General features: G+C 37.5%; 2 protein-coding genes and 1 long non-coding RNA gene across 3 annotated transcripts; all 3 read right to left on the reverse strand.

Annotated features, from left to right (window-relative positions):
* Positions 1-26,881: 26,881 nt before the first annotated feature.
* Positions 26,882-30,223, reverse strand: LOC139716490 (nicastrin-like). The gene is made up of 3 exons (XM_071628031.1): positions 30,173-30,223; positions 28,921-29,130; positions 26,882-27,040 (listed from the first exon to the last, which is right to left on the reverse strand). Exons 1-3 carry the CDS (start codon positions 30,221-30,223, stop codon positions 26,945-26,947), a joined length of 357 nt encoding a protein of 118 aa, XP_071484132.1. The 3' UTR covers positions 26,882-26,944.
* Positions 30,224-30,237: 14 nt separating this feature from the next.
* Positions 30,238-32,080, reverse strand: LOC139716531 (uncharacterized). The gene is made up of 3 exons (XR_011709900.1): positions 31,982-32,080; positions 30,826-30,907; positions 30,238-30,336 (listed from the first exon to the last, which is right to left on the reverse strand). It is a non-coding gene; the product is annotated as an uncharacterized lncRNA (long non-coding RNA).
* A 3,316-nt stretch (positions 32,081-35,396) lies between these two features.
* LOC139716530 (nicastrin-like) lies at positions 35,397-53,293 on the reverse strand. The gene is made up of 11 exons (XM_071628070.1): positions 53,218-53,293; positions 48,274-48,396; positions 46,806-46,929; positions 45,489-45,619; positions 44,061-44,200; positions 42,917-43,064; positions 42,208-42,314; positions 40,010-40,171; positions 38,813-39,031; positions 38,218-38,390; positions 35,397-35,596 (listed from the first exon to the last, which is right to left on the reverse strand). The coding sequence occupies exons 1-11, from the start codon at positions 53,285-53,287 to the stop codon at positions 35,413-35,415; spliced, it is 1,581 nt and encodes a 526-aa protein (XP_071484171.1). The 5' UTR covers positions 53,288-53,293; the 3' UTR covers positions 35,397-35,412.
* Positions 53,294-72,089: the final 18,796 nt, after the last annotated feature.

Here is a 72,089-nt window from a genome sequence, read left to right on the forward strand (position 1 = left end):
CTGCCACTATGTTTTATCAAAGTACACAGTCTTCAGATTTATATTGAGCTGTCAGAATCTGAGGTAAAATGGCACTCAACATGAATGCAATTTTATGAGGCCATACAAATTACACTGTACGCGTACTTAGTGCAAAATAATATTTGTGAAAAGAACAATATAAAAGCTGAAAAAAAAAATGTTTAAAATATTCTATATTACTGTATACGCCCATATTTCGCGAGTCAGGTGCTATTCGCGAAATTAAAGACACGCGAAAATATTGACTCTGATCCCGATGTGAATGTGACGTACGCGTGTACACTCTTCTCCGTTCAGTTCAGGACTCCACGATCGCGAATTTAACCACTCGCGAAATAGCTGGGAATTCCCGATTCGCGAAAATTTAGACCCCCGAAATATATGGCATATACAGTATATTACCTACAGTTGTATTACAAACGTGTAGGCCTAACTTTGTATCAACGAACTTGAATAAAATGAGTGTGACATGGCAGAACAGCTTTTCTAAAGGCATAAAATCTTTGCTTTATATTTATGCATCAAATCTTCAGGCTCTTGTGATCCTCAAAATAGACCTGGTGCAACTTGCCTGATCACATGACATGCATCACATGACATGTATCACATGACATGCACACCCACACCACACTTGTCCAGTCACACAAGGTGCCCAGTATTTCTACCACTACAACAATCTTGATGCTCCTAGATCCAAATTTCATAAAGCATTATAGTATAAAGTTTGTATTAAATTCCCCTTGTAAAAGTACAACCAATTTCTTGAGTGATATCATACACATACTGTTGTTCTCCTTTCCAATTGCAAATATTGGTTGTTGTTGTTGTTGTTCATTGGACTGCTTGGTTGATTCTTCTTTTCTTTTCTTTTTTTTTCTTTTTTTTTTTTTTGGGGGGGGGGAGCAGTATTGGCAGCAAATTTGCTATTTTTACAGATATTTTTTGCTCCCTTAGGTACTCATACACTGGACATATGAGCCACAGAAGATAGGCCTACATGGGAACTCAATACCACACAAGGCACAACATAACCTCACACAATACACAAAGCTCTGAAACCAATGCAGACATCTGATCTTTTTTTTTTTTTTTTTTTTACAGCAATGGTGTTAAATTCCCTCTCATCACCATTAATTACCATTATCATGTACAGCATATTACCATTAGCATACATTCAACAAAACTGCTTTGATACACAATAGAGCAAAGTTGCAGGCTATCATATCAACCAGTTTTATGGCTCATACAAAAAGAAAATGAAGTCCCTAGCAATTATCAGGACAACATACTCTGAAAGACAAAAGACATGCACTGTAGGTTCCGGTTCTCTGTTAATTAATACATTACGCATCATCAGTAGCCTAATGTCCTGGTGTCCTTGTTTATGCAAACTAACGTTCCACACTATACAAATGGTGTACATACAATTTATTTTTGCACCACTTTAAGATGACTGTTGTATGACTGCTCCATGCATACCGTACATTCTTCATGTACTTGCCAAGAGGCTCATAAAGTTGACGGCAGCGGGAAAACTTGCTTTAAGATCTGTACCGGTACTGAAAAAAAAAATTCACACACATTAACGTCACTCCACTAATAAACCCAAACCAAAAGTACGTAATTGGCATTATTGCCCTGCAGTATGCCCTATGCACTAATCTTATGATATATACAATGTACTCCAATTATTATGTAAAAAACAAAAATAAAAGATAAAGAAACAAACTTTAAATTCATGTACAGTACAAGTGTACGGTACCCCTTTCTTTCCTGTGCTGCAAAGCTTACTCAGTGAAATTGTACTCCCCCTCCCTCCTCCTCCCCCCCCCCCCCCATTTCAAAATAACACTCCTTAGAATAGTAACCAATATACAGTATCAATATTGAATACATACTGCACTATATCAAAACAGGAAGTGGAGATCTTAATGCTGATTGGCTATCGAAATTTCACTATATACACAGTATAGCTGTCCAACACACCCTTCAAGTAAAACAAGTACAGTCACTATTGTCCCCTGGGCCCAGATGTTGGGGGGTATAATTTCAATTTATGCTATAATGTACATTTTGTACAACCATAACCACCCACAGGGAATCAAAACATACAGTACTACACATCCACACTGTAAACACACTACACACTGGGGGGAAAAAAACAACAACAACAAAACATTTGGGACAATGTTGCAAACATACACACTGTATTTAAACGAAATGACTGTCCATTCCAGGATCATGTGGCTGTATATCTCACCACTACCCCAGTTGAACCAGGGTGCATCGCTCTATTAAACATACAGACTATATTTTCTTTAAACTCAAACATTTTTTGAAGTCAAAGGAACACCTCTTTTGTGTCTCGTACGGTAACCATACTGTCAATCTTCTGACAAATATATTTTCCATTGAAACAGCAAAAAAGAAAGCTGCTGCTTTATACTTGGTATTTTAAAAATGACAGACACATGTGACTTGTCGATGACATTTCATCTCTAGGCTTCACTGCTCAGAAGGTGTCAAAGACTCCACGCATGATTGACAGCATGGATAGCGCACCACACGACTGGAGTATCATCGACTCCCCCACGTACACGCATCTTGCTGATTCATGCATAAAATTGGCCACCGTTTGCCCTTTCCCACAGCTTCAACAGTAACTATTCACAGATGTGTACATGTACAGTGCATCCTGCACAAGGTGATACATTTGGTTCTGCCACAGTACAATCAATTTTACAGTCATGTGTTCACTCAACCATGAATTTTTCAATTACAGGATGTCCGAATTTAATCAAAATTGGTAGGCCCATTGGTATCATCAAGGAGTTTGTACAACTCCTTGGTATCATGTTCTAATGTCATCATAAATGTACATTGTTGTGGTACATTACAATGATTAATCTTTCCTGAACGCATTTACAATTGTAATTAAAAAAAAAAAAAATGTGACTTTCACTACCACAGAATTAGTAGTATGATGTTTTTTTATTCATCTGCTTTTTTTTTTTTTTTTTTTTTTTTTTTTTGCTACAGTAATGTGCATGCACATTTGGCTTGACAGTCTGTTGCAATGTGACTATGACTATGAAATAAATAGAATTTTGTAGCCTGGGTGGCGAGGTGTATGTGTGTAGCCATTTACAAGAACAACTTGACTATGATGCAGACAAACTGTCTATGCTGTGTATTTTGCAGTACTTTTATTTTCACAATTGTATTTGTGAATTAACCGATATTCACAAAATTAGTAACTCAAAGAAAATTTGACTCCTTTGACACAAATGCACTGCATATCATCTCAAAGGTGAAAATGACCAATTGTTCTTCTGAAAGGATCTAATATTTGTCATTCCATCACTTTGCATATTTTATCACAAATTTGACCAAAATCCTCATAACTCTGTCTCAAAAGTCCCAATTCACTAATTCCCTGTCATCACAGTGATATTTCACACATTTGTCATGCATTCATGTATCCATTTTAAAGCAAAAATCAACAGTTTCTGCAGGCATATTATGGCAACTATGTTTTACACTGTGTACCTTTAAACAAAAAAGAAAGAAAGAAATCTGTGGTATGATACACTGGTCCACACACCTGAGACACAATAAGAAGTGTACACTGCAACCACTATACAATTACTATAACCCTGGCACTGAAGACGAGTCCCAAGAATACTTGAACAGGTATCTATGGGAAATGTGTGTTCAATGGCAAAACCAGTCTGTCCTCAACAGGTTAAGTGGGATTAAAACTCTTTTGATGCAGGAGGAACATCAAACAGCTACAATGTATAAAGAGAAAAGAAGGGTAAATCCCTCATCCCCAGGAAATGAGATGCATTCACTTTGAATGTGATTCTACCCAGGGAGGAGGTGAAAAATCAATGGCTTTTGTGTGTAGTGTAAGCACTTCATTCACCTTCTGTGGACATACAGGATATTGGCTTTAGATACAATAAACATCAAGCTGTATCCAATGTTGATCTTACATTGTAACTTCTTTAATACAGGATACAGTGTTTTACCTTTAAAATCCTCCTCAAAGTCATTTAAGATTGATGTACCGGTACCTGTACACTGCATACAGACATTAAATAGACAAAGTTAATATTCAACTCCACATCAACGCTGCAGATGGTCTTTATGCTGACATCTATGTACAGAGGAGTCAAAATAAAAGGCCTGCGTGTAATATACAGTGCATGGAACAGGCAGTCCCTTTGGAATGGAAAAAGGAAAGATGAAAAAGTAGAGAGGAGGATGTGTGCCATCCTGTGGCAGAACAAAAACCAGGAAATCAACAAGAGCTAGAAATATTGTAGGACAAACTGCACAAAGGTTTTTATTTCAAGATCAATACTGCCATCAGCATTCACCATAAAAGTCAAGACCTTGGCCATATATTGACATCATGTTGTTTTTATACAGTTTTGTTTTTGTTCTTTGATAAAAACTGCTTCCTGTTATCCAATAAGTAAGCATTACATACAACTGTATGATGACATGGAATTTATCAGGTGACAGGGCAAAGGTACAGTGTAATTTGCAATTGTCATCATATGATTACCCTGACTGCCCTTGATAGACACAAAAAATGAATTACAGAATAATGATAATAATAATTGCATCTATATGGCGCTTTATACTGGTGTTTTTAAGCGTGCAAGAAGAACATGAAATGCACTTATCATAAGATACAAATTGTACACGCATCGTAAATTTACACACTGTCATTTACAATGTATTTTCAATTAGCGTCCCAGTAGGCTACCACACATGGATACAAACATTCTATAAAGGAACAATTCATTGTACAATATATTTAGGCCTACATTGTATGTCAAAATAATTGCTGCACAGTGTGCTCATACACGTAAGGATTGTACAAGTTTCATGACACATTGTTTGTATACTAAGTACTCTACAATGGACATAAAGATCTAATTTTGAAAAGTAATGTTGGCTCTATGCAGCAACTGCATCCCTAAATTTTCAAGGATGTCATTCATCACTACAAATTTGAGCATCAAAACCAAAATGTAGGCCTATTCTCATATGATGCAAGTGGCCATTCACACACTGCTTGTCTTCAGAAAGCGAGTTTTAGTAGCCCCCAGGCACGGGGCAAGTACAATTTGCAGTACCCAGGTAGTACTTTACGACTCGCGCGGGGTAAATTTAAGCTCTTTGCTTTATAATCTGAATAACATCCGTATTATCACATTGTACACTTCAATTGAGAGAGGGACCAGTGTTACTAAACACAATACTACCCAGCAGTCTTTTATGGAAAAGAAAAGAAGGAAAAGGAAAAGAAAATCAATACCATCTAGAGTCTTTTGATCGATGTTCTAGATACTAGATAGCAATGTGGCTGTAGCTCTTCAAAACGGCCAGACACAGGTACACTATTGTAGGACTAGGAGAATTGGTCTGGCTTTACAATACATACTTTGTACAATATCCTTTTGTTATTACCATTGAGACTTGGCCTCAAACCAACTCACAACCCTGTGACCCGTAACCCCCCCCCCCCCTTCCTCCCCACTCCCTACTCTCCAAACATGTGTAATACTGTACAGTTCCCCAGCTCATTGAATCAAGACAGTCCTACAATACACTACACACACACACAAAAATTAACCAACAAACAACAAAAAATGATAATAAATCATCTTTGGGCATGTGAGACATGCACAGTGTACAGCTGTATTTTGAAATGTGAACTCAAAAAGTAACTTCAGCTGCCAAGCTCACAGGTGACTCACAAGATACACTTGTCATACACCAATCACTCACACTGTGGAAAGACTGGAATAGTGTACTTTATGTATGAATGTGTGGATGGATGTCACTTTTACAGTGTACTTGAATGCATTAGGGCATTTCCGTGAGTTGTGCGACATGACCACCAAAATTTTACCCGCATATTTCAGGACAACTGATAATCTTACTTTGTTAGCCATAGTTTGAAGTGTGTGAAACCAACTTTACCTTTAAGAAAAGTTCCCTTTTGTGCATTTTTATACCTTTTGAAGCCAGAAAGCATTTTTTGACCTAAAAATTCCTAAAAATGCATTTTTGATGCTCTTTGTGATTATTTTTTATATTTGAGGCTCAAATCAAACTTTGTTTGGTTTTACAAACCAAAAATATATTAATCTAGCAGAAAATAAAGTGGAGACCTCGATATAAGATATGTACTTCGGACACCAGCATGCTCTTACATAGCTCGAGAAGCTGCTGTAACGTGAGTTACCGAAACATGAACTTTTTAACCTAGCAATTTTACTATGCCCAACTGAGACATGGTATTTTGGATTATCAAATAACTATGCAGCACACATCCAAGAAATGTGATGGGACTTATAGTCTTTGCTTCAAATTCTCATAACAGAGGTCTTAAAATTGTAACGTGAGTTACCATGTAACGTGAGTTACCATAATGTAACGTGAGTTACCGACATGATTTTTCTTTAATACCAAGAAATGATAATGAAGGTTGTGATTGTAAGTAACCAATGAGTACATGATTACTGAACTCTTGTATTAAGATTCTATTTCCAGTAGATTGTTATTCTCTTGGTCTCTGTCTATCACCAAACCAACTGGTCTACATGCACAATGTATTAATTACACATGTTCATCACATGTTAACTTCTGAAAGAAACTGTTCCGTGAAATTATGTACTATTAAATATTACAGTGCATGTATACTGATCTGTTACGAAAGTTGTTAAAAGACATTTCTTCTAAAGCTGCATGGACCTTGTTCCAGCAAATTATCAAAATTTTGTGATAACTATTAATAGCCTCCTGATTGGGATAATCACTGCATGATTACTCTTGAAAAGTTCTTGTTTTTGTAATTCAAGTGATTACTATTTGACATTTCGTAGTTTATACCTACCTGTATAGACCAAAGCCATTGTTTATGAGGCTGAAACATTTACATGTATGAACAGAATTTTAAGATTGGAGCTCGCTTCCTGCTGTTTTTTCTGAGATTTTTGAGAACTGAACATTGTGAATTTGACACGCTTACGTGTTTTATACTATTCTACTCTGAGGTTTTAGCTATACAGTATGTCCCGAAAAAAATTACAACGCGGCCTTCCGCAATGATATCTTTAAAAATAGTGAATGAATCTTAATAAAAATTCAGGGTATGAGACTATAACTCATTGCCCACATCTTACAGAAAACCCCATTCGATTTGCTTCAGTGGTCAAAGAGAAATACGGAATTTTGTAGAGGATATCGGGAATCTCTTCTGTCCAAGTTCTGTCTATTGTTCACACACAAGATCATCGAAATGCTAAACTCGGAAGAATCCGATTCATGACATGCTTTACAACAATCCACATTTCTCTGTGACCGCTTAACCAAATTGAATGGGGTTTTCTGCAAAATAGAGCTAAGATGTTATACCTTAAGAGTCTGAAGTAGCACGTACACAGGTTGATCATAATAGGTGTTATCAATTCGAAAATCTGATTTTAATTTTTGGGGCGACTTACTGCAGTATGTCCCCCAAAAAATTACAATAAGATTTTCGCATTGATAACGCCCAATATGATTAAATTTTTCAAATGCTACTTCAGAGTCTTGAAATATAACATTTTAGCTCTATTTTGCAGAAATCCCCATTCGATTTGGTTAAGCGGTCACAGAGAAATGTGGATTGTTGTAAAGCATGTCATGAATCAGATTCTTCTGAGTTTAGCATTTCGATGATCTTGTGTGTGAACAATAGACAGAACTTGGACAGAAGAGATTCCCGACATCCTCTACAAAATTCTGTATTTCTCTTTGACCACTGAAGCAAATCGAATGGGGTTTTCTGTAAGATGTGGGCAATGAGTTATAGTTTCATACCCTGAATTTGTATTTAGATTGATTCACTATTTTTAAAGATATCATTGCGGAGGGCCCCATTGTAATTTTTTTTGGGACATACTGTATTGTTGCAAAATCCTACAATGAAACTTTTCCATGTTTACTATAATTTACTTTACATGCTGATCTATTACCAAAAACTTGTTGAATGTGAACCTCATTATCAGACATTTTTTAAGAGCTGGACAGTCATGTACCTTAAAGCAAACTATCAACATTTTGTGATATTAATAGTTGGCCTCCTGATCACAAAATATTTACTATTCATGTTTTTCATTGGGATTTACTGCTTCAGTCTGCTTGATTACTCTAGAAAATACTGGTATATACTTTTTACATGTACTTGTATGTACAATTTAAATAATGGCTACTTGGCATTTCATAGAGCAAAGCCATTGTTTTTTAAGGCTAAAACATTTATGAACATGTTTTATTAAACTGATCAATACTGGTAGCAGATAACTAAAATTTATCTGCAGTTTCTGTAATTCAAGTCTAATTTCTGTACCAGTTTCGTATAAGAATTTGTAAACAAATCAAACATACAAACAGTTGATTATTGAGTAATTCAAACAATTATCAAATAATTGGAATATAAATTGCATTGTTTAAAAGTTAAAAGATTTATTGAAATATTTCATTTCTGAACCTTTAAACTCTCCACAGACTACAGGTACAGGTCTCTAGTCTCGTGACTCAGTGTATTAAATGGAATAGTTTATGGATGACTTGTTTTATCTAGATAGCCTGAAATCCATTTAAATCTAGTAAAATAAAAAAACAATCAAATCAAATTCTCAATTAAATCCTCAATTTCTGATGCATTTGTTAACTGGAAAAGAGTGTAATTTAATGAAATAGACTCTGTTTCATATCATTTTGTTGAATATAATTTTTGTCTCAGTACAAATGAAAGCTTGGAAAACGACTCAATTAAAAATGAAATTTATCTTCAAGTTGGTATTCTAAATGTAAAGTTTCCTGCCTTTTGGTAATCTCATGGATAAAATGGGATTAATTGCTGTCAGATCAATGTTCAAATCAATTTAGATTCTTTTTTCATGGAGTTTGTTTGTGAAAAAAAAGTTGTCTTGGTAAGTTTTCTTTGGATTATTAAGACAAAAAATCGTCTTGTGATCATGTGGACAAACTGTAACGTGAGTTACCGTAACGTGAGTTACCGCTTCACATGACGATACCTGGAGAATGTAAGACAATTTGAATTTTTACCATACTCAGTGATGTATGTTGTTAGTCCATGACTTTGACACAATAGACTTTAAAGTCTCTCTGTTTCTTGTTTGAGGAAACTTTTGAATATAAGACATGCCAAATTTTCGCATGTCCAAATTATGTAACGTGAGTTACCGACATTTGTAGGGTTTTTTCTCATAGTTCTCATAAGAGTCTGTGGATGTAATGTTACTGTGAGGTAGGATGGAGGTGCATGATACTCATTCACATATAGTAACTCATATCACTAATTAGGTTTTAAGGATATTGATCTTAACAACCTAATTTTGAGTTCAAAATGTAACGTGAGTTACCGTGGAAATGCCCATTAAAATGCATTTGATCCATCTATGTATATCACTCACAGCATGTATTATGAATGTGTGGACAGCTGTAGATGTCACTGATTCATACATTGTACATTAAAATACATTTGATTGATCAGGATCACACACAGCATTTGTACAATAAACACTTCATCAACTGTAGCTGCGTCATGTTACATTATTTTGTCAAACAGCAATGAAAAGTTTCATAGTAGGGTACTATTAAAGACAAAGACAATGACGATGTCTGATTCATATTAACATATTGTAACAAATCCACATCTAAAATCTTTAAATCACTGGTATAATTTACTACTATAACAGTGTTGCACTTTTGCAACCAGTGTAGAATTTGACATAAATCATAAAAACGATGCTGAAAGAGGTGTCATTTTCTCGGCATCAAGAAGTACTTGGGTACATTTGTAATGTTGTATGACCTTTTACACTATTGCTGTGCAGGTTTGTTTGTTTATTTGTCTTTCTCACAGACATGTACACACTAAGTGGTATTTTCACTTGAAGGAGAAGCTTTATTTCTAAAAGCAACCACACTAAAACCTCTTTAATGTTTCACCTTCTAATATTGGGCACTGCTATATACCATAAATCTCTAAACTAAACCTTTATAGGCAAAGTTTGCTAAAAAACAACAACATAACAAACAAACAAATACAACAAGAGGGTTAAACTGAGCTGAAGTATCCTTATTTTACAGTCCAGCATTGGGCGATGTGTTTAGGACGGCCTTCCTGCTCACAAGCTGCAGCTGGGGCTCGTTTATTTCACTGTAAGACGTAAAATCTCATTTCCACCACCACAAAACTGCAGGTGGCTGATGGGGGGGGGGGGGGGGGGGGGGGGGGAGGCTTTTAAGGGCTTGGCGGGCATAATTTGCTAAATACTGGTCTGGATTAATTGAGTTCAACTCTGCTTTATTTTGCTCACGTGGCCAATGATGAAGTGATTTTAAAATGTGAAAATAAAACAACGCAACCACAGACCACCATCTTAATTTGAGTCCCTTCTGAAGGAATAATAGGGCAATAATGGGGATATTGTACGTACATGCCTTGCTCAGCTACAGACACTACCACTGCTGCCGCAATGCCACAGGACTGGAACCACAGATCTGGAGATTGAGAGTTTACGGTCCAATCCGTTGAATCACTTGTAAAGAGTCTTATACGCCGTTTAGAGTCAATCAAAACATGGCACGACCTCCGAGAGTCGTGCCACGTTTACGTCTGATGATAGGGACTCTAAATGGTCACAGCACAAAGCATGAGTCTGGTGCGAATTAGGCATAAGTCTGAGGTAAATATTGTGCTAGACAGTCTACGGAAGCACAACACAATATTTATGAGTTTAACCACCCGCAAAATCGTCGGGAAGTCCTGATTCGTAATTAAAAAAAAAAGAGAGACTCTCTAAACATAGCAAATACAGAACTTCACATAACCAAAACAAAAGAGTGGATGGGGGGGGGGGGGGGGGCTGGATTATACAAATACATGTACAACGTTGTCAAGTTGCATGTGCATCTACAAAAAGCACTACATGTATGTGTGACAATTAGTGCACAGTAGTATTAAATGGTATTGTGTATCAGTTTCAAGTGTGACATGAAACTTTCTCTAGGTATTAGAGGCAAAAATAAATCAGTGGTTTAGAAAGAAAATAACAATACAGATTACGCCAGAATGTTTTGTAACCTACACATGTACAATGCAATGTAGTGTACACTGTATAGTGTGTACCGTACACTGTGTACACTTCATGACCGGGAAGAAGTCACAAGGAATATTGGCAACAACATCCTAATGCAGCACTGAGTAGAACCTCTATCATTAGCAGGTTCTTGACAAATCGTAAACCAGAAACCAAGTACTTCGGACTACAATACATTAGCAATTGTATTGCAATTGGCATTATCAACTGGGACTGGGCCCAACGCTTCGCGACAACTGTACAACGGATAGCGCTGGGGCCCCAGACAGGGTTACAATGGCATGTGATGTGATTCACTAGACAGAAAAATCCGTCTGTCCGGAGGAGTTTCTTATCATTTTTTGAAATTTACGGCTCTCCTCTGTAGGACTCCATAGGAGCATATTCCTTGAAGCCAGACGTAGTCTCCGCGGAACAAATCCCCGATGACCAGATACAGACCAGTCAAGTGATTATATACGTATACAACACACACACACACACACACACACACACACACACACAAATGGGATTGTGTAATAACAGGTAACATGTAGATTCTATTTAAGATTTTTTTTTTTCGGTAGATCTATGCTCAAATAGTTTTACTTCTAATAAATAATATTCTACAACTAGATCTAGACCTAGTACAAGATATATATTTTGGGAGAGGGTAGGCATTGTCCTGTAAAATTTTATTGGGAAAGATACACTGTAATTTTTTTGCTACAGTTAGACTCTATATTAATTTTATTTAGAGGGATCTACAAGTATTCAGCTATCAGTATCAGTATCATCAAGTGAAAACTGCCTTGACAAAACATGGGTGTAACGTGTCGTTAGCTAGACGTCTATAGGCTTACTTTAACTGCGACCAGCCCCAACGTGCAGCGTTGGGGCAAAGCGGCGGATCTCCGGAGAAATCTTTTGAGTTTTACATTACAATAATGACGGCCTCTCTTCGGTCACGAAAGAGTAGACATAGGTTCTAGACCTATGAAATGAATGAGGCATCCCTAGTGTCTAGATCTAGTTGCTATGCTCTCGACACACCCTCTTCATCATCACTTAGGAACAACTCTTGCCACTAGCTGACTGTCTTCCGACAATTTCCTCTCGCTGCCGGTGATATAGGGTCAGCAGCAGCGGGGAGGCGAGCGGCTAACGCCCAAATACGGCCGAGCAGTTACTCGGCAAGCCAGCGGAGGCCACGGGGGCAGCTCGCTCGGGAGTGCGGCGAGCTAGCATCGCGTACGCGGTGCAGCGGCCTCATCACAAAAGCACAGTCGGAAAACATAATACAACCATTTATTTTCACTTCTCACCAATATTACTGCCAATTTCTCTGCGATCCTTGCTTTTTTCCAGGGTTATTTCCGTGAATTCCACGCTCTTAATTTCACTGGTATATCTACAATGAAGAGGTGTTATATCTTCCTCCGAGGTTCTGGAGAGTGGATTTCACAGCGGATATCCTCCGAAAACTGATAGACAACGTGCACGACCGACTGCTTTGGCACTTCACTACACTACACTCACTCTTCATTCATTCGAGTGTGTAATTCAAACCACACGGTACGCGCGGTACGGATACGCGGTGTGTGTTTTGTGTGTGTGTTGAGATGACACCACCACACCATCACCGAAAGAAAAAAACAAAACAAAACAGAAAAAGTACTTATAGTACATGTAAATGAAAAACGAGTGACGCACATCACGTGACTAAACGTCAACTTTCTTATGAATCACCGCTGACGTCATAGTTAACGCATGTGGGAGAAGGGTGGGGAAGACACCCCCCCCCAAAAAAAAGTCATCGATTTTTAGATACCAAACTGCGATAAAAAGTGTGAAGCACGGCTGTCTCGCCGCTCTTTATTTGTTTTTCTTTCTTCCACTAATAGATCGTTTATTTTCAGGACATGACCTTTGCTTCTCCGAAAAGAACGTGAGATAGGCCTTATGTCAACACAACAGTGTCTGTCCCGAGTCGATTTAGAAAAAGGAAGAAGGGAATTTCCCCCTTTTGTTATAATCGTAAACATTGTTTGAATCTTCTCTGTTTTCTCTCAAAATTCAGAAGTTTTGCCCTCAGCAGAGCATAGGCCTACATGAATCTCAAATTTTGAATGGTCTGTAAATTGACACTTCGGCAGCATTCATTTCATCGTTTTGTGTTGAATGTACTTGCTGTCAGGTGGATGTGCTAGTAATAAGCATTGTTGCATGAGTAATCATTCAGGGGTGCTTATCTCAGTGAATTAAAAAACAAACAGGCCTGATTGTGTGACCTTTTTTCTGTTCATGCGCAAGGTGGAACTGTAAACTAGCTTATTGTTATGCGCAGTTGAGCATTTATTCTTATAGAAACTGCGCAATACAAATTCACAGTTATTATCATTGTTATTTTCCGGGCCACCAATTTTCAGATTTAAAGATTTTAGAGGCTCGAACAGACCACTAAAGAAAGAATGATATGGTGTCGATCTCTATCTATAATAAATTGTTACCGTGGCAACATTATTAATTAACCTTTCAGATAATGAATGAGCGCTTTGTATAAGAGTCTCTCTGTTATCATTACTTTTAGTGCAACAATTTTACAACTGATATTTGGACGTTTGCATGCATGATCTTTCTTTTAAAAGAAAACGTGACCAAACTGTCACTAACATCATTTGCATATAAATTGATTTTTGCCTTACGTGTCGTTTCATTTGTCTAGTGTTTTTTAGATGTATTATTACTACAGTAAACACCACAACAACAACTACAACAGTTTCTTATGCACTACAATTGTATAGAAATGACACCTTCCACTCAACGAGTTAGTCGGAATGCTCGAATTAAATTGATCATTTTTACAAGCACATATATCATAATCATGTTGTCTATCAGTCTATCGTTAATTAGTCAAGTGTTTAATGGGTCTTAATTATGAAGAGTAAACCAGACTTATAAGCTGTCGATCGAGTGGAAACTATGAAAGGAGAATATGTGATTTAATATGTGATTGCAAAAGAGATGCAGTTGCAATGAGTACATTGTATAACGGTTTGAGAGAGACAATAATGACAGCCTTTTACCGTTCATGAATTATGGGAGACCATTTTGAGCTTTGACGAAAATGAATGCAAAACGGCGAAACTGATTTTGCTGCCTCGTGCTCATCAGCTCTGCGACAGACGAATTTGAATTGCAATAATAAACAAGTCAGAAAGCACGAATTTGAAGGACAGTATTTCAAAATTGATCAAAAAAGACAAACAAACAAACAAACAAACAAACAAACAAATAAACGAAATTGAAACGAGCAGTCGCGCATTCATTCCAGAATCTCCGGGACGAAAACACATCATTAAAAATTGAATAAAATAACTATGAAAACCTAGTATTATAATAAACCACAACCATGAATGATCATGATAATCAGCTATGAAACAATTGTTTTTCCTTGATCTAGCTCAATAGCTCCCTGCATACTAGTAATCCAGCCATGTAGCTCCACGATCCATCTGAACAACAAAGTTTGCGCTTTTTCCTAAAAAGAGGCTCCTGCCTTTTGCACCCTACTTTGCCGGACAAGTAACTTGCTGTTGTCTGTTAGTTAGTTAGTTAGTTAGTCAGTTAGTCAGTCAGTCAATTAGTTAGTTAGTTAGTTAGTTAGTTAGTTCGTTCGTTCGTTCGTTCGTTCGTTCGTTCGTTCGTTTCTTTCGTTAGTTAGTTCGTTCGTTATAGTTAGTTAGTTTGTTTGTTTGTTTGTTTGTTTGTTTGTTTTCAATAAAACATAGGTAAAGAGGAACAAGGCGTGTAGCAACAAAAGGATTGTCTGCTGACATAATCATTACATCCGGTCAGAATTCAAAGTCGAGATAATTATGGTGTATTTTAAGAGTATCTTCTTTACAAACTGATATTCAGAGCGCTACTGTGGATGAACCATGCATATAGGAGCCACTATAGGGAAAGTAAAGTAAATTGTGAAAGAAGGATAGGCGATATTATATAATGCCGAGTGTGTGTAATCGAGAGATAATCTATAATGTATAACTTTGCGATTACTCATTTAATTCTAGAAAGAAACTTTGATACATTGTAACATCCTGCGGCGGAGATCAGAGGTCTCTAAGCAATTTTCATACGCTTTCTAATTCATTTGAGGTATGCGTCGTCTTATTATTGAATCTAATATTTACACTATCTATGATAGACACAGAAAAATCTCGTAACCATCAAAATGTTTGCATTGAAGGCTATTCTTCAGATTTCTCTGGCAGGAGTTATAGTTCCTGCTCAATTAATGCATAATCTATATGTTGTTGCTCTTTTAAAGGAAGAAGAGAAAGAAAAAAAAAGAAAAAAGAAAAATGGGGTCCTCATAATCTACATCTAAGTTAGAGAGAAAAGGGATTTGATGAGATCAGAAAAGATTCTTTGCCTCCGCAACCCTGATGCCTCCTTAAAATCAAAATTCACTCTATTTTTTCAATCTGTCTTCTCTCCCTCCCCCCACCATCTCCCACTCTCCCTCTCCCTCTCCCTCTTTGGTAAAAAAAAAAAAAATTGTCTTACTGTATATATACCTGGAAACAACCGGCTAATCGCAACTGATTGACAAATTGCCCTACATCGACGTAAATAAGCACTGAATTGATCAGTGTTTTAGTAGTAGCCATGATAAAAATCATGGGCGTACATACTCGAGCAGGATTCGAACCCACGACCTCCTGATCACGTGGGTTCGAATCCTGCTCGAGTATGTACGCCCATGATTTTTATCATGGCTACTACTAAAACACTGATCAATTCAGTGCTTATTTACGTCGATGTAGGGCAATTTGTCAATCAGTTGCAATGAAAACATCACGACGGAAGAACTTCATAAATTTGAATAACCGGCTAATCCTAACAATGCACGTTTGGAAGTTAGTGGAAGTGAAAAAAAGGAAACAATGATATTAGTATTTATGCACCTGATACTCAAGGTTACATTTTTTAGTTCATTCTTCTGTTTTTTTTTTCATTGTTTTGAACTTCATTTTGTTTTTTGTTTTTGTTGTTTTTGTTGTTGTTGTTGTTTTTTGGCTTGGTTTGGTTTGATTTGGTTTGGTTTGGTCAGGTTTGGTTTGGTTTGGTTTGGTTTGGTTTGGTTTGGTTTGGTTTGGTTTGGTTTGGTTTGGTTTGGTTTGGTTTGGTTTGGTTTGGTTTCCAAAATAATGGCTATTGGCGGATCTTCAAGTTTTGTCTCCTGTCCAGGCTACCAAACTTCCTGGTTTTCTTGAATGTCCCTGTGATTTAGGCCTGTAGATATAGGTTCACTGTGTGCAGATAAGGCATTCGTCATGAATACTGATGTCTAAATTTGACGATTATATCGAATGAGCTCATCGTGTTTGCAATGTCTCCTCCTCCCCTCTCATTCTCTCCCTTTCTTTCTGTCATTCGTTTCTTCCCCTCTCTTTATTTTTTTCTGTTCTTTCTCTTCCGCATTTAACTTAACTCACCTTTTTTTAACAAATCACAACAAAAGATTCAGAGAAAATTTATGTATGAAAAAAACAAATGATTGCCGCTTTTCCATGCCTCGTTCCCAACTTGACAAATACTAATTGATATAATGAAGAATGTTTTAAGTGGTATAAAGAAATAGGGGGAAATAGAAAGAAGAAGAGGGGCACTCCCTTTTTAAAATATGAACAGTCTAGACAGTATCTTTTGTTGACAGACTGGTTGGCAGACGGGTGAATCACCGACTAGTCGAGTTAAAAGAAGCAGCCTTTTCTCCCTCAAGATCAATTTATGGATTGTTGCTATACAATAATGTACTTCTTGGAATCCCGACTGATGATGTGACATATCAATATGACGTGTGTTCGTGATGCACAGTCATGATGATGACGGGAATCGTAATAAATGGTATTATCATGATGCATGAAAAATTCAATAATTGATTGTGAAATATCATCATCAAACCAGACATCGCCCATATGGTATTGATCGAGTCATTTTACTCATTTATTAGATTGGCTGGTTAGTTCCTTCGCTCTCTTGCTGGTCGTAATGTTGATCATTCACTCATTTATTATTTTATTAAATCACAGACTCGGTTGATGTCAGAGACAAGGCCTGTTTTTAATCGTTGTAAAACCAGTCCAGTCGGTGGCCCCATTAACAGATAGAGCAATTTAAAACATTTTCATTGACATCTCACTTGTAACGTAATAAGGAATATTTTTTTCAGCAGATTTAATGGCAAACATTTCAACTATAAAAAACGAGTTAACTCGTTTTTGCGACAAAACTCTAGTGCACTGACATTTTGTAACCTTGGGTAAGGACCAGTGCGCAATTTAGTATGTCTCAGAAACTATCATAGTAATCTCCTTTCTTGTTTGCTTGTTTATTTTTTAAGGAAAGTCGTTCCCCTGGAATTATGCAAAACAGAAAATACAACGAAACGAACTAGTGGAAAGGAAACTATAGCTAACGTCCGTGCAGACGCAAGATGGCGCTATTGCAAAATACATCGCCATAGTTTTCTAAACTCCTGAATGTAACACCAAGTTGCGATACAATGTTTACATTTACGAGGCGTGTGGGTTTTTGTTAATCGCGATTTAGCACAAAGGGGCAGTTGGGTGGACGTCACGCTGTTCTACAAAGGTGTCCACAATGACAACTTTGCAATGTCTAAATAAATCAAAATTATAAGCCACACAAAGTTAACTATCATTATAGTCATATTTGAAATGCGTTGTTCATGGTTGCCACATGCATGGAAAAAAAAAACCCAACCAAACACAGAGCGAACAAAACAAAACAAAACAAAATGCTTATCAAGACAACAGAAAACAAAAGAAAATTCAAGCACATCCCCAATATTACAAAAAAAAAAATACTATATGTGAAGAGTTTGTTCGCAAAAACCGATAAGTCCATTTTTGAAGATTTTGAAGTACGGTCTCTGTCATAAAGTACAAAATAATACCTTTTAAATGACATTGGTCACTACATAAAGGTACATTTTTGAAGTTATGGTCAAAAGAAGCAAAAATTTTCTTATTATTCTCTTTATTTTTCTTAACCTTTAATCGCACATAATTCCATTTGGCATGATGAACTTATCGGTTTTTGCAAACAAACTCTTCATGTGTTGTATGACATGGAAAAGGAATGACCATACATTTTCTCCTCTTCTGTACAAGACCCATAGGCCCAAATTCATGAAGGTGGTACAATCTTGTCCATTGTTTAAACCATGGACAAGATTGTACCACCTTTGTGAATTCGGGCAATACTATTTCACATAAATGATATAATGATATAGTTAGACCAGACTGACAGTTTATGACTACTTTGAATGCAAAAAGAGATTGTTACACCATTTTCAATTGTTTAATGGTCACCATTAAATTCAGAAAAAGAACTTTTAAATGATTCTGCACTTGTTAGAAAAGGAATGTTTTGTTGAAAATATTCAAAATTACCACATTATATTTTCATTGATTTCTTTTGTTTTTCAGAAGTTTTGATTTCAAGTATCTCAAATTGATAGAAATGATTACACATGTAGCTGTTTTTTGTTTGTTTGTTTTTGTTTTTTGCAATTAAAGCCTTAAAGGGACTGTACAGTACTGGTTGAGGTGGGGATTCATGTTTTGAACATTCCTAAGTGAGATAATGAGAAACCTCTTATGAAATATGAAAGAGCATGTAATTCAAAGAAGGATTCAACGTTTATTTGATGAAAATTGGTTTTCAAATGGCCGAGATATCAAAAAAAGTTATAATAATAAAAGGCGACAGGCCACGCCTTTTATTAGGATCTCTTTGTTTCACGTTGTTTTTGGATACCTCAGCCATTTCAAAACCGATTTTCATCGAATAAACTTTTATTGATACCCCTTAGAATTGCATGCTCTTTGACATCTCATAGAGTGGTTTCTGAATATCTTGCAAAACATTAAAGGACAAGTTCACCTTCATAAACATAAGGATTGAGAGAATGCAACAATATTAGTAGAACACATCAGCGAAAGTTTGAGGAAAATTGGACAATCGGTGCAAAAGTTATGAATTTTTAAAATTTTTGTGTTGGAACCGCTGGATGAGGAGACTACTACAGCTTGTGAGTCATATGCGTACAACAGTATAAAGAAAATGTAAAGAAAATTCAACATATTTTCACTTTTTTCGCATAATAGAAGAGCACTTGACTTGACTCTTTCTAAAGGCAGGGGGAATAATATTACCCATAACATTTGTCGGTAACGAGTCGGGGGAATGTGTACTTTTTTCAAAAGATGTAATTTTGTGAAATTCTCTTTATATTTTCCTTATATTGTTGTACGCATGTGACATCTAAGTTATTCACACACTGCAGTAGTCTTCTTATCCAGCGGTTACTGCACAAAAACTTCAAAAATTCATAACTTTTGAACGGATAGTCCAATTTTCCTCAAACTTTCAATGACATGTTCTACTAATATTGCTACATTCTCTCCATCCTTATGTTTATGAAGGTGAACTTGTCCTTTAAAAGCTAAATCCTCACCTCAACCAGAACTGTACACATTCTTTAACCTGTTGAGGGTGAGTCCTGAGTATACTCGGGCAAGTGTCTATGGGAAATGTGTGTTGTAGCAAAATCAAACCATCCTCAACATGTTAAAAATTTGCACATGTACATGTACATTATATTACACACAAAAGACCACAGCACACTGAAGTCTCTGTTTCAAGTCTGGTTTATTCAATCTTGCATCAATCTTTGTGACAGCAGCAGCAGCACTCGACAGAGAACACACAAGAGCACATGGCACCAATCGTACAAAACTGATGCTTCCACATCGTAAGGAGGCTCGATCAGTAAAGACACTGATCTCTAAAGTAAAATATCTGGATATCTCAGTTGTTCATCCACACTGTACAAACTACCCAAGTTAAATGTTACCATGCAAACTCTTATGTAGTCTACTACCTGGACTTTCTTCATCCTGCCATATAGAAATAATGGCTATCAGAGAGCATACCAATATCTTGTCATTGATTGCATTGTAAGTTTTTGTTTTTGTTTTTTTGTTTTTTTAGGCAGCAGTTAGTAGACTTCTTGTGATGTATGGACTTGTCGCGAATAAAAGGCTTCGAGCTACTGCCACTGAGGGTGCAGATTAGGAGGAAATGAAAAAAAAAAGAGAAAGAGTCCCAAATCGAGACTAACTCTTATGCAGACTAGCACTCAAATTTCAGCAGAGATTGTCTTCAAGATCATGTAATTGTGATGTTGAGAGCTCCGTACACAAGTGTATGGCAATATGCATGGTAAGATTAGTTTGCAGACACAAACCCTTGTTGGTCATAAAGGAGTCTGCTCCAAGACTACTACTACATGTACATGTACCACTGGCATTGTCCCCTAGGCCCTGTACTGCAGCCTCTCCTTGTTAAGAGCACCTACAGTGGAGGGAGTATCAAAGAGATGCTTTGGCACAGACTCCTCATTTAGGACCAACAAGGGTTTGTGCCTGCAAACTATAGTAAGATGGCGGCACTGTGCCTTCAAAGTGACTGGCCAATGAGACATCCAGATATTTCCTGTAGAGATCAATGAGTAAAGATGACAATGTGACCCTTGACCTCCCCTATCCAAGACATAATAACTCACTGGCTGATTCCACCTGTGGCTCTCTACTGCACTTTGAGTGGGTGCGTTCTTACAACATGACATCGCTGCATCTGGAATATCATACAAAAGTCCTATACTAATAAACACTATTTGAGCAATAAATTAATCAGTTTCTCTGCTGGCAACTCGGATACGTACATGACTATTTACACACAAGAGGCCAATTGACATGTTGAGATGTGTCATAAAGATGTCGCAGGATCAGCGCAGTTTTGGTAAACCTTCAATTCAAAGTGACTCCTGAGCAACACACAAACCTTCACCCGAGCATGAAAAAAAAAAATAACATTGAAAAGTTCCCCGAAACAAAATGAATATCTGCCACATGTTACTCGGTCCATTTTGCAGATCATATGAACTATTAATACACAGAATAGAAAAAAAACCCCACAAAAAACACAGAGAAGTTATGCATATTTATAAACCACCGCTAACAAGGATTGTAAGCAGTTCAAATTGATAATTCAGTGACTTATAATTCAAGCATGATTGAAAAATAGTAATCATGAGATATTGATACGTGTAGTGATTGTGGCCCATTGGTATTTGGCATCTAACCATGTCAGTTTGGGCTGCTCCAAACTAAAGCTGATTTATCTGTATAAAATACATTAGAAGGTCCATAAGCAAACAAATAAACAATTACTTCAACAATTCACCAGCTCAGGTCAGCCTGCTGGCCAACAAAAATTACCAATAATTTAGAAGCTAAAAATGAAAAAAAAAAACTTTAGTTTTAACACCACCAGAGGTTGAATTTTTGTACAGTACCTGGCTTGATAAAATCTTTGCAAATACGCTGTAACACAGGATCTGTAGAAGGTCTTAAAAAAAAGAATACAAAAGGACATGAAGCATACAAGATCCAACTACATTGAGCTCATTCATATTTGCGGGACAAGGCACTATCTACAACTCGTATCTGTTCAATGAACAAGAAACAGGAAAACGGGACATGTACCTAACCTTTAGCAATACACTGTATCAAAGTTTTCACATCAAATGAGAAAGGCACTAGACATTGCATTCAAAGTGTCGATCTTTGACTTTCTTTTCCAGTAAGCCAGTAATAACTCTGCATACTCAATTTTCGTCAAATTGACCTCACTGTGGGACACTTGGCTCAGTAAAAACTCTGATCCAAGTCCTGGCAATGGCTTGAATCACGATACAAATCTCAGAAAAGTTGTGAGTCATAGTTTTTCAGCATCTCTCCAATTCTGACTCTATGATCAGGAGGCTGACTCCAAACACATAGCGGTACAGGATTATTGTAAAGCTACAAAAATTGTAAGTTCAGAGACAGAAGGGCATTAAACTGCACAGACTCTAAGAAACAACAAGCGACCTTCCAAATCTGAGCTGACAATCAATATTATTGTGTATTATGGTGTGTCACAATTGTAGTAAAAAGAATCTTAAATCGAACATACGAAATGGAAAACACATGGCTTCGAGTGGGAGAAAGAAAATATGGTGACAATATCAAACGTGAAACGTATACAACATGGTGTCCACTTATGGGAGACATGGGCCCCGTTTTAACAAAAGATATAATCGATTAAACATTTTCTTACCACACAGGCTGCCGTAGACTTGTGATAGAAATCAACTTTATAATCAATTATAACTCTTCATAAAACAGGGCCCTGGTCACTCTGAGTTTAATACACACGCAAGCCGACTGGATGGGAAATCTCTACACAGTGGTCAAACCAAATACCAAATGCTCTCAACAGAATTAAATGTTATGGTCTCTGCAAAAGGTTTTATTGTCACATTCAGGCATCCAACTGGTAATTGTTGATTCCACATCTCTGTTTAGTAAAGTTGTATTTCAAAGGAGGCATATTATAGTGTATGTAATGCACTAAACATTTTCAGAAGCTAAGGCAATAACATACAAAATATATTATGAATGTGACATCTAAACAAATCAAATACATAAAAAAACCATTATGCACGCTCTATGCATATGAGCACCTTGATCAATAAAACAATCAATCACAATGCCATTATCTTTGGATAGTAAAAATCTAACCCTAATAATTCCTACTCATGGAATGATTAGACCAATGAAAGAGGCATAGTATGCTAATACCCACTCTACGCATCAAATTAGCATACAATATAAGAAGCGAGAAGTGTGATGAGTTCATGCTCCGTATACACTGTAGGTGGCAGGAATTGATAAGTTTTTGCGAGTTGAGGCAAAAATCTATCACTTACAGCTAATATCATTCTCATAGTGACTTTCATATACAAGAAACATATTTGCACACTATAACTCTTGAAATGAGCTACAAATTATGTTGGTGAGGTAAAGTGAGAATACACAGATACATGTATATCTGCGATACCACCACATACAGGTTTCAATTGAAAACTCCCACAAATATTCCATGCCATGTCAGACAATGGGATGGTATAGTATTGGTGGAGATGAGGATTGGGCTTCTAGCTTTTTGCGAGATACCAAGAAACCACTTCTGAAATAGTACAGAGCATACCATTTTAAGAGGAATTCAAAGTTTATTAGATGAAAATCACTTTTGGAATGGCTGAGACATCTAAAAACAAAGTAAAGCAAAGTGATCCCAATAAACGGTGGGTCCCACCTTTAATTACAAATGCTCTGTTCTGGGTATCTCAGCAATTTTAAAACCAATTTTCGTCAAACATTGAATCCCTCTTGGAATTACATGCTCTTTCATATTTCATGAGAGGTTTTTCATTACCTGTGATGCGAGGTCACATTTCCGCCGAGCACTGCACCTTGCATGAAATAACATGACGTGGAAGACATTCTGTCATGATATTTACAACAAAAGTAGTCGCATAGTTTGTGACTAAAGACATCGTTAGAAATGTGTACACTGACATAGCACACAGAAATCTATTAAACACAAAGAATACTTCATACATCTGCTGTCCAACATGAAGCTTAACCCTAAAAAGACTGGGGTATTTTGGTAGCTCGAAAGACTGGGGGGGGGGGGGGGGGGAGGGGGCTAAAGGGCCCCCCCTTAAGATCTCAGCCGTGGATCGCGCGATCGCCACGGAAATTTGCACAATGGTAATGTGCGATGTAATCTACAAGATTGTATATTTAAAATTTACAAAATTGTCTTCTTTTATTTTATTTTGATTAATTATGCTAATTTATGCAAGAAATCATACTCTTTGATCTAAATCAGTAAATAAAGCTCGAAAAGTGCTCATTTTTGGTCTAATTATTCTTTGTGGCATTCTTAGCAAATGCACTTGAAAAAAAAATTGGTATCAAAATTAATTTCTTATTTATTTTATTGTTTTATGAATTTCTTATGTATTTCTTTGTTTTTTCGACCTTTTGTTTTTCTTGTTTTTTTGAACAAAATTTGTGGCAGACACTCTTTGAAGCATAATACTCCTAAAACAAATTAATTTTAGCCATTGAGAGTAAAAATAAGCATATTTATATGAACCATGTGAAAAAACTCAATTTCTATTGACTTTGTACACAAAATCACATTTTTTAGCCATTTTCGGCCTCACGTGCATGTACAAAAAGTTATGTAACTTCAGAACCATACCCCCGGGCGTCACAAATTTGGTGTCAAAATGTGCGGGAAACTCGAAAGAAAAAAGTCATAGAGCATCGCGGCGAGAGCATTGCGCGTTGCAGAGTAATCACGCGAAATGTCGAGGGGGGGCCTTTTAGGCCCCCCCCCAGTCTTTTTAAGGTTAAAAGATGCTTGTATTTACACAGAGAAAAAGGGCAATCTGTTTGTACTGTATACGCAGATATCGTTTCAATGGTGCTAAAAAGTTTATGTATATGGAGCCCTATTAAATGCAAAACTGTGTCTCATAAAGAACCAGTCAACATTTGCATTTTGTAACGTCGCACACCAACCAAAATGCTTAACTCTTTATGTGCCATGGTGGAAACCCCTGTGCGCCACATTATTCTGAGACACCAACGTAGTCATGCTTTGAGAAAACATTCTGTTATTCAAGTCTATGTTACTTCTATAGGTTTCTGTTAAGCTGGACATGCAGTGAGTAAAGTTGTAGAGAAAATGCCAAGCTTTGGTTTGATGTAAATTGTATGACGAATCAATGATTGTTTTTCTCTGAAATGACCAGCAGCTACATTACTGTAAAGGCATGACTTTTGCCCACAAAACAAAGACAGAAACTTAGAATTTACACGCAAATCTGTCAGGGAACACCGTTCTATAGTCAATCACCATATAAAATGCAAGCTATATGGGAGATGAACGGAAGTTTGAGAAAAGCTTTCATTGTACTGCGGCATTTGGTGATTTATTGATCGGTTTGGGAGGGTTTGCGGGTTTCAGCAGAATATGCGAAGATGGCACGCTGTCGACTGAGTCGGACGTGTGAACGTGGCACATAAAAAGTTAATAGCTATACAGACATTGAAGTGGTCAGCGCAGGTCTGTGTGTGAGGGTGATTCAGAAATGAAAAAACATATCAAAACTCAATAATAATCTCTGGAGTTTTGATCCAGATTACAATTTTCATGTGGATAAGAGTTAGCATGGGGAGGGATGCCTTACAAGAAAATGTTAAAATGTACAACTGTCCAGATCAAGCGGAGAGTCAATGGACGGCTGACTTGTAGCAAAATCATACACTTTTGACCCATCTGTGTATCCTACAAGGAGTAAGTGAATAAGACAGACTTCTATTGATGCATTATATATCCCCCTTTACCGTTTGAGGGGTTTGATAAAAACAAATAACACACAATATCTTTACACATACTATTAAGAATATTGGCAATAATTTGAGAACACAAACCATTGAAGTGGCATTCATTCAAGAACAGGCTGGTAACGCGTTTCCACCTTTTGTCCACTATTTGCGTACACAGTAGGACAAATACGAAAAATAAATATTGTAAGAATATTACTACCTACAATGACATGTCATGTCAGTTGAGAATGAAATACATCTGTTTTTCGGATGAAGTGGAAAATATACTTTTCTTAATGTACAAGTTAAGTATGTATCACCTTATTGCACACAATCAAACGCTCAATAATCCCTCATTATATCTTATGCATCTACAAGTATAATGCAGTAAATATACAAAAATTGTCATGGAATGGCATACTGATAAGTCATTCGGTCCAACGATCAAATTTCTTATGTCATGTTTTATGTACTACAAAACTGTCAAGACTGAGTAGTCAAGTTAATGAGTTTACACAGGAAATCTACCGTACATCAATTTACTTTATGAAGTATCCCATGAAGCTTGTTGAACCAACATGATTCACGAAAAAAGGGTCATCGACATCCATGAAGAGCTATGGTCTCAGAATTTACACAACTCAATGACCTTCGGTCCCTGAGACCAGAAAATGTCAAGAATTGGCACCTAATACCTGCAGTACTGTATAAGCTGTTATTTTTGTGAGGGTTTAATTTTCATGAATTTCGCAAATCACTGTTGGACCACGAAAATGTTGCCATGCGCTGGTTTGACAGTACACTTACGATAGCCTCTTATCAATTTGCGAAAAACAACATCTTACGTTAATGTCTCTGATATCCTCAGTCCCAAAAATATCTGTACGCAAAAATAAAAGCTTATACAGTATACAGTTTGCTCACAGCTAATGATTCAGAGAGGCTACTAATAGTGAAAGGCCCTTTAACGAACATTGACCGAACTGTCCATACAAAAATTGTACGAAGGGAGCAATAAAAACCACCAATTCTGAATCTGTTTCCTTGAGTCCCTTTTCTGTCTTGTTGAAGTCTAGATTAAGTTTAATCTTTTCTGCATCTCAAGTTAGACAGTTTTGATCTACAAAAAAAAAACAAGAAAAACACCTGACCCGCAATTATGCTGTTTCAGAAGCTCATTAAATGCAAAGTTAAAAGTAAACAACACAGGGAGAAGGCTGAACTAATTCGTGAAGGGTGGCTAAATCTGCATGGGGCAACCACAGAACAGCCTGGTGTCTAGAGATGCGTTGCGCTGGAGGAGAAAAAACTTGGTCCCGCTTGCTTTGTCGAGGGAGGAGGAGGGGGAGACGGTTACTGCGGAAACAGTTCATCCACATTTCTACTGATGAAGTAGGCAGACGTTAATGAGACGAGCAGGATGATCATTCCTACGGAAAAGATGACGGTCTGTGGAGAGAGAGAACCCAAAAGATGAAGGCAGGTTTAATAAGAGTTAAAGATTTAGAAATGGACACTCAGGAACATCTGCCCCTGCAGTATGAATATTACAAGAAGTGCACATAATGGTGAATGATAAATCACAAATGTACACATTTCCATCATTAGAATCTTAATCGCTAATAATCAATAAAACTATGCATATTCATACTCTGGTGATCTTTTCAGAATCACTTTTTGAGAGGCTTGTTGAAGCCATATGAATTTCCTTCAAAAAAAAAAAAAAATCCCAATCTTGCATATTTGTTCACAATACCATAAAATGAAGCTTTAGCAGAGTGACCAGACTGTCTTTCAATCGCCGCATACTCCATGATTTTGGCAAGGTGACGATGTCAACAAAGAAAGTGTAAAAGTCATATGTTGCACATACAGAAAGTTCAAGCCAGACAGACAGGATGAATACGAAGAGAAATAGGGAGAGTGAGGTAGCATTGACAGCAAATAAGTTGTGTTGACAAAATGCACAGTGGCAAAACTCTTGACAAAAAGGAGAATGTGTCGGGGGAAGGGAGTGAATTTACCAACTCTTAACCAAGCTGAAAGGAATACGATTGAGGAACTAAAAGAGAATATAAGAGTGAGAAAGCATAGGGCACAGGAGTGTGAGAAACAATGTCACAGTAGAGGGAAAAATGAGAGTATACTACACATGAAAGAGAACAAAAAAATTATAGCCTGACACAGAAGGAAAATAGTATGCAAATAATGCACGGGTGAGAGTGTGTTAGTGGAGATGCAGCGCACTTGAGGGTATTTACAATGGTGTATCATGCACGAGGAACAGCCGAGTGCACATTGCACAACATAGTGAATTCCCGAGAGTGAGGTGCATCTCCACTAATGTCCCGAGCTTAAAACCTGTGCATTATTTGTTTTATAAAAGGGTTCTATGAACCACTTCTTTTTCAAATTTTACCATTATGGGAAAATACCAATCAGCTACAATGGATATCGTACATGTAGAACTTGGTTTTGAAAGAGCCAAGATGTCTGAGAATGTCTGAAATGTTCCAAACACACTGGCACTGAACGCGAACTTGCCTATGGTATTGTGGTTGAGGGCGCACTAAAACTGCTAAAGTATGCAATGATGCAATTACGGCAAGATACAGTCACACAGTGTCTCTGAGCGGTCATTAGTACGTGGTCAATAGTAAAAACGTATGTCCGCTGGGCGTGTTAGGAAAAATGGAAGGTTTATTGACACTTGGTTTACTATCAAATGGTCTACTTTCTAGTTCGTCTAACACCACTACTGCTAAACTCATTTGGTCTACTATCAATTTTGTCTAATGCCCGTTTGTTCTAATCCTTATTTGGTCTAATACCCAGTTTGGCTAGTTATCGTTTCGTCTACTGACCAGATGGTCTTCTTGAAATTTTGTCTCCTAGGATTTTTTTCCCCACCTTGTCTAATGAAATGCGGGTATTTGATGAAATGGGCATAGCCCATCTGGAAGTAGACCAACTGGTAATGGGGCTAAGTGGCAATTGGACTAAATGGTAAATAGATGAACTGGTTGTAGACCCAACGGGATTAGACCATGTGGGCTGAGACTAAATGGCTATTAGACGAAGTGGGAGAAGACCAAGTGATAGATCACCAAATGAAAGACTGGTCATGTGATTGCTCTCAGCCGATCATTTGATAAGGGCCATATAACCATTTTATAATTTACACTAAAATACATAGTTATAGGGGTTGGAGTGGAGATCATAAAAGGCACAAGAAGTGAAAAGACATTTGGTGTATGGACAGACAGACATTAACATGTACAATAACCTCACTCATGTACATTACAAGTATTAACCACTGTCAGCTGTACCTCTTGACTTCTACTCGGCTTTAAGAAGATTCGGACGTAATACTTTGACCACTGCGATTCCGTCCAGGTGGAGTATTTCGTTGATCCCCAGTCGGGGTTATCTGGGTCAAAGGCCGGCGAAAGCGCTACGGAGTGCTGCATGGTGCTCTTCACGCAGACTCCGTACGAGCCGTTGTGGTTTGGACCCACGACAAACTCCATATTGAAGATCTAACGCAGAAAAAGAACAAAACATAAACAAACAAACACCCATAAGGCTACAGATTTCACAGCACATTTCAAATCACTGCCAAATGAGCTGAAAATGGAGAACCAAATTTTAGTCAAAAATCGTTGAAACAGGGTCTGACGCAATACAGTGACAGAAAAGCCCTCAATACACACATCTAACCACTGGCAAACTCCCCCTTCCCTCCCCCCTCCCCCCTCCCCCCTTCACCCAAAAAACAATTTCACTCCTGTTTATGCTTTCCAATGTCACCCATACACTCTTTTATCGGTGACGTAACATTTGCTGCTCTGGCAACTGATCCGGTCTTAATATCTCCAAGGACTCAGGGTTAGGGCTGTGATAGGTTTTTAGGTTTATTTTGACGTGAGGATTAGGATAAGGGTTAGGGTGATGTTTGTGATTCGAATTTCTATTTGTCTTAGCATGCAAATACATTGTGTATTCAATGGGAGCAATCGTCGCTGGAGCAAATGTCATGGAACCCTTGAAGCACAGGAATGTGAATCTGCCCTTCTTTGTGTTATTTTTCCTGAAACTTGTAATTGTTTAGTACGAACTATATTTTGTAAACTTTCTTGGGATGAGACACCGATACGTGTTTGGTCTTTGTTCGCCCCACACATTTGATATCATTCTGTTTTCTCAATACACTGTATAATCTGCTTTAAATATGTTGTTAGTTTTACATCCCATCAATAACTACTGCTGTACCAGTTTTTAAATCTTTATCTCTTTTAATGAATTGTGAAATAAATGAACTTGAACTAGAAGATTCATAAACAAGAAGATTCGCTCCCTAAGAAAACATCAAAAATTAGAAACCGTCATTGTCGACTGAAGAAACCATATAGTCAGGATTACTTTGGATGTTGACCTAAGTGACTTCTTGCAGCTTTGTGGTGCTAAATCACATGCATCAACCCCCCCCCCCCCCCCATCACTACAATGCCTCCCCCCCCCCCTCCCCCACCCTCAAACTCATCTGATTGGAGAAAAGTTGTCCCAAGTCTGCTTGCTCACCGCATCATTTTCAGCAGTTTTGCACTCCGTCTTCGACTCTTCCTCCGTCATCGGCTGGTGGTCCCCTGTGTAATACGCTAGGAGCTGGCCGACTAGATGAGTGATTGGCGAAAGTGCCTGGCCGTAGACACTCACGTAAAAGTTGTACGGCTTGTTTGACAAAACTGAGGAGGAAGTGAAACAATCCGTCATGACATTAAACATACATAAGACATGCCAATTCCGACGATTTTTCACCCACACACTTTGGGCATACTTTGTATTTGTCTTTGCTTATTCAATTCCAAACAGTTTACGATAATGTGGATTCAATGATCCACACTCGGATGATTAAAAATGTCCGAGTCCCACAAAATGGTTACTATGTCGCAACATGGATTGGGAGGATTATGTAATCCTTATTCCTTTGGTCTCATTTGGAAACATTTGTGCTGATAGATATGAAAAAAAAAAAAACAAATAAAAAAGCCAATGAGGTGGAAGTGAAGACAGGCATTGAAGTAGAGTATTCATCCGTTGAGGATGCTTTGATTTTGCTACAACACATATTTCCCATAGACACCTGCACGAGTATACTCTGGACTCGTCCTCAACGGGCTTAAAGAATTGACATTACAATGCCTAAAAAATACTTGTTTGTCTACGAAACTCACGTTTTGCATTGCTGGGTGTTGTTACAGCCCGCAGTCTACTACAGTTTGGCTTCTGGATGAAGCAGAACAAAAGGTCATTCACCTGTAAGGAAGGGGGGGGGGGGAATTACACGAAGAAAAGACAGCATAAATAAATGACAACTTAATCCGACAGAAGTCACGCAGAGGTTTTAGGAAGAAAGAAAGAGAATTGAAAAACAAATTGCCATCCATCGATGTCTCATCAAATTGTCCTTGTTATGTCTATGAAGGGCAATACTCAATCAGTAACAAACATGAAAATATCACATCTGGAAAGTTGTTCAAGCGACAATTTTATTTTATCAATTTCATTTTTCTCCCGAGAAAAATGTTCTTCAGACCTGCTTCTGGTATATGCATAGAGTAATATGTGTTTCCATGTCCTCCTCAGTGGGACGGTTCTATCTGTACCCAAATATTTGAGAAAAATGAAAACTAGGGCAATCTTGAGTACAAACTTCAAACTTTTACACTTCATATTTCTTGACGTTTGATTTTTTGCCCAAATTTTCTCTGATCTTCTCTAAATTTCCTGTTTCCATACAAAGTAACATGATGTCATGATGAAATTACCCTCTGATGAATGGAGTCCGGTCGAACAGAACACAACGTTCATCAATATTGGCTAGACAGCAGGAGTACAAAGTTTTGCATGTCTTCACGAAGCTTCTGCTATTCCACTCAAACCACTTTTGCAATTTCACATTCCAAAAGGTCATTTGAGTAGTTCCGTTTAAAGACACTGTTTACCATTGGGAGCAGCGATTTAAAAGATAATACAGTTATATCATATTTCAGGCATATGTGCAGGAGAGTTGTATCATAAAACATTCTACCATATAAAAATTTCAGAATAAAGTCTAAAATATAAGAAGATATCAGTATTTTTCTCAATAAACCATAACTGTACACAGTTCATATTAGAAACAATACTAATAAAACTATTGTTCACATTTTGTATATTGGACAATACTTAACCATGGTTATACTGATCAACATTTTTACATTGGTTGTTTCTATTCCTATTCAACTAACATGTTAGAACTATTTTGAAGCACTACAGCTGGGTTTCTGCTTCATCTGCAAATAGTAAAGAGTGCCTTTAGCTCTACGAGCACGCTTTGCAGTAACTTACCAGTTCTGCCTCTGCAGTAATGTTTTCTGTATCTGTAGCTGACGGCCTGGCAAGGCGGTACAGCGTCCTTGCCAATGTGGTTGCCACATCTGCCAGTTGCTGCAACACGAACACACAAGATAATACAAACAAAATTTTAAAAGACAAAAACAAAAACACTGCCATTTTCATTTTCTAACACTTTTCCTTTCCAAATTATTATCATTTTTCCTTCATATTCTATATTCCTGGCAAAAGTTTTCAAATGGACAGACAAGAACTGCAAAGAAGTAACTCTGCGTGACTGAAGGAAAAATCTTGAAAATGTGCGACAAAACAAACAACTGGAAGAGTACACCTTGAAGTTTCACACCAGCATCGTGTCACAGCTTTGAATTATCACATAAACAATTTAAAGGGATCGTATAGTTTTAGTTGAGGCTTAACTTCAGGTTTCAAACATTTTGGGGGTGAGATATTGAGAAACCTCAATATGAAATATGAAAGGGCGTATTAATATCAAGAGGGATTCAACGTTCAGTTGATGAGAATTGGTTTTGAAATGGTCAAGATATAAAAAAAACACCAAAGTAGTCATCAGTTTTATTCATTTTGATTTCCTTAAAGAATTGCATGCCCTTCCATATTACATAGGTAGTTTCTCATTATTGCACCAAAAAAAGAAGAAGAAAAAACAAGGAAAAGTAGAAATTACGCGGTGCGTAATATATGTCCCCGCCGGAAGTAGCATTTTGTAACAAAATGTACAATACAGGTCTAAAAAATCAAGGTCAAAGGTCAAAGAAGTCAAAGGTCAAAATTCTGTGTAGAAGTTTTGAAGCCCTCACCTAGTGCCATCACATAAAGCAAACGGAATCGAAATCGGGTTAGAAATGGCGAAGGAGTAGCATTTTGTAGCAAAATGTACAATATAGGTCAAAAAATCAAGGTCAAAGGTCAAAGAAGTCAAAGGTCAAAATTCTGTGTAGAAGTTTTGAAGCCCTCACCTAGTGCCATCACATAAAGCAAACGGAATCGAAATCGGGTTAGAAATGGCGAAGGAGTAGCATTTTGTAGCCAAATGTACAATACAGGTCAAAAATCAAGGTCAAAGGTCAAAGAAGTCAAAGGTCAATATTCTGTGTAGAAGTTTTGAAGCCCTCACCTAGTGCCATCACATAAAGCAAACGGAATCGAAATCGGGTTAGAAATGGCGAAGGAGTAGCATTTTGTAGCAAAATGTACAATATAGGTCAAAGGTCAAGGTCAAAGGTCAAAGGTCAAGGTCAAAGGTCAAAGAAGTCAAAGGTCAAAATTCTGTGTAGAAGTTTTGAAGCCCTCACCTAGTGCCATCACATAAAGCAAACAGAATCGAAATCGGGTTAGAAATGGCGAAGGAGTAGCATTTTGTAGCCAAATGTACAATACAGGTCAAAAATCAAGGTCAAAGGTCAAAGAAGTCAAAGGTCAAAATTCTGTGTAGAAGTTTTGAAGCCCTCACCTAGTGCCATCACATAAAGCAAACGGAATCGAAATCGGGTTAGAAATGGCGAAGGAGTAGCATTTTGTAGCAAAATGTACAATATAGGTCAAAGGTCAAGGTCAAAGGTCACAACTGAAATTCTGTGTAGAAGTTTCAAAGCTCCCATGTAGTGCTATCATATAAAGCAAACAGAATCAAACTTGGCTCATAAATGACAGAGAAGTAGCAAATTGAAGATTTTGATCACACACGGACGCACACACGGACGCACACACGGACGGACGGACGGACACACGGACACACACACGTACGGAGCCCGTTTCATAGTCCCAAAAAAGCCCCATTTCAACCAAAACTATACCATCCCTAGATGGACCATCCCTTTTGCATTCCTTCCCAAACAGCACAAAGAAAAGTAGAAATTACGCGGTGCGTAATATATGTCCCCGCCGGAAGTAGCATTTAGTAGCAAAATGTACAATATAGGTAAAAAGATCAAGGTCAAAGGTCAAAGAAGTCAAAGGTCAAAATTCTATGTAGAAGAAACCCTCACCTAGTTCACATGAAATCGAAATCCGAAGGAGTCATTTTGTAGCCAATGTACTAGGTGTCAAAGAAGTCAAATCACATGAAAAGTGCCATCACATAAAGCAAATGGAATCGAAATCGGGTTAGAAATGGCGAAGGAGTAGCATTTGATAGCAAAATGTACAATACAGGTCAAAAATCAAGGTCAGAGGTCAAAGAAGTCAAAGGTCAAAATTCTGTGTACAAGTTTTGAAGCCCTCACCTAGTGCCATCACTTAAAGCAAACGGAACTGAAATCGGGTTACAAATGGCGAAGGAGTAGCATTTTGTAGCAAAATGTACAATATAGGTCAAAAATCAAGGTCAAAGGTCAAAGAAGTCAAAGGTCAAAATTCTGTGTCGCAGTTTTGAAGCCCTAAGCTAGTGCCATCACATAAAGCAAACAGAATCGAAATCGGGTTACAAATGGCAAAGGAGTAGCATTTTGTAGGCAATGTACAATATAGGTCAAAAATCAAGGTCAAAGGTCAAAGAAGTAAAAGGTCAAAATTCTGTGTAGAAGTTTTGAAGCCCTCACCTAGTGCCATCATATAAAGCAAACGGAATCAAAATCGGGTTAGAAATGGCGAAGGAGTAGCATTTTGAAGCAAAGTGTACAATATAGGTCAAAGGTCAAGGTCAAAGGTCACAACTGAAATTCTGTGTACAAATTTCAAAGCTCCCATGTAGTGCTATCATATAAAGCAAACAGAATCAAAATCGGGTTAGAAATGGCGAAGGAGTGGCATTTTGAACATTTTGATCACACACGGACGCACAGACGGACGGACGGACAGACAGACGGACGGACACACAGACACACACACGTTCGGAGCCCGTTTCATAGTCCCCTGCTCGAACTCGTTCGGCGGGGACAATAAAACATGATATATTCCACCAGAATGAGAAGACCATTGTAAAGCTATAACATTTCTGTGACATTTGAATGTTGTCAGCCGTTAAAATTCAAATAAGGCACCAAACGCTCACAGTAACATATTTTGTGTACTAGGCACAGCTGCATATATTAATCCTCCTGTGGTTGTAATATGATACTTGTACTTCGAACAAAAGATATGTATAAAGCTGTCAGAAAAGAAGAATTCACTAGCTTCTCTTACTTTGTTATCGATGGCAAATAACAACACAACACTTACATGAACTACATGTGCAACTAAGTGCATCACACAGGTTTGTAAAACTAGACTAGTAGTTTAGATTTATAATTTTTTCGAAAAGTAGTATGAAAAAAATCATTCAAATCTTAATGGTCAATTTAACTAAGCAAATAAAGACCCTCTTGAGTTCAAAATTAACAGGAGGTTTCCAAATAGTGTTTTCTTCAATACTTAAGTGTTCTCATCAATTTTTCAAAAATTTGCATGCAAAAGGGATTGGCTGTCTAAAACAAATTCATGCCTGGCTTGGATCTACTACAAAAGACACAGAAACACTGGGTCTGCTGAATCAGATATGGGATAAAACTTACCTCTGCTACAGGGAAAATGGGCAGCTCATCTGTGTCATTGTAGTTTGTGTAGTTTAGACCAAAGACCTCTGGTAAATCCAGCCTACTGTTGTAATATCTGCAGGATATAGAAAACAACAACTTTATCAATTTTGATCGATTGCACTTCCCGCAACTGCTAACAAAGCAAAGATGTCTAGTAGATCTAGCCAGCAATTAAGAAAAAGAAGTACAACTCATGTACTAGAGAATGTCACCACAGTGTGGAGACTGCTGTACTTAGAATTCAGAATGATCTCCTTCAAGCTATGAATGTTGGGAAAATATCTCTCCTGGTCCTTTTGGACATGTCTGCAGCCTTTGATACTGTAGATCATGGAGTTCTTCTTACTCGCTTGGAAAGCCTCTTTGGTGTAACTGAAATTGCGCTTCACTGGTTCCGTTCTTATCTCACTCAGAGAACACACTTTGTGAGCATGGATGGTGCTAGCTCTGACAGATTGCCTTTGCAATATGGACTTCCTCAAGGATCTGTCCTGGGCCCAGTGCTCTTCTGCATGTACTGCTTGCCACTTGGAGATATCATCAAGAGTCATGGCCTTAGTTATCATTGCTACGCTGATGATATCCAGATATACAGCTGTATTTATCAGTGAATCCTGTCCATTCTGAAGTAATCAAGCACAGCGTATTGAGGCTGTGTTGATGAGTTGCATAAGTGGATGATTTCAAACTTTCTGAAGCTTAATGAAGGGAAGACGGAGTTTATGATCATTGGGTCTAAGCATCAAAGACCAAAGGTAAACGTCACTGGGATCAGAGTGGGTGGAGATATCATCCCTCCTTCAGATACTGCCAGGAATCTTGGAATCATTTTTGACTCTAATCTTTCCATGGAAAGCCACATCTTGGCTGTATCCAGAGCAGCTTTCTTAGCTCTCAGAAACATTGGCTTGATCCGCAAGTACATCAATAACCATGTTGCAGAACTTCTGGTGCATGCATACATCACATCGAGGCTTGACATGGGAAATTCAGTATTGTATTATCTGAATAAATCACAAATACACAGACTTCAGCGCCTGCAGAATAGCGCAGCTAGAGTTGTCACCATGTCCAGGAAGAGTACAAGCATCAACTCTCTTCTGAAAAAGCTACATTGGCTATGTGTTGAACAGAGGATTGAGTATAAGATCAGTTTGGTTGTGTACAAGGCACTGAATGGCAGTTCTCCATCATATATATGTGATCTACTAGAGCCATATGTCCCAGCAAGATAAAATCTACGTTCTGCAGACAAGTACCTGCTGGTGGAACACAGAGCACACAACTCTTGGGGAGCTCGTTCATTCCGCGTGGCTGCTGCAAAGATATGGAATGGCCTTCCACAGTCTATCCGCAGAGCTCTTACCACAGAATCTTTTAAAACAGCCCTCAAGACCCATCTCTTCAAATTGAAAAACTAGCCAATGTGTAAGAATGTATGTTTACACATTTGGAGACAATTACTTCCTGGAACTATTTCTTTTTATTCTAACTGTCATATCACAAGCGGTGCACCCATGAAATTTAAGCTGAAATTTAAGCTGAATTATGTATTTATTTTGGAGCAAGCGCCATGAGCGCCTGACTTGGCGGATACCGGCGCTATACAAGACTTCATCATCATCATCATCATGTAGTACCTGCAATATGGATAGACACAGATAACTCACCGACTGTCATCATGTTTCACTCAAAGGGAATGTTTTCCCCAAACATATACCAAATGAGGATCCAGCAATTTGGAGAGATTAGCAACACATTCAGTGAAACTTAGACAATCTGTTCAAAAGGTATAAATATTTTTAGTGCATTTTTGAGAATAACATACACTAACCTCTCTACATAGCACATCTACAGCAGTTCATGATGTCAACAGTCGTAGAATAATATCAGAAAATGTCACATGAATTTCACAAGTCCTCATTTCATGGTGAAAGGACGACATTCCATTTAACCATGTTACTGATTTGTGTAGGCAAATATTCTTCTCCTTGCCTTTATGGATGAGCTAGTTCAAGTGCTTCTTTACATGTCCTTGAAAAATGAAGTTATCTGAAAACCCCTTTATATTTTCTTTAATATCATTCTACTACCGTGATCTTGTTGTACAGTTTCTGTCTGGAGGCAGTGGTACATGAATTCAAGTGAAAACTGAATATTAACATATGTTGTTACATACACTTGTAATTGTTTGAAAGATTTTTGAATAAATTATATACAGTGTTTCAGTGATCACCCTTCATCTGCTGAATTCCCATACATATTGGGAGAAAAAATGTCCTTTAATTGCTAACAAAACAATGCACAGAATTTCACAGGACAAAATGCTTGTAAGTTAGCTGTAGGGTTCGAGCAGTAAAACTGCAAGCTATCACATCCCGTGAAACAAAGTTTATCAAACAACGATGGTATATGACTTTAAGTTAGTGAAAACTGAATATTACCATAAGGTGTTACATTCGTTAGAATGCTATTTGCACAAATTTTATGAAGTGTTTCACGAATCATCCCTCATCTTCTGAATCCTCACACATTCGGGAGAAAAGTTTCCCTTTCATCGTAACAAAACAATGCAGAGAATTTCACACAATGAAACACTCGCAAGATAGCTGTACGGCTTGAGCAGATAACACTGCAAGCTATCACACCCCGAGAAACAAAGTTTATCAAACAACTGGAGCAAAGCGAACTCACAAGTTTTGAAAGCCTCCGTCGTGGTCAGTGATGACCACGCCCGGAATGTCCGGCTGGCTTCGCAGGAACTGCTGGAAGGATGCTGGTGGGAGGGGCTGGCCCTGGCTGGCATTGGTCACCGTGGCACTGGTGGTGGCAGACATCTCTTCCAACAGCCGCAATATTTCAGATGTCTGTCACAAACAAACACACACAGACACATATGTATAGGAAATGTAAGAAGTGCCTACTCAAGGACTTAAAGGGATGGTACAGTTTTGGTTGAGATGGGGCTTCAGGTTTGTTTCTTCTGATGAGATAATGAGAAACTATGTGAAATATGAAAGAGCACACAAAACTAAGAGGAAATCAGTTTATTTGTTGAAAATCGGTTTTGAAATGGCTGAGATATTACAAAACAAAGTGGCCCTAATGAAAGGTGCTAACATACCACTTAAATCTAGTAACACACAGACTGTAACTGTCATCGATCCATCTGAAATTCGTAAAATTGAGAATATCTAAGATGTACAACAAATATAAGTCAGTAATCCTGGAATCATAGAGAATGTCAGGGGATCGAAAATCACTGACGAATATTTTCACGATAGCATACCACTTCCTTGGTGTCGTTGTACTGCTGTGACACGGGGTCTGTGTGTGCGTAAAATGAGTTTTCACTCGAGAGGGCGAGCTGCCGAAGCTCCACGAATGCCGCTATCGTCGTCAGATTGACGAGGGATGGCTGCTGCTTCTCTTCGTCTGGCTTGGCGGGAAACCGACCCAGCTCCATGTCGTACACCATCCGCGATGAGCCGATGTAGTCATAGCTCTCCTGACACGAGAAGGAAAATGGAGGAGAAGATTTTGGAATGAGTCCCAATGTTTTGTTATGTTTTGTGAGAGATGAACTGTCTGCAGCCTCTTAAGTAATCTCTGAAGCAGTTCACACTTTGGAAGATATTTTGCTTTAAGGAATTATATGTTTTCAGAGTGGTCATCAGTCAATTTTTTTCAAAATCTGAATAAGGTAAATGTTCTTCATTTTCACTTAATATCATCCAGTATTTTTTTTTCTTTTTTTTACAATCAATCTCTTAAATCACTTCAACACTTTCTATAACTGTACCTGTAATCAAGAGTCGATTAGAAGTTGAACAACCAGAATATTCAATAAAACAGACAAGCTGTTCGATCACTGGAACAAACACACATTATTTGCAAAACACCTTCCTGTGACCCTCTAAAAAATTGTCGTAATATATATGCAAAGACTACAAGGACATGTGAGTGAGTACCTACACTCATTACACAGCATTCCAGAAATATAATCAAACATAATTTTATAGGGGACTTTGGAATGAATATGCATGTAGTTTCAGTAAAGGAGGAATTTTTAGAAGAAAGTAACCCTGAGGAAAATCAGACAATCTGTGTAAAAATGAAAAAAATGTGAAAGTTTGCTTCAAACCCATGTGCCGTCATCACTGCATAAGACAGCTACACCAGTTTTTAATGTCAGTGTAGTAAAATTAAAGTAAAGAAAATAAGAGGGTGATTCCACACATTTCCATTTTTTCTAAAGCATAATGAAATAGCATTGGCATTACATCCTTCACACAGCAGAGGATATATTACCCTCAACATGTCAGTTATAGGTAAAAGGTGTGTGTACACATACATTATACTTTTTACTTGTAAAAAAATGACATTGTGTGCAATTGCCTGCACGTTTAATTTCTTAAGATCATTTTATCTCTCTTTAAATGTCATCATCTTTTTTTTTTCTTTTATTACAACAAATGCAACATACCCCTTGGAAAAAAGAAAACATGATATTGGTCATATTCTCCTTCACATCCTTGGGCAGGTCGCCGAGAGCTTTGACGGCGGCTAGCAGCGTCACGAAACCGGACACGACGGTCTCCGCTCCGGACCCAGGCAAGACCTGGTAGAACAGCGCCGTGGAATCCAGCTGACGAAAGAAGCAACAACGTATGTTATAGTATACAGTATACAAATAATTTAGGTTTATGAGTGCAATGGACAGAATATTTCCTGAGGTGAGAGATGAAATAATCCATTCAACTCAGTAATTTCATCTTTCACCGAATGAAACATTCTGTCCATTGCACGAATGAAAAACATTATCATTTATTTATACCGGTAACGACTTGAATAGATTCTTGTCATTTGATGCTATATGAATTTAGAAACAAGAGAGATTATGCTGGATCTGAGATTGAGGGAGTGCTCACTGAGCGCTTTTTATGCTAGTGCGCTGTCGTATATACACTGCAAACGCTAGCATTTTACATGTGTAATGTGCCGGGCTCTTGGCATGCAAAGTATGGCATGCGTGCAATGGAGCAAATCGTATGGATCCGAAATTGCACAGTAAATGGAGCTATGCTATGATGACCCTAACCAACTCCAGCAATAATAAATGCTAATTTCTAGAATGCAGAGGAAGAGAGGATCAAGATAGAGAAGGACATAGAGATGGAAAGGGGGAAGGAAGGAGCAAATGAAAGAGGAGGAAAGCAACAGGTTTTAGAAAAACCTTTTCAGAAAAAAACTTTTTACATTTAAAGGGTGTGTACAGTTCTGGTCGAGGTGAGGATTTAGCTTTTAACATTTTGCGAGATATTCAGAAACCACTTTATGACGTGTCAAAGAGCATGCAATTCTAAGGGGTATCAAAAGTTTATTTGATGAAAATCGGTTTTGAAGTGGCCGAGATATCCAAAAAAACAAAACAAAGAGATCCTAATAAAGTTGGGGCATGTAGTCTTTTATTATTATCACTTTTTTGGATCTCAGCAATTTAAAAACCAATTTTCATCAAATAAACGTTGAATCCTTCTTAAAATTACATGCTCTTTCATGTTTCATAAGAGGTTTCTCATTATCTCACTTAGGAATGTATAAACCATGAATCCCCACCTCAACCAGTACTGTACAGTCCCTTTAAAGCAACTCCTCACCATTTGCAGATGAAACAGAAACCTAGCATCATAGTGCTACATAATAGTTCAACAATGTGAGTTAGGAATAGAAACAACCAATGTAAAAATGTTAATCAGTACAATCAATGTTCAGTATTGTTGAATATACAAAATGTGAAGAATAGCTATATTAAAATTGTTTACAGAATAAACTGTCTACAGGTATGGTTTATTGAGAAAAATAGGGGCATCTCTTTATATTTTAGCTCAAGTTTTATCATTCTGAGTAAAGGTCTGAATTATCTACCTGTACCTTATACCAGCTTTAATATGAAATGAATCTAATTTTCAGGGTTGTAAAAGGGACACATGACCTCAAAGGCAGAGGTAGACAGAGGTAGAGACTGTGAGAGGAAAAAAAAAGGATAAGAAAAGAAATGCATAGAAACTTTTCATACAAGCAATATTTCATGTCCTGCTGATCTCAGTGTATTTCACTTGGTTAAGATTGCATGGATTGGAGTATTTCTGTGCATTGCTTAACCTTTATTGTGCCAATGAGATTAACAATTACAAAAACATACATACATACATACACCCAAACATACATACATGCATGCATACATGCATCCATACATCCCACTAAGTATGTAAGGCCATGATTTTTTATCACGGCTATTCCTCAAACACTGAACAATCTGACTGTGTTTATTTGCTTCAGCGGACTCCCATATAACGAAGTCCTCGGGACCGACAGTTTTCTTTCGTTATATCGAAATTGTGTTATAACCGACCACATAAACAACAAAATTACATAAAGTTGATAAAGTTACCGCCCAAGTTTTTACTTCATTATAAACCAGAATTTCGTTATAACCGTGTTCGTTATAACAGGAGTGCACTGTACTGATGAGGAGCAATCATCAATCAGTTGCAATACAATGTACTTTTTTGTTTGTTTGTTTGTTTGATTGTTTGTTTGTTTGTTTGATTGTTTGTTTGTTTTGTATTTCAAGCTCAAGCATTATTGCTTTGCTACTGGCTTCAGGTAAGTAATACTCACCTGTGTGGCTGCAACAATGAGGGACTTCTCTTCCAGAGGTTCACTGTTGTTTGTTGGGCGAAGTGTGGCCCAGACATTGTAGTTACCCAAGGGGTCACAGTAAAGACCTGCACGGTAAGACCATAATGGCACAACTCTACTGTATAAAAAGGTAGACATAAACTCTCATTGTTGGGCATAAGCCAATCCTGCATCTGATTTGAATATAGGGTATCATAGGCTTCATTATGATCTCACATGAAAAAGAAAATACAAATCTCTTTTTTTTCTTTGCTAAATCATTTTTTTTTTTCTTTATGACATACAGTGAAGCCTCTTTAATTTCACTATCAACTCCATTTCTTTGAAACAAACTCCCCTTTCACATTCAAAATGCTCAAAGTATAGACAAGTTCGACTCAATGCTCAAAGATCACTTACTAAATCTTTTTTTTTTTTCACTATATACAAATCACAATCTTCGTTATTATATTCTGCATTCTAATTCAACTTTTCTGTCCTGTATCAGTGGGCTTACAAATGGCCATATGAAGTGGTATGCGAATGTTATTCATTATCATTATTGTTATCATTATTGATGACTTCCCACTTTATGACGAGCTTTCTTCAACCAAAAGTGGAAGTACAAATGCATTGCAGAGTCTGGACTGGAGACTAGTAATCATGCCATGTGACTACAATCTGACTAGGGAGTAGGAGTCGGACTAACTTGTCTCCAGGTTGGTCGTGCGCTTCGTCCTCCAGATACAGGTGGGTGTGTCCTTGGCACCAAACATGAAGTCATACATCTCCCCGGCACACTGGGGGAAGGGGCGCGGAAGACCCTGGGCGTCGGGCCGGCTGAAATTGATGTAGCACTGTAGGGCGGGGTTGGTGGGGGAGAGAATGCGGTTATACGCTCTGGCTTGTCAAATTAAGAACCATATTTATATCAACCAAGACATTAAAACAAAATAATTTGCTTCATGCCTTGAAGTTCCAGTTTCCCTTTTGCAACCCTGAAGATAAGATTCCTTCCTTAAGCTGGTATACTGCAGAGGTAGGCAGTTCATACCTTTCCTCAGAATAATAAACCTGGAAACTTCTTTATGATGGACAGGGAATAAATACCATGAATTCTATGTGAAATTATTTTGACACCCCCCCCCCCCCCCCCCCCCCCCCAAAAAAAAAAAAAAGATCAACAATTATTCCTGATACAAAAGGGTTATCTTTTTCAGTGAAATGGGGAGCATAGTTTTTCACTGCTTTGTTAAAAACCCTGAGGTGTATCACTTGAAGATTTCATACACAATATTTGAAGACATTAATCTTCAACCATGCAAAAAATTGTGTGATGCTTGCAAAAGGGATATTTGACCAACAAGCGATAATTGATATACAACAACCAAAACCTTCCCTTATTTTAGATACAGTGAAACCTGTCTACAGCATCCAGAATCTACGTAAAGCGGCCACCTGCCGTATGCAACAACTACTGTAAAACACGATACATTCGCGGCATGAAATTTTCGCAAATTGGAGCCGACGGCCTTTTTCGCTGCATGATATTTTTGCAAATTATGCATTGGCATTCGATGCATTTAGTGTAGGTACGAACTTTCATATGCATTTAATTTCCCGAATCTTGGCTCTCGCAAAATTCGCGAAATTAAAATGCATGCGAACATTCCTCGTCTTACAGTAAACACAATTCCCCCCCCAAGAGAAAAGCCATGTTCACATCCCTGTCTATAGCAGCCACCTGTCTACAGCGGCCACTTTTTTCGCCTCAGTTGAGTGGCCGTTATAGACAGGTTTAACTGTATACAGTGAACAGTTGGGAGAAAATCTCCAGCAATACTCGTACTCACTTCCTTTACAGTTTCCACATCTTTGGGATTGGTGAGGGCAAACACCGGGATGCCGAAGTCCATGAAACTCATCCCGTTGCCATGGGGATTCCACGTCACCTTGGCACAATGGGCGTACTCGCTGTTGTTGGAGTACATACCTGTGAGGTTAATTTTGAGTGAAATTTCTTGAGCAAAACGTACATACAATTTAGGCAGTCATGCTTGAGAGCTTCTATATGCTGCCATGGTGCCCATTTGCATATTCCATCACACTGGTAAAAATGCTTGCCATGTACACTGCATTTAGAAAATTTGACTATGCAGTTAAAAAAAAAACAACAACAACAACAACCAAAAAGTTCTGTTAAAAGTGCCCCCTCCAGAGACTCCAACCAAAAGCACCTTCTGATCTGGAGATTCTCCCGCCTGAAACCCCTGGCAAACGGGAGACTCCAAGTTGATGTGTGCGAAGCGCGAAGTACCTAGGGTTCTAGATGCTCTCTGGTGCTATCTAAGGCTTATTTTGTCAACAAACAATAGCAATATGTAAGAAATCCTTTCCAATGGGAGACACAGAGCCAGGGTGGGAGAAATTAAATCTCAAGTGGGAGAACGGGAGATTTTGCAAAAATGGGTTTTCGGCGGAAGATCTCCTGTCAAAAACGGGAGAGTTGGAGTCTCTGCCCCTCCCCCATTCAATTCCTGCACAACACCTGGAGCTATAACAAAAAAACCTTGAAAGTGCACTCACTCATGTATTTTTACTCAGAGTATTTCCTGTTTCAAACATATATATATATATTTTTTTTCTTTTTTTAGGGAGTTCTGGGGTCCTTGCATTGAGTATAAAAATGGCCACCCTATTGATAACTCACTGACCCGAATTCACAAATGGTACAACACAGTTTTTTATGGGGCGCCAAGTATCGCATGGTCTATTTCATTACAAAATCAGTCATTTCGTAACGAAATGAACATTTGTTGACGAAATCGATGAAAAGATTTCGTAATGAAATAGGCCATGCGACACTTTGCGCTCCATATAAATTGTCCATGGTTTAAACCATGGTTTCATTTGTACCACCTTCATGAATTTGGGCAGCTGGGTTTGGTGACAAATTTGACCATGTGCTTTCAACAAGAAGAAGAAAATTTGTTGGGTCTTGGGCTTGGATTGCCCCCCACCCCCTGGGCCTCCCAGATGAGGCATGGTGTCCATTTGAAGATATTAAGATTCTATCCCCTTAGGGATGTTAACTGCCAAGTTTGGTGAAAACCTGTCACAGGGTTCTCAAGAAGAAAATGAAAATATAAAAAGTTTAAATGCATGACGGACGCCAGACGCCGCATGCTGGACGCCGGACAAAGAGTGATCGCAATAGCACACTTGAGGCTTGGACTCAGGCGAGCTAACAATAAGGAAGCAAATGAAATCAGTCAGCTTACCAAAATTATCATTGGGACAGGATTTGTCTGGTGAGAAGGGCTCCTCCTGGTCGATCATTTCTGAGGGGTTGGAGTGGTCCACCATTATCCCGCTGAGTTTCTCGGACGCAAGTAACCTCTTGACGTTGGCACTGCTCACACGAAAATAAAAATGCACATTGGGGCTTAGAGACATCAGTATTCAGTGTTATGTGTTATTTATTATCATTATTATTATTATTATTATTATTATTATTATTATTATTATCATTATTATCATTATTATTACTATTACTATTATTATCATTATTGTTATCATTATTTCATTGCATGTATTCTTTTTTTTTCGTGTACACCACAATCACAGAGCACTATGCAAGTATGGCATGAAGGAGTTACCTCATCAATATCTAAACAGAGAAGTGACGCAGTATGCTAGAATATTGATATGTGATTCACTGCTACTATAAATCGAGAGAGGGTGAAGGGAGGTAGGGGTGGAAGGACAGAAGAAATTTTGATGGAAAAAAAAGACAACCCAAGAATTCATGTGGTAGGCTTCCATGTTAACTGCCTATTATACACTTGAACAAGGTCTTAAATTAAGGTCTGAACAAGGCCTTGAATAAGATATGAAGAAAGGTCTGATGGAGACTTTTTCCAGGAATTACTTTGCAAACAGTAGCAACAGGTACGTAATTTGATTAATTAACATCCAAAGTCAACATTACATGTGACAGGCCCATGTGTCACATCGTATTAATGAATTAAAGTATATGACATCTGTATTAAAAAATAAGTCTTATCTAAAGGCATTATTTACCATTTGCACATGAAACAAAAACCCAACTTTAATGCTTCAAAATAATTCTAAAATGTGAATTAAGATAGAAGCAATCAATGTTAAAATTTTAATAAGTATAATCAATGTTAAATATTATACAAAATGTGGACAACAGTTATGATAAAATTGTTTCTAGAATAAACCAACTGTTATGGTTTATTGTGAAAAATAGTGATATCTCCTTATATTTTAGGCTTTATTGCAAAATGTTTATATGGCGGGATATTTTGTGATACAACTGAGCCATCACATATATACATACATACATACATCAATTGCCTCAATTTCTTAAATTACTGCCCCCTATGATAAGCAATGCCTTTCATGCGTATACTGGTAAAAGGGCATCTTCTTCCATAAACACTTGTAGAACTTTGCATTGAACAAGCCTGCCATCAAAAGTGAGAAATAAAAACACAGTTCACATTCCACTGTGAATGCTAATGCAGGGAACTGTGATCAGGCCTCCAATCCAGGGCCTTGTACCCACTCACATGTTAAACTGCACCGGACTCATGACAGCGATGTATGGCGTGTAGGTGCCGTTCTCCAACAGCCATTCCAGGTCGGCCTCTTCCTCGATGACATGAATGACGCCAGTGTTGCCATTGAAGTCACCTTTTTGTAAGACAGGGAACGAGGAGCATGGCATATTGATCATTCATTCCCTTTCACAAAGAACATGTATTACCAATACATGTTGATTACCAGGGAGAGTACACAAAGAAGTCATTCAGGCAAAAAAAAAAAAAAAAACAGTGGAAGAAAATGGCAACTAGTAGTGCCCTGAAATGAATTACCATTGTATGTCATGATCCAATATGCCTTTGATTTGACAACTACTAATACTAGCCCACTATACAATACTGTACATTAAAGGGATAGTACAGTATTGGTGGAGATGAGAATTGGTCTTTTAACTTTGTGCGAGATACCAAGAAAACACTTATTATGTAGTACAGAGCATACCATTTTAAGAGGAATTCAAAGTTTATTTGATGAAAATCGGGTTTGGAATGACTGAAACATCCAAAAACAAAGTAAAACAAAGCGATCGTAATAAAGTGTGGGTCCCACACTTTATTAGAATCGCCCTTTTTTAGATATCTCAGCCATTTCAAAAACAATTTTCATCAAATAAATGTTGAATTCCTCATAGAATTACATGCTCTTTCATATTTCATAAGAGGTCTCTCATTATCTCACGAAAAAACGTTAGAAACCTGAAATTAGGTCTCAACCAAAACTATATGATCCCTTTGAAACTGTTTTTCTTTTTCACAAATTTTGCTAACCACTGTTGGCCCGCGAATTTTAACATGTGAAAATGTCGCCATGCACTAAATTGCGAGAACAACATCTCACAAAAGTATCCACGACCTTCACATTCATGAAACATATCTGAATGCAAACTCAACAGCTTATACAGTACACTGCTATTGTATTTTGAATCAATAGCCTGATTATTTCATTGTTCAGACTGAAAATACACTGCTGTCGTATATATCTATTTCATTACTTTGCGTGCTTCAATTTTTGTTTCTTTCACCATGTGTGTCCACAGCTATTGCAGTGGCGTATCCAGGGGGGCGCGCACTGGATGCGCCCCCCCTTTATTTTTATTAAAACAAAAGAAACATAAAGAAATAAAATGGGAGGAGGGGTGCGTGCAGCCCCCTTTAATTTTGTAAAGGCGTCCCCTCTTTACAGAATTCCTTGATCCGCCCCTGTATGGTGTATAGAAATTTTAGTGTATGCACCGCAAGAAATAAGGAAATTTCTTGGGTAAACATTCAGTACATGCAGGCTGTCCAGAACAAAGACTTGTGGCCATGCTGTACATGTAAGATACATAAATTGTCACTTCTGTTATTGTCACGATAATTTGTGCAAAAGCAATCTACATGCATTCATTGATTGCCTGCTGTGCTGCGAAATCAGGACAAAGGTACATGTACTTACTTGTGCATCCAATCTGATGAGTTGCATTAAATCTGCGCACACACGGAGCAAAATTCTTGATGTCGTAGTAAATCATGTCATGGGTCTTCCTTGGGGTCCCCTGCCCAGCAGTTTCTGAGAGGACTGTGAAAATTGCAAATGTATCAAACGACTTTTACCTCAATGTTGATTTTGATAAATACATCAAAAACGTTTCACAAAATCCCAAAATATTACAAAATCCAACTAGAAATGTCGCTATGGCGACTGGTATGCCTCCGCCATAATGCATGATTCTCCTAATAGGTCTATAGTACATGTGGACAATGTGTGATTACATTTTCACAAAATTGGCAAAATATTAAAATGACATGTTTGTCACAAATGTATTGAATGTTTACCTTCCTTGACCTATGTTTAATTGGATGAATAGGAGAGCATGTATTTGGGATTTAAGGACTTTAACTTGACATTGACCATTTCATAAGTTTATGCACTGAGTAATTTTCAAGGTATGGAGAAAAAGCGCAATTTCTGTATTGAACAGTAAATTGTTATCATTTTCATCTGGCCTTTGATTTATAAGAGAATCACTGTCAGGCAGAACATACATAAATTCAGCATGTACTAGGTTTCAAGATAACTTGAGCCACTTCCGAGATATGGAGAAAGAAGTAAGTTCAGCACTTTCACTTGATCTTTGACCTTTTGACCTTTGACGTTCTTGGCAAAAAAAAAATCCCAGAGAATCTCTATTGGGTTATACATGCATACATCGAGTTAAAAAAAAATCCTGCTGGCATTGCATAAATATCAGGAAAATAGTAAAATTTTGAAGTATTGCCCTTGACCTTTGACCCCTGACCTTTGACCCCATGAACCCTAAATTCCCTAGATAACCACTGCCAGTCAGTAGATGCATATATACTATGTTCCATGAAGATACCTTGAACAATTTCCAAGATATAGAGAAAAAAGTGAAATTTTAACATTTTGCTTGACCTTTTGACCTTTGACCTTTTGACCTCATGACCCCAAACTTTCACCAGAGAATCTTAATTGAGTAGTACATGTATACACTAAGTTTCAAGAAAATATCTTGAGGCATTGCATAGATATGGGGGAAATAGTACAATTTTAAGCATTTGACCTTGACCTTTTGACCTTTGACCTTGAGCATGTGCACCCAAAAGTTGATAGGCACAACTTCACCCCCTAATACACATACATGCCAAGTTTCATTAGGATACCTCAAAAGGTTTTGGTAGTTACCCTGTCCACAAAATTCATTACGGACGGACGGAAGGACGGACGGACGGACGGACGGAAGGACGGACGGACGGACGGACGGAAAGACGGACGGAAGGACGGACGGACGGACGGACGGAAAGACGGACGGACGGACGGACGGACGGACAACCCGAAAACATAATGCCTCTGGCACCACTTTGTGGCGGAGGCATAAAAATATTATCACAGGATAATCCACCAAAATCCTTATGGCCTCTCCAGAATCCGGATGTGCCCTATGCGCGTTTGATATCAATGCGCCGCTCCATACATTATTGGGGCAAGTTTGCATTGGGGACGTTGCAGCACCCGGTGGCGTCTGAATTCTGGCGAATTGGCACTTGCATTCAACCCCTGTACATTTTTCTTTGGTGCTTTTGAGGATACCATCACACTCTGAGCTTGCAATAGCGCAAAAAATCTTGCAACAGAATCACAATGGCGTATTTCTTGATATTAAGCGCTTTTTCTGCGACCTCAAATTTTTAACACAGGACTAATTTGCATGCACTTTGGAAAAGTTGCGTCAATTCTGCATTTTTCACAGTGACATCTGGGATTTTGGATGAATTTTTGGAGGTGACTACAAAATGTAAGGGACTTTCCTGTTGAGAACGAATGTGTCAGTAGACCCTATATATGTGAAATTATATGATATGTGTGTGCTGTAACAACAAAATTTGCTGGCTTGTCACAAGTGATTAAAGTGTCCGAATTCTGGAGGCCGGCTGAACACTTGGGGTTTCACTCTATCTAGAATGTTTTTTATAGAATGCCCTATGATCTTGTTCAATGTTGATTGATAAATGACAAGAGTTTAGGTTCTACATCAGGATATATCTGCTCTCATCTTGGTCATAATCATTACAATAATTTCCTTATTTATGGCCAAATTTGCATCAAAATGAGCGTGATAACGTTGTTGCAGAGAAACAGAAACATGTGAACATATAGGGCTCCTGTAACATTAAGAAGTCCAACCCAAAAATAAAACTGTAGAAATCTAATGTACGATCTATGTATCAATTACAAAACTATATTTTCTACAGCAGTGGCGGATCCGGGGAGAGTGCACCAAGCGCCCCCCTTTATTTTTTGCTTTAAAAAAAAAAGAAAAAAAAGGAAGAAAAAAAAAATGGGGGGTCGTGTGACCCCCTTTGATTTTGTATTAAAAAGGCACCCCCATTCTACAAAATGCCTGGATCTGCCATTGCTGGAGTGATTTTAAAGGTTATAAACTGTGAGGCCACAAAAAACCCCGGAATACCACCAGGCCCCTGGCAGCGGTATGTATGCAGCACAACTTGGGTACAGTAGACATCTAAAAATTTAGACCTAAATAAATTTATACCACCGATGCTTTACTGTACAACTCTATCACCTTCATTGGCTTTAACATATGAATCCATTCGCCAATGTACTGTTACTAATGTTAGCCAATCACATGCAAGGTAGCATACATGTTTTAAATGGCAACTTCTGCTAGCGAACGGCGATGTTGCAATGTCTGGATACAAATTTCTGCGATCTAACCAGCAAATGCAGTTACTGTGAGTATTTTGATTGCACGTGAGAAAGTAACTCCAAATTAAATATTGCTGCAAAATATGCCATGTCATGTCAAACTTGTTTGAATGTAAACACTGAAAAAAAAAAGCTGTAAATTTATGACTATAAAATTGGGTTTATCTTCGACTGAAAGATCAGTCTGTATCTGGTCGTCGGGGAAATGTTCCACGGAGACTGCGTCTGGCGTCACGGATCCCCTCATTTTACAGACCAAAGTCAATGATGCCGGCTCCTGTAGGGATGCGCTGCCAGTGGTCGCGCACATATCAAACGCTACGATAAACCAAATTTCAGACAGCTTTTTTACATTCAAACAAGTTTGACATGACATGACACATCATGCAGCAATATTTGGGGTAAATTTCTCACACTGTACAATCAAAATACTCACAGTAACTAGGTTATAACGCAGAAATTTTATCCACATCGCAACATCTGTTAGCCAATCACATGTGAGGTACGTGTTTAAAAAAAAAAAACATATACTGTAGAAACTACCTCGCATGTGATTGGCTAACGGATTCATATGTTTCAGAGCCGTTTGAACGTGACGACGGGCTGGTTGATGTGTGTTTTAAGTCAAAAATTCTACCAAAATGTTGGATTATTCATTAATCTGGTGGGTGTAGTGCATTCTTGAAATGCTGATTTTGCTATAGAGTAAAAGCCCAAATTTTCGAACACTTAAGCTTTTTTGCAATATTTGTTCAACTCAAATAACAATCTACAAAATTATATCTATAGTAATGTATGTTAAATATATAAACCTACTTTCTCCCAATATTAATTTTGTTCAATAAATCATAAAATTTCACAGAATCCCCAAATATTGTCACCTTGTCAATTTCCCAAAATTCGGACACGCGCGCAATGTCAATACACATGCATACAAAGCCGCTGAAAAATGCGCGTGCCCCATACTTTGTTGGCGCAAGGATGCATCGGGCACATTGCGGCGCCCGTTCGTGTCTGAATTTTTTGGGACTCTGCATTTGCATTCAGCCCCTGTACATTATTCAATGTATCGGCACGTACAGAGATTTTGTTTTTCTTTTGTGTTTTTGAGGATACTATCACACTCTGAGCTTGCGATAAACGAAAAATCTCGCAACAGAACAGCGTAATTTTTCGATTTTTGGCGCTTTTTCGGCGACCCCAATTCGTTACATGGGACCTAATTCGCGCGCGCTTTGGAAAAGTTGCAGCGATTCTGTGTTTTTGACGGCAAAATTTGGGATTTCAGATGGATTTCTGGAGGTGACTTGGGCACTCTCCTGGAGTGAACGAGTGTGCCAGTATGTGAAACGATGTGATATGCGTGTGTTGTGACAGTACTATTTGCTGGATTGTGATGAGTGGTAAGTCAAGTGTCCAGATTTGGGGGGCCGGCCGAAAATTGGGGTTCTTTAATACTCTACAAGCTTAAATTTGCCGACCTGGTTAGGGCCCTGAATTAGACGCAATCGAGAAGGGTGAGGTACCTCACCAAATTTTCCATAGAGACAGTGCCGTGGTTAAGACCATCCCTACAGCGATGTATAGGCCTACTAGTACTAGAACTACCAACTTTCGTCTGTCTACAGAGGAGAGCGATAACGTCAAAAAAATAAAAGACTCCTCCGGACAGACGGATCTTTCTGTCTCACGTTAGGTTTATCATTGTTTAATTTATTTGTATGCTGTAGGCCTAGGCCAGCTAGGGCAGGCAGAGCATCAATACAGGAGCCATTACAGTAGTATGATAGCCTTCGGTCTGTATAGGAAGGGATTCCGTGAGAAGCCAGACGCAGTCTCCGCGGAACATATTCCCGACGACCAGATACAGCCCAGAATGATACAGACCGATCTTTCGGTAAACGCCAGCTGATTACACTCTGCACTACACTACAGTACTAGCTACCGACGTACAATCACAATGTATGGTACACGGTTCACTCTATAGCTTGCGCTTGTTGTTCTGTTCGACTCGAAGTTTTTGAGAGTAAATTCTGACAGTGATGTGGGAATTTCGTGCACAAGAAACAAACCAACTGAAATGAAAAGACATAAAACCATAACACCTTTTTGTAGACACCCCATTCCAGAATCTAATCCACTCTAACTCACCAGAAAACAAGAAAACTAGAGCCAACTGAAGACACCGGATACGCTGCTTTTGTCCCATGATTGTCGCCATCTTGCAGTAAAGTTCGTGAGCGAGATTTTGTTCCCCACATAATGTGCGGCATCACTTCCGGGTTTGGTGCATACTACTGTATGTAAGTATTCTAAAGCCAAGGAATGCATGGGAAAGTGAGCATGATGGGTGCCAGTCATTATGTAATCATACTGCAAGATTCCGTTCCATCTACCCAGATTTTGTTTTTCTTCTACGTAAATCTGAATATATGATTTTGATTTTATCGATAATGCTCCTTGATAATGTTATGTACTATGTACATAAGAAATAGACAATTTCTTAAATAAAGTTCTTTTTAATATCATTTAATCCGTTTTGATTTCCTTTGTATGATTTTCTGCATTATTTTCATTTTTTCCCAAAATTTGTCTTGATTTATTTTTTTTTAAAAACTGGGTTGTAAATGAAACATGATATCAGTGTCAGTAAAGTGATCTGTGCGCCTTGCACTGAGAAGAAAAATTCTAAACCTTGGATGCTTGCAATGATCAACAAGCACAACGTAGAACACAGTGTGAAATCTCTTCACATTGTCGAATTTCGAGCGTTTAAATTAAGGGGCATTCCAGATAATTTTCATAATTTCACATCATGAAGTACATAAATTTACAGCTCCATGTATAGATTTGTGTAATTTAGTGTGGTCCTTGAGTAGAGAAGCAATACAAATGTACTTTGAAAAGCTTTAAACAAATTACACTGAACAATAGGAGCCTCGCATATATTTCAGAATTGTAGCAGTTTTATTCCCATTACAATACTGTTAGCTTGCAAGTTCACCTGTGTATATATGCATGCCTTCTTCTGTTGTTCTACTTCCTTGAGCCCCAACTCATGCATTATTTCAGTGAGTCCTGGCTGCCATGTCATCATCCTTGTTCATTACAATTATTTTGTTATACATTTTGAAAAATATTTGTATTTTTCATCCTACAGGACAGTTGTTCAAACGTCAAAATCGGAAAAATCATCTGAAAGTCTTCTTTTAACATTCTAAACAGATTGTGAATCAAAAGTCACTGGTGAAGCAGACCATTAATATGATTGTGAATATTTGTGACAAATCTAACCCACAGTGGTGAAATCATAATTATTATGTGGCCCGAATTCAAGAATTAATTAGGTGGTACAAATGAAACCATGGTTTAAAAACCATGGACAAAAACCATGGAGCGTCAAGTGTTGCACAGAATATTTCGTCATTTCGTCGACAAAATGACCGTTTTGTTAACGAAATTATAATTTCGTGAACGAAATGTTCATTTTGTTACAAAATGTTGTCATTTCGTTACAAATAATCATTTCATCGACGAAATGACTGATTTCGTAACGAAATATTCCATGCGACACTTGGCGCTCCATGGTTTTTGTCCATGGTTTAAACCACGGTTTCATTTGTACCACCTTCGTGAATTCGGGCCAGTGAACACCTGGGACACTTTCAAAGAAACTTTGGATCCCACTTTGAGTATATTCAGAGGGAAATTCCACTGACTAAAAATTCACTGCGTCACAACTCAGAGCGGCGACCGACCGATTTGTAGCCTGCTCGGTCGCCGCTGAAATTTTGGCACCACCCACCAGTTTTTGGAGATGTCAAGCACGCTATATAAAACCCCAGCGATGCCCGAGCGATGCCCTGTCGAATTCCCGTCGGTCACCGGGCGATTTTAGGTAAAAAAAAAAAATAACAAAAAAACAAAAACAAAACAAAAACAAAACAAAAACAAAAACAAAACGAAATATGGGATCTTCTCCGCGGAGAGACTGAGCAGTCACCGGGCGATGTCCCATTGGCAACTGGACGATCTCCCACCACCGGCCACCGGCTGATTTTTACGCCCTAATATCGCTCAGCGACCGTCTGGTGATCAATAGGTCATCTACCGGTGTCCCGTAGGCGTACCGGCGGCCGCCCGCCGGTCTCTGCCGGAAGTTTCTCACGAGCTACCTGGGTTTATTCATGTACATTAATTAGGATTAAACTCGAGGCAAAAGATTTACGATTTGAATTATACCAACTACCAAACCTCAGCTATGTGAAAACACAGATAACTGGAAATTAGGAAATCAAACAAAAAGGAGGAAAACCCAAGATGGAAGAAAGATTAGAATAGATTAGAATTTTCCAATATACATTAGCTTTGTTTGCTTCTATGTTTTATACTATTTTTCTATTCCTATCTAATTTCATATTTTCATTTCCCCATCTCTTGTCATTCATTACTTCTTCATTCAACAGGCTTTTAAAATGATGAAATAACCAAACCATAAATTACTAAACTCGACACGGTATAGCTTTCATCTCTTTTGCCCCAAAGTGATTGTTCCTGTCTTCTATGTCCCTCACGTTTTATAGTTGTCGAGAAATTGAGCTGTTGGTGGGGTTTCCTTGCCTCTATCCCCCTCCCCTCCCCCTGCATGCTTCTTCCACATTGTCCTGGCTTTTCTTCTCCATCTATTCCCTGGTTTTCTTCTGTGTTTCTGTAGTTTTATATCTTCATAATTTTTAGTCCCTAAATCGCTCGACGGCTACCATTCAAACTATTCCATTGGTTTCCTTTTGTGCTTTTGTCATTTTTGTCTATTTCTAATTATTTTTGTTTGAGTAACTCGCTCGGCTGAGACCGCTAAATTACGTCAGTGCCTGATCAAGCGGTTGTCGCTCGGACACCGAGAGTATGTATTTTGGGCAGCGAGTGAACACCTGTCGGTCGCCGCTAAAATTTTAACTCCGTGTGAAAACTTCAGCGGCGACCGGCCGATGCCCTAAAAATCAGCGGTGCCTGGTCGGTCACCGGTCGGCGTCATAACGAAATTGGTTAAAAACTCGCCGACCGGTCTCCGAGCAGGCTGATTTTGGGGGTTGTGACAGTATAGCCTAATAAGTGGATAAGAGGATATAATATCTCAAGTAACCATCACTACATTCAAACCAGTTAATGTATCTTTATTAGTTTGTTGCCAATCGTTTATCCTCCACACTTTGGTAATGTATATTATTATGCTTATGATGGAACTCCTGATTTACCTTGTGTTGTGTTTTGTTGGAAGAAAAATGGGAATGAAATAAATAAATGAGTTGAATTGAATGTATCCCCCCTTCAGCTGCAACTGACTTCCCAACAAGTCCAACAACAATGATATAAAACTTTGATGATGACCATTGTGATATAATTCCTTCTTCACACTCACCTGATGAGCACCCTCCTTCAATACAAATCATGCATTACCTTCTTACTAGTCTCTTTTAAGTGGTATGTAATCATACAAGTCTATTATATATGTATATATATATGAAGAGTTTGTTTGCAAAAACCGATAAGTCCATATTTGCCAAATGGAGATATTTGCGATTAAAGTTCAAGAAATTTAAAGAGAACGATAAGAAAAATTTTGCTTCTTTTGACCATAACTTCAAAAATATACCTTTATATGTAGTGACCAATATATCATTTAAAAGGTATTACCCCTCTTCTGAGTAATGGTCATGCTTAGAACTCGACACCCACGAGTCCTTCCAGCACACGAGCAATAGATATTAAAAAAGGCCCACGAGTCATATGTATTATATCCACGAGCTATAGACACCATGAGTATAAGCAAAACAGGCGCAATATTTCCTGTATAAACACTACTTAAAAACAGGCCCGTGGACTATAGGCACAAGTCAACTCAGCCAATGAGCTCGAGGCTATTAGGCAAAGCAAGCTTGTGCTGCGAGTTCGACGTTAGACAAAAAGGCCCGGCACTACTATCCAGTATAGGCCTATTATACATTAATATGTGGGGGGGGGGGGGAGGGGTGTTTCATAAGGCTGTTCTTAAAGTTACGAACAACTTACGAGCGACTGGTGATCAGTTCTTGTGCTGAATTACGGAAATTCTGATAAGTATAGCACCTCACAACTGATCATTAGTCACTCGTAAGTTTTTCGTAACTTTAAGAACAGCTTTATGAAAAACCTCCGGGATGTATACTTTGTATAGGGCCTCGGTTGCATGCAGTGTCCCTCATGGAACATAACTTTATTTGCCTATACATAATATTAACTAGATCGTTGGCCGTATATCTCGTGGATTGATACTATTACTTGATGTCGTAACGTACTCGTGGCTTGTTCACTATATAGCTCGTGGACTATATGACTCGTGAGCTTATATACGAATTACTCGTGAGTGTTGATCTCATGACGCACACCCTTTCAGATTACAGCTAGGGGAAATAATATTGCCCCTTTCGATGTCTTTAACAATTCAAGGAAAACGAATGTATAGACCTACTTTTCATTTGGAAAATGAAATTAAATTTGTGGAATTATCTTTATAATCTCCTTACGTTGTTGTCCTGCACTGACGTCACGAACCTTTGTACAGTCTTCTCATCCAGCGATGGCGGTACTGAAACTTAAAAAAAAAGAATTAGGAATAAGAAAGAAATTAAGCAACCACATGGTTGGATTGTGCGATTTTCCCCAAGCTTCACGAATGTTCCACTACATTGTGTTATCAAAAGGTATGTGAGAGAAGTTAACCATGAAAGAGTGAATGCCGAACCTGCATGGTCACATGCGCTTTTGTTATGACGTAATAAAGGGTTTATGACGGTTTGCCCATTATAGGCCTATACATGTCCTGTCATAAGACCAGCCTCGTGTTATATTATGTCTGTATCTTACTTGTTACTTCTCTATGATACTCGTTTTTTAATCCTTGTTTTCTCTTTTAGGATGTACAGTGTAATTCTTTTTGAAATTCAGTCTTATACTGAGAAGCATGAACACCTCGAGAAAAGCATTTATCTCTATCCATGCCAGCATGTATATACCCCTCGAAAACTTATCTCAAATAGTGACATATCTCAGTACTTCTACTTGGACGCTAGCCAATTGTTACTCAGTCCACCGCCATTAGTACGATGAACTAATTATAATGTGCACTGACTCGTGAATCAATTAACAATTGTTGGCGCCAAGCTCCATAACTTCCGTTCATAGCGCATTTCTGATAGATGCATAGTCGTTCCAGGCGCCAGTCCTGTGTTCATCCCTCATGGCTTTTACAAGTTCCTTCATCTTAATGTTGGTACACATCTTACTCATCACGAGCTGTAAGTATTTTGTTTGAGACTGAATCAGTTTGGAATTTCTCATGATATTTTTTCCCATTCTAAAACCAATCGATGTTGTGATAGCGCAAACACACTTTATGCACTGCTATTGAAGTCTGTATGGTTTTTGTCTCCGATGATACAAGCGAATGGCATCGAAGTTTTCAACAGGTGGATCCGCGGTTGGATGACTTTTATAATTGCGATCGTACATGACAGAACTGAATTTAAAGATGAATTGCATTGCACAGTAATCGTTGGTAATAATGACATCATGTGACGCTATATCTTAGAGACGAAAGGATAGATATCATTGCAGGATTAAAAACTTTAGTATTGAACGCTATCGCATGGGAGATTTCAAAAGATCGACGTTCGCTTTTGCAGCGATTGCAGACAACCATACGGCTTATGCAATAATCATGACTTGTATATAAGGAATGAAGATACCTCGAACGGTGTGTATTAAGTCTGTGTGTATACAGTGCTTACGCTATGTATACTATTATGTGACTGTGTGTATCTTTCCTCCCTTTCCCCTTCTTTACCCTTGTATACACAGGACGGGAAGAAAAATGAAGGTTAGACAGAATGATTCATGAATTACCCGCCACAGTATTATGAAATGACGTAATATGATATTCAAAAAAATATCATATTTCTGATTGTCTATAGCATGATGAAGCAGCACTCGAATTAAACTCATTCAGAAGGCTATTATGGATAATATCAGACTAAATTATTGTCTTATATGTCAATAACATATCAGAGATATGCCTATACTCTTTATGCATGAGAAATGCATTTTTAATTGTGATCATACTTCCCTATAAGATATTGTGTTTGTGACATTGTTGTAGCCTTCCTATACAATATCGAAATATTATGGCACATGGACTAAAGAGTTTGAGTATAACAACTCTATAGATAATCTTCATGAAACTCTAATGTTGTGTTCCTCAATGTTTGCAGCATTCACTTAAGAATTTGTTTCATGAATAAGAATTTAAGATTTATTTTTTTCCATGAATATCTTATGTAAAGTCTTTTAGGTATATTCCCCTGCAATGTCTCTCACGGTTTGTTATCTGCGTTCGATTGTCATGAGAAAAATATACTAGTAAATGGAAGTCAAGCCATCAGACCTGTCTGTTTACGAGAGAGACTGGGACACATGTAATCACGTCCTTAATTGATCCCTCCTTTGCTGTTATTCTCAAAAGGCGCGAAGATGGCTCTTAGCCTCTGTCACGGCCGAGTTCATGTTCATTGTGAAAACATGCTAGGAGAGACTGCTCGGTATTATATTCAGTATACATAGTACATAGTCCCCTCGGGTTTTACAGACTTGAATTCAATGCTCATTTAGTGTATTGTCATGCATGGTTGTCATGCGTTGATGATTGAATTGTCATGTCAGTGTGGGAGGGAATGTTGCCTTCATTGATGAGCAGTTGTCGAGTTTAAACGTCAATTATTCCCCGTTGGCATCAAAAGAATACTCGAAGCGAAACATTGTGCTCTCTGAGCACAGCTATGAATCCGGGAATTCCACCTCCCTGATTATTTGAATAGACGTCTCACGCAATGCGTTTCTCACAATAATATCTGTACTAAAATTTTGTACAGCACGCACTATAACAACGAATACTGTATGTGTGTGTTTCGTAATGGCTCCCGACGTATCAAAAACGTTTGCTCCTAATTCCTTTGTTTATTGTCAGTCATAGTACACACCTCCTCAAGAGCCTGGCATCCATAACTAGAAAATGGTAAAGAAATATGAGACATGTAGCTATTCAGGACACATGGAAGCGAAACTATGTGTTATATTAAGCCTATACTTTTCACGTCCCGCTCGGAAGAAAAACAACGCTTAACCCCCGCTTAAACTTCCCCTATTTATAGGCTTCTATTGAATATACAGTCACGAAGTTATAGTAAAACCATGCATGCGTCTTGCGGATCTATATCAATGTAGCCGTCGCGTCGGGTGCAGCGGGAGGAACACTCTATCAGCAGAAATCGACTGCTGAGACCATTACTACCGTGATCAGTGGCGTGCCGTGACATTGGGGGGGGGGGGGGCACCTCGTGGAAAAGTAATTTTGAGGGTGTGTATGCTTGTGCGTGCGTGCGTGTGAATGTTGACATTTAACAGTCCAAAAACTGCCGTTTGTAGTTATATATTTTCGCTTTGGAAATTAAGGGGTGGGGGGGGGGGGGGGAGGGGGAGGGAGGCGCCCGGGCGCAACTGCTTGCAATTACTGGCAGTAACATCACGCAGGAGAATGGCATAACGATTAAATTCGATCGAGCGGAGCGAGCGAGCTTGAAAATTTTAACATTTTACAGTCCGAAAACTGTCGTTTGTAGCTATATTTTTTTCGCTTTGGAAATTAAGAGGGGGGGGGGGGATCGCCCGATGCGCCCCCCTGGATCTGACCAGAGAGGGGGCGTCGAAGTGACCAAGGGGACTACTCCGTAAATGAATGATATAAGGGCTCGGTCACAATATTGGTTCACGTTATTTTTAGCATAGTTTTTTCTTTCTTTCTTTTCTATCACATAGTTTTAGTTCAGTTTCAGTAAGTTTTATTTCTCCACTTTCGAACATATTATTCACAAGTCATAAAAATATAAACAAAAATGTCGCATTACAAATTATAATCATGTGAAATAATACATAGATATACTGATCTTTAAGTGTACAGGTGGAGGAGACCGTTATCAATAAGCAAAACGCTTGACTGGGACAACGGCCTCTGAACGTAATATGCCTTGTAACCTTTTTTTAACTAAAGGAAGGAACGGAACAGTTATACACACGTCTAGAACAAATGATGTAAATCTTTAAAGTATTTTAAATGCCATTTGACCAAAAAGGACAACAAAAGGTGAAATGTATAAAGACGAAAGAAGAACAAAACAAAACAAAACCTGAGATTAAGGTACCCGAATAGGAAGAGTAGAGGAGAGAGAAGAGAAGAAAAGCGATGAGATACCAATTACTAATTTCTAATTAGAGTGGTACATAGCGAGAAGAACGTTTTTATAAGATGATTTTAAACATTGTAGAGAAGAACTGCGTTTAAGGTCATCATTCAATGAGTTCCATACATCTGGACCATGATGTCTTATGGAATTTCGAGCTATAATGAGTTTGGGGTTTTCCAAAATTAATGATAATCTGTTGCATGACGGGTAGGATATGAATGAATACTTTAATTTGAAATATACGATATTATCTTTAAACAATTCAGGGTGCATGATTGTTGGTATATACATGAATATTATTGTTTGCCAGGTATGTATATCAGAAATTCTAAGAGTCTTTAAGTAATAAAACAAAGATTCAGTGTGTGCTAAGTAGTTTGAACCGGTAATTTAAGTCTTACAGCACGTTTTTGTAATAACAATATCGACTTAATTTTGTTAACACGACAATTCCCCATCACAATGTTACAGTCTGTGATATGGGGTAATATGAGTGCATTATAAAGAATTTGAAGGGTATGCTCGGTAAAATATTCTCTAACTTTACAGAGGATCCCGATATTTTTTTTTTATATTATTGAATAAACTTGATGTAATGATCGGACCATGTTAGTTGTGACTCGATAGTTACCCCAAAAAATTTTTACACAAGACTTTTGATCCAATTGCTTTTATACCATCAATTATACATAACTGGTCATGATATCGTCCATGTATGGCTATTTCTAAAGAAAACATAATTCGTTTTTTCGATATTCAATGATAATTTATTGCACTTAAACCACATTGAAACAGTTGTTAATTCAGTATTATTAAAGGTTTCTATGTGGTTTAAGTGCAATAAATTATCATTGAATATTGAAAAAACGAATTTTGTTTTCTTTAGAAATAGCCATACACCAATGGACGATATCATGACCAGCTATATATACTTGATGGTATAAAAGGAATCAGTGAGTGTATGAGGTCTTTATGAGAAAAGAGGATGCTCGTATCATCTGCGAACAAAATAAAGTTAAATAACGAAGATAAATGCACTAAATCATTTATATAATCATATCAAAAACAACGTAGGACCTAAATCGATCCTTGCGGGACACCACAGATAACGTTTCGTTTATTGGACTCAGTCGATTGATAAAACACATACTGCTTTCTGTTGTGTAAATAATCTTTATACCAGTTTAGAGCTTGGCCATGGATACCGTATTTCTGCGTTTTATACACAATAAGATATTATGATCTATGGTATTGAATGCCTGGCTCATATCCATAAAAATCCCGATAACATGTTCATTTCTCATAAACGATTCAATAATTTGATCATGTAATTGAATAATTGCATAATCAGGAGAATGTTTTTTTTTTCTACAGCCAAATTGATTAGGAACTAATAATGTCTTATCATTCAGAAACCCATAAAGTCTTTTATATACAATCTTTTCTAAAACTTTTGATAAGGCAGGAAGCAAAGAAATTGGACGATAATTCTTCATTTGAGATGAGTAATCTTTCTTGTAAATTGGTATGACTTTGCCTATCTTTAATGAGTTTGGGAATTGACCAGTAGAAAGCGATAAATAAAAAATATAAGATAAATGGGTCGGCTATGTGGTATATTATCTGTTTAACAAAGTTAACACTAAACACATCATAGCCTTTAAAATGGCCAGTCTTAAGTTCCTTGACTGTTTAAAAAAAATTCAAAACGATTTGTGGGCGTAAGAAATAAAGAATATTCGGGAGATGACGGTAAGTATTGAGTAAAATGAGCATTTTCCGAATCTATGGTAGAGGCAAGACGAGGACCCATCTCAACAAAATACGTATTAAATAATAATCAATCTGCGATTTTGAGTGGATCGTTTACCAGGCATATATACATAGGCATTTATACTCCGATTTTCTTTGTTACCATTAACTCGGCTGGTCTTTTTTTCTTTTTTTGTCACAAAAACTGATTACTCGGGGCTTACAGCAAAACAAGCTTGTTAGGTTCCATCACACTTCTCTTTGTTCAACCCCATTTCGATTTCGATTTCGACCAGTTATCATTACAATTGATGTGTTATTACCAAGTATATTGTTTGTTTTTGCACACTGTTTACAAGGTAAAAGAACTCGTGTTATTATTTCTGATGCAATATTCATATAGGCCTACGAAAAGTATGAAAAAAAATGAATTGAATTCAAATTGAAAAATTTGTAAGGATATTATAATGGCATAAAGCACAAACACACACACACACACACACACACACACACACACACACACACAATCGTCATTGATCACAGAGAGAGAGAGAGAGAGAGAGAATTTAATTGCGTGCGTGTGTGTGTGTGTGTGTGTGTGTGTGTGAGCGCCCATCTCGTATATATGGCGAAAATGATATATTCGGTACATATACTGTTATACCCACTCGTAAATACATCAATTTTGCACGTGCTTTAGAATACCTAGTCGGGAATTTTGATAGTAGATAAGACTTAACTTTCAAACGGAGGTCCCTATTACTGTGAGTCAGATCCTGCACTGTGTTTATAGAGGGGCATTTCATGAAGCAACTTGTCGGATAAAATGTCCGACAAGTCAATTATATACGACAAGCTCAGAGAAATCAGCCAATCAGACTAAAGAATTTCTCAAAACTTGTCGGATATAATTGACTTGTCAGATATTTTATCCGACAAGTTCCTTCATGAAATGCCCCCTAGATCTTTGGATGAGATGATGATGGCAGTGCCTCCCTCTCGACGCAGATGTAAATCTTGGTCTCCATAGCAGTCATGCTGATGACTGAATCAGCAAGACATAATATACAACAACACAGTATCACCATATAGGTGAACATTAACACATATTCACAACTCATTTCCACGCAAACACTTCACATCTTGCACAATGCACAATGTACCGCTGCACTTGTTCCCCTCAGTAAATTCTTCCCTCCCTTTCTCCTTATCGCCACTCAGTGAGTGATGACTTATATGTTATATTCTTATAATGTTGTATTGTTTAGACAATCATTTCTGAGGCCATTGTCCTCGTCAAGCGTTTGCTTATGATGATGGTCTTCCAAATTTCTGTACTTCAGGAATTGCCTAATTTGTCTTCGAGCAAGAGACTGTCACTTATGTTTGCATAAAATTTAATGTATGCACAAAATAATTCATTTTCATTTTGCAATGTGTCAGGGGGAAAAGTTGAATATCTAAATTAATCACATGTTTTAACTGTCATATTCAAATTATACTGTGCTCAATTAGTTTGTTCAATTTACTTTGTATTTCGTTTATGTATTATATGAAAAAGAAATTCAGAAATAAAATCAAAATCGATCAATCAATCAGTATACTGCGCCATGTTTATTAATTAATATTTGCCATTGAAAATAATAAGTGCATTTATATGGCGCTCTATACACGGGCGTTTTCTGAGTGCACAAAATAATGATTGGCTCATTTACTGTGGCATAATTTGACAATAATTTTGTACACTGGTGATATTGTATTTGTTACAAATAATTATCGTCATATTGTCATTTTGTCACTTCTTATTACGTTAACAGTCGTGGCCGCTAGTGCAACAAATGAAGTTCACATTCTGAGCGGTATCGCTGAGGTTATTCCGTGTGGTGAGCGGGATCCTAATGCATCCGCCACCGGACTGCGGTCGGTCGAGTGGTACAGACTCGAGAACGGAACGCGTGATCACTTTCCGTTGGCCCAGTCGATTCCAGGGAATCACCCATTCTTAAAGAGTGGATTCAGCATCGTTGACGAGACGTCCCTCCGAATAAAGAATGTCATCCCGAACCATGGTGGATTCTACGATTGCGTCATTTATACAGAAGAGTCTGATATGCCGATTGAGAGGACGTTTTTATTCATTGTCGATAGTGAGTTTACAGAGCAGCAATGCCAACTTTTAAGTCTTTATTATTATGTGACAAAAGTTACCATAGGAGCATTCGTAAGCCCTTCTGAGTAGGCATGTCAGTGTGCGCTCGGGAAGCCAGGTGCTGTATGCCATGGTAACATTATAGTACACCAATTCTACCAACTAAGATTCTGAAGGCGCACTCAGCCATTAAAAGAAAAGAAGAGTTACTCTAGTCTTTTATAAGAAGATAAATCATTTTAGATAATTATTATGATTTAAAACGGTAAACGATCATTTTGGATATAAAATGACTGATAATAAGTGCCTATTTCGTCTATTTTTTTTTGACAGAAACTTGTCCATTTGTCCAGGGATCCATTCCAATTTATGTCAATCTCTGTTGGACTATAGGAAAGATATATTACTTAACCATTACAATATCACACCAACAAGTAAATACGACGGTATATACAACAATATCCGACCTTAGTAAAATGTATGATTCATTTTTCGTACTTCGTATGCTTTCGTACTTTGCATGCTTTCGTACTTTGCATGCTTTCGTATTTTGTAATGTATATTATATGCTAATGATAGAATTCCTGATTTACTTTGTGTTATGTTTTGTTGGAAGCAAAATGAAAATGAAATAAATGAATTGAATAGGATTGAAAGTCTACCACCGGACCACGCAGGGAGATGTCAAAAAAGAAAATGAAGTGTAGATGTTTATATTAGAAAGCTTATCAAAAAAAAAAGAAGAAGAAAAGAATGGGGGTCTCGAAAACTTCAGAAATTCCTTTGAAATAAAAATACGACAAAATTTGTTAAATTTAAGATGAAATTCGTGAAAGGGAGAAATGACAGAAATAATCATGATGCCCTCAACGGGGACTTGTGTTGTTGATATGTATAAATGAAGCTCTTTTCAAAACTAAGACCGAACATTATTACATCCAGCATAAAATATTTACCATTCCTTCTCTCCTCGCCTTTTTCTAGACTCCGTTTCAGGACTTGGGTACTTTACCATTTTCTTGGGTGGGATGATCCTCGGTGTCCATGCTATCATCGGATTAGTGAAAGTGGTAGGTATAATATCCCGACTTTCCTCAAAGGCGTTGTTTACCATTTGCAGATAAAACAAAAACCCAGCTTTTCAAAATGATTCTAAAAATATGCGTTTCGGGTAGAAACAACCAATGTAAAAATGTGAAATTTGATCATTGTTAAACATACAAAATGTGAAGAATAGTTGTAATAAAAATATTTCTTGACTAAACCGTCTACAGTTATGGTTTAGTGGGAAAATAGTGATATCTCCTTATATTTCATACAGCATGTTTATATGGGAGGATATTTTGTGTTACAACTGACCTACACATTTGCATCAAATGTGATATCTCGAACATTTTTTTTAGTCACTGCTTCCAATGGAAAACAGCACCTTTGATGGGATACGGTAGTATTGGCTGAGAAATGTCAAAGTGCATAGAATTCTAAGAGGAATTCAGAGTTTATTTCCTGAACATCGGTTTCGAAATGGCTGAGATATATCCAAAAACAAAAAACAACAAAATCAAAAGATGGGTTCCACTTTTTTTAAAGGATTGTTTTCTCAGCTATTTCAAAACTAATTTTCATCAAATTAATAAACTTTGAATTCCTCTCAGAAGTATATACTCTGTGGCAAAATCTATAACCTGTTTCTTCTGATCCTTAAAAAAAAAATCATCATCAAAAAAGTTTGAAATCTGAAGCCCCATCTCAAATAGGAACTGTCCAATGAGTATGCATTACGTGATGACTGGCACCAAAAAAAAAAAAAAAAAAAACCATATCGTTGACATACTGTCCAAAGTTACTTGCTCAGAGAGACTTAAAGGCTCTTTCTATTGATCGATTGACTGTGCTCGTAATCAATTGGATTAGAAAATATTACATTTTCGCAGTTCATCTATTTTCCTTCGCATTTTGTAACAACTCAAAATCTCAACACTCTATTGCTTTTCGCCTGTTGAAGATTGAGTATATCGAAATATCTCCTCATATGATATTAGAGGGTGGAAGTGGCGTAGCGAAAATATTTCATTTTCGACATAATGCTTTTAGAGCGATACTCTTCCACCACAAAGTTATAAAACATTGTATCCCCTTTTCTAATGCTCCCTCAATGGGGAGGAAAAAATTTCAATTTCCTCAAATTAGGGAGGAATATAAGTATAGATTATCATGGAATGTCAGGATACCACAAGTAACAGTGATATCGTAATGTCAAAAAATCGTACAAAAATAAGTTGTCGTAATGAAGGTATCGCCTCTCTACGTTCTGTTCCAACTAGACGCAAATTAATATAAACAAAGTTAATTTAGTCTCGAAAAATAATCTTTAAGTGATATAACCCTGGCATCACATCATCCTATGTAATAAATATAACTGTTATAAATAAGCAACAGCCCGGCGATTTTGCACGCAGGAGAGTAATGATAACACATACATGCATACATTTAGTTATCATGCGACGGGAAATTCACAGGGCAACTTCTTTGCAATAAGGTGTGATTATAGATAGGAATCAGTACAACCTGACATTCTACTACATAATTGCACTTATATTTGTCCAGTGATGTCAATTTCATGTATTATTATCTACCACAGAAAAAAAAAGATTGACAGATCTGCTTGTTGTATCGCTCACCTGAGTGTATGCACGTCTTACAAAACATGTTAATGCATGATCTGTTCAGGGTGAGCCCTTGCATTTGTATTCAATACTACGCAGTATTCCTTGCTAAGATTTATATTTACTGTTTACTTTTTCAACTTGATTCCTTTTTGTATTCCTTGTCTTATTTCCTCTAGGTTGAAAGATGGTTCAGGGGGATTCCCAGTTGTAGACAACGCATGCGGATGAAGGATAATTTGGGGTAAAAATATGACTGAAGAGATCCCTATCAGGGAAAATAATGCTCCATCGAAAATAACATCAGAATATTCATAGTAAAAATATATGCCGTATTTCTCGACAATATTGTGTGCTTTTCAAGTGTATATAATCATTTTGATCAGTTTATGGTCTTGCAGCACAAAATCCACAAGCTGGATCATGTTCCTTCATCACAGTTTTGAAATAGCATGGAATATTATTACAAGTATCATTATGATACTTGTAATCATGTTTTGTTGAAAATTACGTGATTGAAAGTTCCTTTTGATGTTATGTATTCATGAAAGCGTTATGTACATCACTTTGTATCACTTTATATGGAACTAAAATCAGTTTGAATTGAATTGAATTGAATTGAATCGAATTGAATTAAGTTGAATAAACTGACTGAATAAAGTTGTCATCACAGCTGATCTGCTCATTATTTTGTGAAAATCAGAACGAATCAATAAAGAAACTCCTCATTTTTTCTTGAAACATGGTAGAAAGTACATGGAAAAAATGTTATCTGCGCTTCTCAAAAAAAAAAAAAAATCGCACACAAATTAAGACGTCCATAAACAGGTCATAGATTCGAAATGTTTTGGGAACATGACTCTTCATCTGGCTTAGAATTAAGATTGTACAACTATTTTTTCCCGTTTGCGGCAACTTTTTAGATCTAAAATGAGCGAAGAAGTATCTTCGAGTGTAAATAATAAGGTAAAATATTGATTCCCTTATACATATACTTCTGTATAACAGTAGTCCTACGTTGATACATTTGCTTTTGGTGATTAAGATATGGCTTCCTTTCTTAGTCTGAGAAATCTAATGGTGTCATTAGTGCTTTATCTAATACAAATTGTATTTCCATGAAATGTTATTTTGAGAGTATTTGATTATAACCTGTAATTTATAATACATAGACAGGTAGCGTGTCATGATAGCAGTTATTCTATGTTATTTACTTTCGGTGATTAATAGGAAGATAATTTATTGATAATTTTCTTAGGTTGAGGATTGTAACGGTACTATCAGTGTTTTTTTTTTCCATGGAATGTAATTTTTCAGAGGATAGTCTTTGATTTGTACACCTAGATATACTAAACTCTCTTTTTGTGGGGGGGGGGGGGGGGGGGGTGTCACACATTGTTTATTAGAAACTAAGCGAAAATGGTATATAATTTTCATTCCTTCCAAAATTTTGAAGTTTCTTTATAATGTACGTAGTACTACACGTTTGTTTTGTCAGTGAGTAAAGACAGATGGGTTGGGATCTTATGGGCGGCTTGAAGCTGATAAGCATACTGGTTACTGAAAAGTGCATGTAGGCCTATAAACAGGCAGATACATAATGTCCTTTCGACTTTTTTGTTGTTTACCGTTGTCGTGCAAAAGGAATGAATTATAGGCGCTATAGAATGCTACGTATAGCTTTGTATCTTTTTATTTTGCAGGGCCCCTTGGTAGAGCAGTGTTTTTAACTGAAAGGGCTACCCTGTTGAAATATAACGGAAATAAATAAAATAGATGAATAAATGAATAAATACTCAGGTGAGTTGTATGCAGAACTATGTATGTTTTACCACATCAATGGGTGTTCGTATTTATGATGATAACGCCATCATTTCAAATGATTTTTTGACTCATCAAATATGCAAATTAAATGAGATGATGGCATCACACCCTCCTATAATTATTTCGTACAGTTTTTGTATTTGTATAACTTGTGTTTGTATTTCCGCTTTGTCACCATGTCTGTAAGTTTGCGTGTGTGTGTGTGTTCCTTTTTTTAAAACTGAAATTATAATTCACATGAGATGCAGTGCCCAGTGTAAGATCAGTTCTGAGTGAGCTGAAAGGGCTTCCCAGCTACATTGTATAAGAGAACGAAGTTAATAGATATATTAGTAAATAAATGAATAAATTAAAGAACCCTTCAGTATCAATGGTAAATCTTTACGTTAAAAGTTAAATTGAAAACGAATATGAGTTTCCCTTTATTGAAAATATTATCGAGCGTGCAATGAAACCACACAGACATGCTTGGAAAAAGCACTTAGTTTTAGTTTGCTGGTGTTAAGATAGATTCTCATTAAAATTTCTTTAATAAGGTTATTCACAACCTATTGATAGATTTTACACAAGACTTAGTATACAAAAAGTATAATAGCTAGGTTCAGACAGTGATCCTTAACCTGAAGGATAAGCTGACTTCGACGATAATGTCTATGGGGCGCCAGGTTTTTTTTTTTTTCGTGGACGAAATGACTGACTTCTTAACGAAATCGACCGTGCCGCACTTGGCTCCATGTAGAGCTTTTCCTCAAAGTAAGGTTATCCTTGAGGTCAAAGATCACCGTCTGAACCTATAAAGTAGTGATACGATCGAACCGACATATATATCTGTTTAAGGCCCGTCCATAATGTACATGCGAGATTGTATATTGTTACATACAGTGCATACGAATGTGTGCGTGTGTGTATGTAATTATGCTTTAGGACAGAAAATACAACGTTGTACCTAGCTGCCCAGGTAAAAAGTGAATGTGACATGTCACGATCATCTTTTTGTGGTAGGAAATAAGGTAATTGAAGACCTGAATTTAAGAACGACCCAAGTCCAATTTTTGGCCAAATTCACTTTGACATGGGAAATTGTACCTTATGCATGGACTCATCTTGTGTGTAATCCCCCGGAAGTGCCTGAAATGAATGAGTTAAATCTTATATTAATGTAAGAATGAAGGACTTGGGTCATTCTTACATTCATATAATAGCGCCCTCTCTCATCTCTATAGCAGAATATCATGTATATGAATCAAAGAACGACCCAAGTCCACCACACAAAATGGCCTCTCCACAATTAATGTAAATGTTAATTGTCATAATAATATATGTTCTAATTTGTATATATACAATGTTGCCTTCCCATCACAGTTAAATAGAATATTATTGGACAAATAAAAAAAATATGAAGTTTTTTTTTTTTCAGTTTACTCAAAATGGTCTTACATGGACTTGGGTCGTTCTTATATTCATATACTCAATTTGCTTTTCACTATATATGTAGCAATACAGACCAAGCATAATACAATTTTCATATTCACGAAGATTAACAGCAGAAAGGAAAGCCCCTGTAATCATGGTTTTTTTTTTGAACTTTAACAAACTAATATAAAGTTGGATTTTAGAGTTTGAATGTAAACAGATGCAAGGGATATTTCAGTGCATTTTGACACTTTGTCATTAATACAAATTATATATTTTTCTTATACTCTTTCCGTTGTATAATACAAATAAGGAAACTACACAGAATACAGACATTATTTGTATACACACATACAGACACACACGAAATTACAGAGTAATCATTCACTTCCTTTCAGTTGTAACAATCCTCAGATAACCTACATGTATTCATTCCCTCAATGATCAATCATTCTTTTCACATTTCTCTGAACGAATTGGTGACAGAAGAGCAAACATAGTATGAATTGTTGACACAATGGCAAACATTGAATGCATCAAATATTTATTCGTGTACACTGACTAAATGTAAAGGATAACGGTCACTCAAAAAACGTATCTATTGAATGACTAAAACTATTGCTAAGAGCTGTAATGTGAAACGGTAAAGTTATATGTTGAAAGTATGATGATTCTGTAAATGATTTCACAAGGAAAACTAATGAAAAGTAGATTTTGATCCTATCACTTTTAATACTCCATTTGACTTTTATTAGGTTTAATCAGAGACATTTTCGTCTGTTATTATCTACACCAAAAAAAAAAAATGCAAAAGTACCACATAAGCAATAGAACATTATTTTGATACAAATTTGAAGTAAAAAACATGATGATAAAATAGAATTATGT

The sequence above is a fragment of the Diadema antillarum genome, unplaced genomic scaffold, assembly GCF_040938485.1.
Source record: "Diadema antillarum isolate AM-2024a unplaced genomic scaffold, OU_Dant_1.0 scf00000066, whole genome shotgun sequence".
In the NCBI taxonomy this organism is placed as follows: Eukaryota; Metazoa; Echinodermata; class Echinoidea; order Diadematoida; family Diadematidae; genus Diadema; species Diadema antillarum.

Coding starts and splice junctions, on each gene's coding strand:
- LOC139716490 (XM_071628031.1), bottom strand. CDS start 30,223: ATGACGGAGGAAGAGTCGAAGACGGAGTGCAAAACTGCTGAAAATGAT. Junction 29,131..30,172: donor AAACTGCTGAAAATGATGCG/GTGAGCAAGCAG, acceptor TTTCTGCGTTAG/ATCTTCAATATGGAGTTTGT. Junction 27,041..28,920: donor AGCCGAGTAGAAGTCAAGAG/GTACAGCTGACA, acceptor CTCTCTCCACAG/ACCGTCATCTTTTCCGTAGG.
- LOC139716530 (XM_071628070.1), bottom strand. CDS start 53,287: ATGGCGACAATCATGGGACAAAAGCAGCGTATCCGGTGTCTTCAGTTG. Junction 46,930..48,273: donor TCATCAGATTGGATGCACAA/GTAAGTACATGT, acceptor TCTTACAAAAAG/GTGACTTCAATGGCAACACT. Junction 38,391..38,812: donor ACAACGACACCAAGGAAGTG/GTATGCTATCGT, acceptor TGTTTGTGACAG/ACATCTGAAATATTGCGGCT.